Below are 72089 nucleotides of genomic sequence, written 5' to 3' on the forward strand. Positions count from 1 at the left end.
GTGAATTGCATAACTAAATATCTCTTTATATAGCTTGCATACATTTTCTCTTTATCACACACTTTTGAAATAATATTTTATTAATAATAATTTTGAGCTAAGAGAGTTCATGCTGGTATTGGTTTTTAAAATTAATTAATTAATTAATTAATTTAAGGCTGTGTTGGGTCTTCGGTGCGCAAGCTTTCTCTAGTTGCAGTGTGCGGGCTTCTCATTGTTGTGGCTTCTCTTGTTGTGGAGCACGGGCTCTAGGCATGCGGGCTTCAGTAGTTGTGGCACGTGGGCTCAGGAGCTGTGGCTTGCAGACTCTAGAGTGCAGGCTCAGTAGTTGTGGCACACGGGCTTAACTGCTCTGCGGCATGTGGGATCTTCCCAGACCAGGGCTTGAACTCGTGTCCCCTGCATTGGCAGGTGGATTCTTAACCGCTGCACCACCAGGGAAGCCCCTGGTATTGGTTTTGATTCCAAGCAACATGTGTTAAGTGTGTTTGGAGTCTTTGTGTATATTTGTTATGTGTTTTTCTTTCACTGGGAAGGTTTCTTTATTACCAGTTTCATGGTACATCTTTAATGGAATTAAGCATGAGCAGTTCAAACTAATTGAATTAATTACATTACATTTCATTTATAGTTTCTAATTGATTGATGCCTACTCTTAGGACACAGCAGCAACACATGAACAACAACAAGTGGTGGGAAGTTGGGAATATTGGGGTATAGTTCATATTACATCTAATTAGGTAAAATCTTTCCTCCTATAAATCTCGAGGGGGCCATATCTCAAGCCACATTTGAGGTGAGAACCATATGATGAATACTTGTATTCCTTGTACAGATATACATCATTTTACTGTTTCACTTTATTGTGCTTTGCAGATATTGCATCTTTACAAATTGAAAGTTTGTGGCAACTCTGCGTTGAGCAAGTCTATGGGTTCATTTGTTTACTTCCTATCTCTGTGTCACATGTTGGCAATTCTCGTAATATTTCAGACTTTTTCATTATTATTATATTTGTTACGGTGATCTGTTATCAGTGATCTTTGATGTTACTATTACAATAGCCTTGACTGTTTTTTAGCAATAAAGTATTTTTAAATTAAGTTATGTACATTGTTTCTTTTGAAGGTTAATATTTCTTTTATTTGCTTCAAGTATATATATATATATATATATATTTATTGGAGTATAGTTGCTTTACAATGTTGTGCGAGTTTCTGCTGTATAACAAAATGAATCAGCTATATGTATACATATATCCCCATATCCCCTCCCTCTTGCGTCTCCCTCCCACCCTCCCTATCCCACCCCTCTAGGTGGTGACAAAGCACCGAGCTGATCTCCCTGTGCTATGCAGCTGCTTCCCACTAGCTATCTATTTTACATTTGGTAGTGCATAAATGTCAATGCTACTCTCTCACTTTGTCCCAGCTACCCTTCCCCCTACCCATGCCTTCAAGTCCATTCTCTATGTCTGCGTCTTTATTCCTGTCCTGCTCCTAGGTTCATCAGAACCTTTTTTTTTTTTTTTTAGATTCCATAGATATGTGTTAGCATGCGGTATTTGTTTTTCTCTTTCTGACTTACTTCTCACGCTGTATGACAGACTCTAGGTCCATACACCTCACTACAAATAACTCAATTTTGTTTCTTTTTATGGCTGAGTAATATTCCATTGTATATATGTGCCACATCTTTATCCATTCATCTGTCAATGGACACTTAGTTTGCTTCCATGTCCTGGCTATTGTAAATAGAGCTGCAATGAACACTGTGGTACATGCCTCTTTTTGAATTATAGTTTTCTCAGGGTATATACCCAGGAGTGGGATTGCTGGGTCGTATGGTAGTTCTATTTTTAGTTTGTTAAGGAACCTCCATACTGTTCTCTATAGTGGCAGTATCAATTTCCATTCCCACCAACAGTGCAAGAGGGTTCCCTTTTCTCCACACCCTCTCCAGCATTCATTGTTTGTAGACCTTTTGATGATGACCATTCTGACTGGTGTGAGGTGATACCTCATTGTAGTTTTGATTTGCATTTCTCTAATGATTAGTAATGTTGAGCATTCTTTCATGTGTTTGTTGGCAATCTGTATATCTTCTTTGGAGAAATGTCTATTTAAGTCTTCTACCCATTTTTGGATTGGGTTGTTTGTTTTTTTTATATTGAGCTCCATGAGCTGCTTGTATATTTTGGAGGTTAATCCTTTGTCAGTTGCTTCATTTGCAAATAGTTTCTCCCATTCTGAGGGCTGTCTTTTTGTCTTGTTTATGGTTTCCTTTGCTGTGCAAAGGCTTTTAAGTTTCATTAGGTCCCATTTGTTTATTTTTGTTTTTATTTCCATTTCTCTAGGAGGTGGGTCAAAAAGGATCTTGCTGTGATCTATGTCATAGAGTGTTCTGCCTATGTAACAGACCTATATGCAGAAAACTATAAGACACTGATGAAAGAAATTAAAGATGATACAAACAGAAGGAGAGATATGCCATGTTCTTGGATTAGAAGAATCAACATTGTGAAAATGACTGTACTACCCAAAGCAATGTACAGGTTCAATGCAATCCCTATCAAACTACCAATGGCATTTTTCACAGAACTAGAGCAAAAAATTTCACAATTTGTATGGAAACACAAAAGACCCCAAATAGCCAAAGCAATCTTGAGAAAGAAAAATGGAACTGGAGGAATCAGGCTCCCTGACTTCAGACTACACCACAAAGCTACAGTAATCAAGACAGTATGGTACTGGAACAAAAATAGAAAGATAGATCAATGGAACAGGAGAGAAAGCCCAAAGATAAACCCACGCACATATGGTCACCTTATCTTTGATAAAGGAGGCAAAAATATACAGTGGAGGAAAGACAGCCTCCTCAATAAGTGGTGCTGGGAAAACTGGACAGCTCCACATAAAAGAATGAAATTAGAACATTGTTTATTTAGACATAATGCTGTTGTACACTTAATAGACTACAATACACTGTAAATGTAACTTTTATATGCACTGGGAAACCAAAAAGTTCATGTGACTCACTTTGTCCTTTTATTTTAAACCTTTTTTTTAAAAAAATATTTTGGCCACGCCATGCAACATGTGGGGTCTTGGTTCCCAGACCAGGGATTGAACTCACACCCCCTGCATTGGAAGCACATAGCCTTAATCACTGGACTGCCAGGGAAGTCCCGACTCACTTTATTTTGATATTTGACTTATTGTGGTGGTCTGGAACCAAACTGAAATATCTCTGAGGTGTGACTGTAGTTAATGTTTCTTAGCACAGTGCCTCTCCACATAGATTAGATTGAGAAATCTCAGCTTGGTGAGGTATAATTTTGTTTAATACTATCTCAATCTGATCCAATAACTTCCAGTCATTTCTGTTTTAAAAGTTTTATTTCTTGTTGATATTTTTTCAGCCACATTTAGGTAGTATTATTTATGACCCTTGTTTGGTATAGAGTCCATCTTCCCCACCCCAGGGAGCTCCTGTTCTATTTCAGCTTGCCTCAGGCTCCTCTGTCTCACTCCTTCTGCCCTCAATGCCCCAGGGATGCAGATGGGGTGAGGGAAGGCAGTGGCTCAGGCAACAGTTCACACCTCTTGGGCTTCCCTCTTTTGGGCAGTGGTTCCTTGCTATGCTGGCTGTCGTTGGTGACATGGGGCTGTTGACTTCTGTTTGGACTGGATCTAGGCTTCAACTGCCCTAGTGCTTTTGGTGTGGAGGCGAAACTCTTCCCCCAAGTATGATGCCCTGGGCTTTGCCTTCAGGGCTGTTTCACCCTCAGAAGGGCTGGTCCCTCCAGTGTTACTGGTAGCAACTTACCCAATCTTACCCCACACTGGGGACTGTGGGAAACTTCAGGGTCCCCCTCAGTTGTCTTCAGAATTTTGGGACTCTGGGTGAGAGGCTGTCATCACCTCTGAGAGTTCCCAGATGCCTCTGCATCCAGGTGAAAAGTGAATTCCCTCCCCATTGGATAGGTTCAGGTAACAAGGTGAAAACCTGCTTTTCTTCATGGAGGAGTAAATGGAGAAGACATTGTCTCTCCTCAATACATCTCTGAATAAATGAATGAATGTAAAAAAAAAAAGTCACGTTCCCCCAAAATCAAAGTATGAAGTTTTCCTTTTTACCATTTCTTTCTAATTTTTATTGTTAAAGATTTTTATTTATAGGGTTGAAAATATTTCATAGCTGAAAAGGAGGGCATAAGCCATTGGACATTGTGTTGTCCCCCCTTCTCATTGAGAGAGAAGGATAGTACAGGAAAGCAGTATTCTGGCCTTTGTTCCTCATTCACATTCTGGTATAGAGAAAGTCATTTTACTTATTGTGAGCCTCATTTTTTTTTTTTCCTATAAAATGGGAGAAATTATCTCACTGATTTTCCTACCTTAGAGGGTTTTGCAAAGTTTAATGCAATGGTCTATAGGTCAGGGTCTTTATTTTTTTTATCTCTCTCTCTCTTTTTTTTTTGTACGTCTTTATTGGAGGATAATTGCTTTACAATGTTGTGTTAGTTTCTGCTGTATAACAAAGTGAATCAGCTATACGTATACATATATCCCCATATCCCCTCCCTCTTGTGTCTCCCTTCCACCCTCCTTATCCCACTCCTCTAGGTGGTCACACAGCACCAAGCTGATATCCCTGTGCTATGCAGCTGCTTCCCACTAGCTATCTATTTTACATTTGGTAGTGTATATATGTCAGTGCTACTCTCTCTAGGTCAGGATCTTTTACCCCCCTCACCTGGGTTGTGACAACCAAACATGTCTCTGGACATTATCAAATGTCTTTTGGGGAGCACATCTATCCCCAGGTGAGACCTCTGGTATGAATGAATGACTTTAAGCTGATTGGGTGAGAGCTATCCTGGAGCTCAGTGTGGCTTGTGAAGATTAAGGATTTAAACTGTTCTATAGAATTTTATGGGTTAGGACATGCAAGGTTCCATGCAGCAGCTTTCCCTCTGGTTGTGAGTTGAGTTGTATCAATAAAAGTATTGTATCCATCATATTGAAGAAGGAAATGTATTAGACTAAATGATAAGAATAAAATCTATGGAGTTAGAAGATTTGTAAACGCACAATTTTGTTGCAATTCATGAAATGTCATTTGAAACAGAATGTATAAAATTTTGGAGTTAGAGGTACAGGCAGATCTGGGTCCATCAGCTATATGAAGATACAAGCAGGATAACAAGAAGGAACGTGCAGAATGCTTATTTCTCAAGTTCATGAGACTGAGGTGTACTTGGAACAAGGCAATTAATCAAGTGGAGGAGAGGGCTAGGATGAGGCCAGGTCCTTGTTGCCTTGGCAATGACCCTGTCCTGAAGTTATGGCCAGCACAGAGAAAAGACCCATTTAGAAGTGGGGTGAATCATTTTGAGAATTCATCCTTGAGGAGTGATTGTAATGGAGATAGACAAGGAGAAAGAGCACACAATAAAGGACTTGGAAATTTGCAAAGGAGTTTCTCCACCCTGGGTGTTCCTATTCCTGCCAGCACAGTCATGGCTGGTGTAAATAAATTAGGTATTCATCCATCAATTTTGTTGCCTCTGGCCTGCTTTCCCCCACTGCTTTGCTTCTTGGAAGAAAATGTCAGAGTGGACACATTTCTTATAAACTGTTCATTATTCTTTTTTTAGGATCCAAACAGTTTGATAAGAGCAGTTTGAAAGTGGGAATGAGGGAGGGTGGGAGGGAGACGCAAGAGGGAGGAGATATGGGGATATATGTATATGTATAGCTGATTCACTTTGTTATAAAGCAGAAACGAACACGCCATTGTAAAGCAATTATACTCCAATAAAGATGTTTAAAAAAAGAAAGTGGGAATGAGAAAACCAAACTGGAGCTATCTGGAAATAAAAGAAGAAAGGAAAGGGCTTCAAAAAAGAGCACAGAGCTGTGGTGGGAGAGAAGTTTTTATTTATAGACCATATTATGTACATGTTTTCAATTGAGTTTCTATTCTTACCTTTATATGTGAAACTAAAACAAACAGAAGAGCCATGCCATTTTGCCAGCAGGTGGCACCATGAGAATCTCCTATAAGAAAAGGGTGGCAAATGTAAGCAGGATCCTTAATATTTTACCTTTCAGGAAAACTCTAGACATCAATGTAGATTCATAATTTTGATGATATTAGCAACATGTGTACATTGCTTAAAATGGTTTCGGAAGATTCATTTCCCCCTTCATTTTTCATGCTAACATTGCTCTTTCAGTGAAAGATTATATTCGCATAAAAAGACAAAAAACTAGGTTTTAAGAAAAAAGTATATATATATACACATATATATGTATTGCATATATATATTTATATTGCTTACTACAGTTGCTTGAGAAACACTTCTATTTAGTGATTATAGCATATGTTATTGTGAGGATATGTTAGATGGTTAGAGAGGAAGTAACTTAGATGGTCACCCTGTATTCACACCCCTTTTCTGCTCTGGGTTGTGAGGATTCCTTGTGCCCAAAGATCTCCCCAATGCTAAGCAATCTCTCAGACTCAGGGGGGACCCGGTGCCGGAGGTAGTGAGCATTTCTGGCCTTTGCAAACAACTCTAAGTAGGTTGATGTTTTGGGCTCGCCTTTGAGGTTCCCTCCACATTCCATGGGATTCAGGGGAATTTGTTTCCCAGTGGCGTGGTCTGGCCTTATGTTGGCATCATTTGATCTGGTCTCATCGCCGTGTGCCATTCTGCTACCACCAGCTGGGCTGGAACTGGGGCCTTGGTCTATGGTGTGAGTGGAGACGTCTTGATCTTGACATAGAATAGAAATGCCCTTGTTGGAGTCTTTGCCCTTCAGTGGGTTTATAGAATATTTCTCTTGGGCTTGCGGCTTCTCTTCTATAAAGTGGGAAGTTCTGTTATTTTGAGATAGCGACTGCCTTTTGCTTTTCATGGGGTCCTTGGGACCAATGTGATGGAAAGGAGGCATCTGGGACTTGGTTTTGTATATTTCTTGGATCATATTTGTTGTCAGTGCTCTGGGAAAGGAGGTAAAAAGAAGAAAGATCTCTGAAAACCGATGAAGAGACTCATATTTAGCATTTTCAAGTTATTAGACCATGGCCCCTTTCAGTGTGGTATTAGGTGAGGTAATAAAGTGGGTGAGAAGAGGGTGAAGGGCGAGAATGGGTGGTAACAACGTGGAGAAATGGCTCTTTCCTTAAGAAGAAAAAGGCAGCACTTTCTCAGGGAGAGGACGATTTAAAGAGGTCAGTTGGGAAGAAGCCATATCCATGAGTTTAGTAAGTATTTTCTTACCTAAATTTATTAGCCTGTAGAACCCTGTGCTTCTGTCTTCCCTGTGATGAGAACATAAGAACATCTTCTGGTGTCTTCTGACTTCCATTCTCAAAGTAAGAGGAGAACTTTTTCTTGATGATATCTGTTTTGAGTTAATTAATAGGTGTTATGGGTTGAATTGTATCCTCCCCAAATGTCATATGTAGACGTCCTAATCCCCAGTACTTCAGAATGTGACCGTATTTGGAGACAGGGCCTTTATAGAGATAATCAAGTTAAGATGAGGTCATTAGGGTGAGCCCTAGTCCAATATGACTGGTGTCCTTATAATAAAGAGAAATTTGGCCACAGAGACTCAGATAGAGGGAAGGTGATGGGAAGAGACACAGGAAGAAGATGGCCATCTACAAGCCAAAGAGGGTGGCCTGGAACAGATCCTTCTTTCCCAGCCTTCAGAAGGAACTGACTCTTGATTTTGGACTTCAAGCCTCCAGAACTGTGAGAATACACTTCTGTTGCTTAAGCCACCCAGTTTGTGGTGCTTTGTTAGGGTAGCCCTAAAAAACTAATACAGTAAGAGAAGAAGGAAAAGAATGATTGAAACTAGTTCTCTGGGCAGAGAAAGAGTATATGAATACCACTGGATCACATTACACAGTAGACTGAGCTGGCATGATGAATGGAAACAGAAAAACCTAAAACAGTTCCCCAAGGTTTACCTCAAATATGTGAAAGAAGATTTAGAAAGACCAAGGTCAGAGGTTTAAACTGACTTGGCCCATGGAGGTTTTGTCTGAATGTTTTATTTGGCAAGCATGGTGTTTTCAAAACAAAATGACTGAGTATGAGTGATACACAGAGCTGGTGCCCTATTGTTTCATTCACCTCAATTATGTGACCTCCTACCCACCTGAGCCAAGAGCTGCAACTGCTGGCCATGAGTAAGTGGGTTTTTCGCTCTTTGAGTTAATGTTTCAGCATCTTGTAGTCATAGTTGCTGTAGAGGACCCAGTTTGTTTTTAAGACATCTCATGAGTTGGTCACTTAGAATTAAAAGTCTTGCACTAGTTTGCTCTAATGGGAGTGAGTTCCCTAAATCTACACGGGTTAGTAAGCACCAGGCAGAGGACTTATGACCAGATAAAGGGCCTAGAATTTACATTAAACTCCTAATATTCTTTCATCAAATAACTTCTTGGTGAGGTAGTCAAGGCAAGAGATAGTCCTTTTGGGGTCACTCTTCTTCTGTTGTCTTCTTGAGTGTGTGTGTGTGTGTGTGTGTGTGTGTGTGTGTGTGTGTCCATCCAGTTATCCAATTTAACAAGGATGTTTGAGTGCCTACTTTGTGCCTGGCACAAAGTATACTCTTGACTCTGGTTTTCTTTATCTTGGACATATAATTAATCATAAAGCTCTGACAATTCCCCATTTAAATATCTCGAAATGCTGGTCCACTTAAGATGCAATTTCGTGGGAAGCAGCTGCATAGCACAGGGAGATCAGCTCCGTGCTTTGTGTCCACCTAGAGGGGTGGGATAGGGAGGGTGGGAGGGAGATGCAAGAGGGAGGAGATATGGGGATATATGTATATGTACAGCTGATTCACTTTGTTATAAACAGAAACTAACACACCATTGTAAAGCAATTATACTCCAATAAAGATGTTAAAAAAAAAGATGTAATTTCACTTTCTAAATATCTTAAGATACTTATTTTTTTTCACCTGGCCAATGCCCTAGTTTAGGCCTTTAAACCCTGGCCTACTCTCTGGAATTCTCCTATCTGGTCTACCTTAAACATTACAGCTTAGTAACCCTTCTCACACGTGGACATGTAATCTCCCTACTCCCACACCCTGTAGGGTGAGATTTAAACTCTTTTGCAAGACCTATGAAGCTATTCATGATTGGAGACACTGCCTACACTGCTTTGTCAGTAAACATTTCACCTACACCTTCTCGTCACCCCTTACACCCCTGCAGGTTGAGCAACCTGTAGCAAATCATTCTCATGCATGCGTCTTTGTACATACTGTTGCTACTGCCAGGAGTGGCCTTGCCACGTGTCCTCGTGACAAACTGCCCACCCCCCTACCCCACCCATCTTCATTCTCTTCCTCTTCTAAGATTCTGCTCATACACTGGCTCTTTTGGGACATCTCACCTAAGCCCCTTTGATAGACATAGGAAACTTTCCATGCTCTTGTTCTACTTTGTAAACAACTCTAATTTAGCAATTAGTATTTTCTGCCATAATTTCTTACAAGCATGGATACCTTCCAATTTAAATGTGAGCATCTCAAGGGCACAGACCATGTTTTTTCATATTTGCATTCCTGTGTCTATCTGAGATGCTGTAATAGGGTTTTGTAAAGTCTGGCCCACAAAACACCCATCCCAGAATAATCTGCCTTAGTGTCAGCTCAGTTAAAAATGTGGATTTTGAGCCTAATTCCTAACTTACTGATCCAAATCTCTACAGATGAAGACTGGGAATATGCATTTTAAACAATCCACCTGGTGACACAGTGGTTAAGAATCCGCCTGCCAATGCAGGGGACACGGGTTCGAGCCCTGGTCCGGGAAGATCCCACATGCCGCGGAGCAACTAAGCCCGTGCGCCACAACTACCGAGCCTGTGCTCTAGAACCTGCAAGCCACAACTACTGAAGCCTGTGAACCTAGAACCTGTGCTCCACAACGAAGAGTAGCCCCCACTCGCCGCAACTAGAGAAAGCCCACTTGCAGCAACGAAATCCCAACGTAGCCAAAAATAAAATAAATAAATTTATTTTTTTTAAAAATCCACCAACTAGGGCTTCCCTGGTGGCGCAGTGGTTGGGAGTCTGCCTGCCAGTGCAGGGGACACGGGTTCGAGCCCTGGTCTGGGAGGATCCCGCATGCCGCGGAGCGACTGGGCCCGTGAGCCACAGTTGCTGAGCCTGCGCGTCTGGAGTCTGTGCTCCGCAACGGGAGGGGCCGCGACGGTGAGAGGCCCGCGCACTGCGATGAGGAGTGGCCCCCGCTTGCCACAACTGGAGGGGGCCCTCGCACAGAAACGAAGACCCAACACAGCCAAAAATAATAAATAAATAAATTAATTAATTAAAAAAAAATCCACCAACTGGCATGTACCCTGTAGTTGAATCTCATTAACAATTTCATTAAGTGAATCATGGGACTATATTGCCTAGTACAGTGCCTGATAAATACTGACAATTCATATTGTTTCCTTCTTTCTTCCCTAGTTTTACTGTCAAGAAGTCTGAGGCTCAGAGAGGATGTGACTTTCTAAAGGACATAGAGACAGGCCCTTGAATCAAAGTTTGCTGCCTCCTTGTCCAGACTCTTTTTATACCACCTGTCCCTGACGCAAGCTCTCTAGTCATCAAGGACAGCCACCTCCCTTGGACCTGGTCTTTTGAACACCCCATTGAGAGTAGGTATCTGGTCTTCAGCATCCTTTTTGAGAACTGAAGTGGGATTCAACCAAATGGCTTCTAAGATTCTTTTCCATTCTGTGAGCTCTCATTCTAGTTTGGTTTAACCATTTATTACAGACAAGGAAGTTGAAAGCAGAGAAGTTCAATTATTTGCTCAGTTTCTCCTCTTTAAAACCCAAAGCTGGAGGCTAGAAATAATTCTTAGGCCAGACGCTTGGACATTACTTTAGGGTCTTGTGTCCACCTATTAGCTGTGGAGACCTAAATGATTTTACATTCAATTGTGATACTTGGCTTTCCTCTTGAACATGCTACATCATTTTCAGGGCTCTTGCACCTGCCTTAAGTAAGAAGGGACTGTAGTTTTGAAGAGCTGAGATAGACCCATTCTATGCTGAATATTAACATATGGTTATTTTATTATGGGGAAAATAGAACTAGTTTCTATAAACTGTATAACTATGGCAACTTTCAACAAAACAGTAGAAGAGTTTTAATCCTGTAACAACCTTTTACTGATTGATTGATAAGAGCAAACACTTATATAGCACTTATTTTGCGTTTAGGTACTGTTTCAAGTGCTCACTGCATCCTCAAATGACTTTATGAGGTAGGAAACATCATTTACATTCTACTTTGGAGAAAACTGAGGCAGAGACAGGTCCAGTAAGCTGCCCAAGGCCTCACAGCTGGTAAGTGATAGAGCCAGGATTTCAGCCCTGGCAATCTGGGTCCAGAGTCTGTATTCTTAGCCACCGTGGTTTAATGGACGAAGATGGAATCACTGAGCAGGCAGTTTTATTTCCTTCTTTTTTTACTGGATGGTGTAGACAGCTTTGGAAGGTCTGAGATTCTGGACATCATTGTGTAGCCCTTCCTTCTGTGATAATCAGTAGCTACTAACTAGAAACGAGTGTATGAAGTTAGTAGCATTATTCTTGTTATAACTACTTAACTATATAGTCTATGTTCATTAGATAGTCTTCTAAGTGATGTGTACATTTGGAAAGGATTATTCTTTGGCAACAGAAGGTTTTATGGGAGGGAATTATTACAAAGAATATGAGCTCACAGCTTCTGAGTAAAGAGGCCTCTTTGGGTAAATGACAGAAATATTTGCCCTTTGGCTTAAGAAGACAAAGAAATCACAGTACCAATACACAACAATTGCTTGTGCAAAATTTTCTAATCTAAGCAAAATCTGTAAGCTCTCATGTGAATACACTTTGGAGTACAAGGAGGGTAGTTGAGAAATTCATTTTCTGCAGAAGAAAGGAAGGGCCTGACTCTCATATTGGTGAGTGTTGAAAAGAGCCAAATGCTCCTTGCTCAGCCCTATCAGAGATCAGTCATCGTTACACAATTCTCTCTGGTCGCCAATCCCAGGGAAAATTTTTTTTTTTACTTCCTTTTCATAAGATGACTTGCACATTAATAGTTACTCAATGAATGCTTGTTGACCAGGCATAGAAAAGAAGTGAAACCAAATCAACCCAGATATAAGAAAGTAGAACATTAAGGCTTTAAGCCAGAGAGAGCTCATTTGAAAGACTGGGAGCCTGAGAAGTGTTAGCTCAAGAAGGTTTGCACGTGGGCTGCTCCAGGGAGCTGTGTAATTGAGGGAGAGAGGGACATGGATGGGTGGGCAGCCTAAAATCCAAGTTGAGTTCAGAAGTTCTCACTTTCTTGGTGTCCAGACCTCTGAAAGGGCCCTCGTCATGAGGTAGGGGATGTTACTCTTGCCTTAGCCAGCTGATGGCTTGCTGCCCTGCTCTGCCTCTCCCCATCCTGGGAGGCTTACCTTGCTGCAACCTCTGCAGTTCTTTCTGGAGCTCTCTCTGCTCCCTGGTCAGCAGCTTCACATGGTATAGGCAGATATCCTCTAGTCTCTGCAGTCTTTGGCTGAGTCTGGCTTCAGCCTGCTTGGCATTCTTCCTCTCCAAATCAAAGTGCTTCTGTAGTGGTCCCCTGACCAGGTACCTCTCCATCCTCTTCATGGTCTAGAGACAATAGAACAAGATTCTCCCAGGCACCATGACAGACCTGATAAAGCAAAATGGGGAACCTGACCCCTGGCTTTTAACTGGAAGATCAGTGTTTGAATCCTGTGTTTTTCTGAATCCACAGCTGCCTAGTCAGATGAAGTCACACTATTAGAAAACTTTGCCCTACTGACTAAAAAATTATTCACAACCTAAAAGTTGAGAATTATGTTTTATTTGGCAGGAATTTTTAGGACTTCAAACCTGGGAGGCATCATCTCAAATAACCCTGAGAAAACTGCTCTGAGGAGGTGATGGGGGAGCTAGGATATATAGAAGTTTGCAACAAAGGTCAGGTAGTAGGAACAAAAGATTACTGCTAATAAAAGAAACCTAGATATCTCAAGTTAAGGAACTTAACGTTTTTCTATGTATGGGAAGAAGCAAGAGTCTGGGCTCACTGAAATCATTCTTTTGATATACACCCCAGCTTATCTGGGGCCAGTATCCTCAGGGCTCACCAGCTCACCATCGGCTGTGTCTGCAATCTCTGATGACTGTGGCATCTTTTGTTTACTGATATGGCGGGCAATATTCCATTTATCAGCCCTATAGTAACAGGATTTTCCAGAGTGACACAGAAGTATTGAGGACAAAGTCATTCCTCTGAGCCTCAGTCTCCTTGCCAATAAAATAGACGATAGGCTCCCTACAAAATCCTCAATCAGGTTGCTATAAAGATCAAGTGAAAACTACATGAATAACTTTTGGGGCAAAAATTAAAAAAACACTTTACATATATAAGGCATTATTTGCCCTGTGAGATAATCCTCTTCTACTGTTCTTTAAAGTTTCCCCAAAAACCTGCTCAGGGACCTGGAGAGGATTTGGGGGCTTAGGACAGAGCCATTCTGGAGTCCCTTCAGTTCATTAATTCATGAACGTGAGGCTCCATGCAGCCTGCAGTCCTACCACGTGGCAGGTGCTATGCTGAGGGCTGAGGGTAGTGGTGAACGAGACACAGCTCCTGCTCTCAAGGAACTTTCAGATTTACGATGCTGGAGTCTAATGGTGCATGCTAAATCTGAACAATCAATATTTCAAAGAGTGGGAAGAGTGGGATCTGTTGGTCACAAAATAGTACAGAACAAGTAGTCTGGGCAGCTCTGGTGAAACCACTTGGATTGGAACGTGGTTCCTCTTCCCACCCTCGCCCACCTTCCTCCTCTGAATTCTGTTGCACTAACAGGCAGGGACACATCTTTCCTCCTCTTTGTGTCCCTCACGATATGCAGAGCTAAGAGCGCAATATGTGCCCGGGATATAAATGGATTGCTATTCATAAAGCTTTGGTGATAATAACACAGGAAAAAGCTTAGCATTAAAAGGGAGGATAAGGTCAGGACACAGGAAAGAAATTTTAAGATAGCTTGCTTTGAGTCTAAAGCGTAGACTAAACTTTTATTAAAGAACATGGTGAGTAGCACTTACCTACAAATCCTGAGAATGCTGCCTGCTTCTTTTGCTATGCCAGGTTGAGCCTGGATTAATGTGCTTGTTTTTCTTCAGTAAGTTTTAAGAGTTTAGTGTTGGGGAGGTGGGAGATAGAGGGACTTTTGGAGAGGGCTGAGGGGGAGAAGGTTGAATACACTTGAAAGCTCTCTTCCATGCCACCTCCCCCATCAGGAATGCTAACTCCCTGGGTGTGGGCACCAATCCCAGAGCTTTAAATAGCTCTGTGAGTTAAGGGAGGCTGCCAGCCTCCAGCCCTCCCCTCAAGGGGCCCACAGTGCGCCTTCTCAGCTGTGTCCATGGGAGCAAAGAATGAAAGCAAGGAGTGTCTTACTGTGTTCTCAGTCTCTCTCTATCCCTCTCTTTCCCCACCCACTTCTCTCTTTTCCCTCTTTTGCCATACTACTCCCCATTCCCCTCACAACACCCAGTCCTAGTTCTTGAAAACCAGATCAGGTTCCAAAAGAAGGTACTCTTTTTTTTTTTTGTCAGATTTTACACATTTTGTGCAGGAGAGTAATTTGTTTATTTTGTATTATTGCACACTGTACTGACTTTCCCCAGGCTTCTATCCATGTCTTGTGTACTTCAGTGCTTAGTTAAGATTTTCAAAGTTGTCACAACAGAAACAGGCAAAGTGAAATTTAAATCGTCTTTTGTGATCATATATTGGACTCTGCTGTAGAAGGCCAGTTGAACTATTGGTTATGGAACAAGACATTAAGTGAGATTTTTATTGCTGCCTAAGGGCTTCCTCTGAAAACAAGAGACATTAATGTGCCACAGTCTAAAAAGAACTGCCAATACTGGGGCCTATTAATTCCCCCAGAGGTTACTGACAGGCAGCTAAACAGACTCTATTACCCGTAATCATCACCTAGCAAATAAGCTGTTATAAGGAGATTACTGGGGAGAGGGAGAGCAAAATCCATTATTCTCTCAGTGGGAGGTAATATCTTTCCCATCCTTTCTCATGAGGTAATTCTCTCACCTCCAGAATTTAAATGACTGGAATGGGGTTCCAGGAAAATCATCATAGAGAATGGGGTGCCTACACAAGGAAAGACTTACACCTCACTCCCCAGCTGGAGACTTGATGAACTACAGAACCACAGATCAGCCCCCACTCCAACCCTTTGTTGCCACCAGAGCTGATCATAGTGAGGGATTTCTTAGAAAATCTTGATTACTCCATGTTATCTTGAGAGAGAGCTGAGGAGGGCAGGCTTGCAGAAATAATTCAAGGTTGAAGGGCAAGAACGAGCCTTAGTGTGTGAGCCTGGGAAAGGAATGGTGGCCAAACCCATCTTAGTTCCCGTTAGCCCTTCGAGTGTGCCAAAGAGGAACTTAGCAGTTTCCTGGCTCCATGTGAAGGAGCACAGGGGTTATATAAGGGGGCAGAAACCATGGCATTGCCCTTGGAAGACTCTAGGTCAAATAAGGTAATACTTCACTCAGAGCAGGCATAGAACCACAGGCAGGGCCAGAGGGAGTAGTGATAGAAGGGATCTGATTGAAGGTGAACTTTCTCATGAAAACAACACATCTTAAGAGCAGAGCACAACAGGAGCACATGGACAATGACTGATCAGGGAAAGACCAGTAATGCCACAGCACCACGAAAGTATTAGTTATATAAGAACTATATAGTTCCCCTTCTCCAAGTACCTGGGAGTCCACTGAGGAAAGGGTTTAAACTTTATTTAAGATTGGAACGTCAAAGTGGTCTGGACTTTTTTTACAACAAAAGTGGCCAGAAATGTGTAGAATCTGTCCATGAAATCATTAAGGGACAAGAAAAAAAATTAAAAAGATAGTGATTTGATGAAATATAAAGCTCTAATTCCTATATCATGTCCCTGCTATCATCACTAGGGAAAAAGAAGTTTAAACTGCTCATTAAAATGATTATGATTAAAATGAATTTTACAGAATGGATGTAATTTATTCACATTCATATACTTTTCTCTCTGTTTTATATGGAAGTACTGTCCTTTTGTGGTCAAACACATCTGAGATCAAAAATTATTCCATCATTTAGTAGGATGTATGACTTTATTCATTAATTCTGTCATATCCCCTAGTCTCCTCATCTATGAAAAGGCTTAATAGTATCTTCATCAGAGTGATTCTGATAGAATTTAGTGAAAGAATGAATATAAAATGTTTGGTACATAGTAGGTATTCAATAAAGATTAGCCCCAGTTTCTAGCAAAGATGGAGTAACAGGGAGTAGATTTACCCTTCCATATGAAACAATAAAAAAATCAGACAAAATTTATGAAATAATGTGGTTTATTTTTAACATTGGTCATGAGGCAGATAGGATGGTGTTCCCTGCGAGAGTAGAAACAAACCAGGGGAGCTCTATTATTCTCCCAGCTTACTGCCTGGAAAGAGTTTCCAGGCCATATCATAGGGAAGGAACAGCCAAGCAATGATTCCCTGAGAAGACAGAGGCAGAAGTCCAGAAAGGCCAAGGCAGCTAGGAATGACAACAACAGTACAAATTGTACAAAGTCCAGATGGGAAGAAATGGAAGTATACTGTTATAAGGTTCTTATACTATATGTGCAACAGTATATAATCACTTGAAGGTAGACTGTAATAAGTCATAGCTGTATACTCTAAACTCTAAAGCAACCTCTAAAATAATATATCAAAGAATAACTAATTAGTCAACAAATTATGATAAAATGAAATCATAAGAAACACTGAATCTAAAATAAGACAGAAAAAGAGGAAAGAGAAAATATGGAAGAGTTTAGATAAAAATGAAATAGATAACAAAACAATAGAAATAAACTTAACATTATTAAGAATCACAATATATATAAATGGTTTTAACACCTGATTAAAAGGCACAGATTGCCAGATCAAATAAAAGAACAAGACCACAGTATATAATGCTGAAAACAACCCAAACCAAAACAAAACAAATTTTCAGTGTAAAGACACAAATAGGTGAAGAATAGAAGGATAGAAAAAGATATACCATGCTAACACTAATTAAAAGAAATTAGGGATGGCTATACTGATAAATAATAATAAATAAATATTAATCTTCAGAACCAAGAATATTAACATTGATCAAGAGAGTCATTTCTCAGTGATGTAGGGACTAATATTCATCAAGGGAACATAAAAATCCATAATGTTTTTGCTTCTAATGACAGAGCTCCCAAATACATGACACAAAACTGATGGGACTGTGTGGAAAAATCTATATGCCTACAATCATAGTCAGTGATTTCAACACTTATTTCTCAGTAATTTGTAGAATTTATATAAATAAAATTAGTAAGGATAAAGGAAACAAACAACACTATCAACCAACTTGTCCAAATTGACATTTATAGAATATTCCACCTGGCAACCACAGAATACTCATTGTCTTCCAGTGCACAAGGAACATTTATCAAGATAGACCATATTCTGGGCCATAAAACAAGTTTAATAAAAGTATTGAAATAACAAAGTGTATTCTCTGACCACAATGAAATGAAATAGAAAGATATTTGGAAAATACTCCTAATACTTGGAAATCAAATAATGTACTTCTAAATAACCCATAGATCAGCCACAGTGCTGACCTGTGTGTATGGAATCTGGCTGGATCTGCTCCACTGGTGGGGACCTGCCCTGTAGGGCCTCCCAGAGAACTGGGTGGAGAACACTGAGAGCCTTCCTGGCCCCACCTGCCCATACATAAAATAGATAAGCAGTAAGGATTTACTGTATAACACAGGGAACTATATTCAATATCTTGTAATAACCTACAATGGAAAATAATCTGAAAAAATATATTTCACTGAATCACTTTGCTGTACACCTGAAACTAACACAATATTTTAAATCAATTACACTTTAATAAAATAAATCAATAACCCATAGATTAAAAAATTAAATCAAACAGAAAATTAGAATATTTTGAAATGAATGAATTATGACACAACAGATGAAAAATTGTGAGATGAACTAAAGCAGTACTTAGAAGGAAATTTACAGCACAAAAATGCCTATATTCTAAAGAAGAAAGATCTCAGATCAATTAGCTAAGTTTATGCTTTATAAGATTAGAAAAAGAAAAGAAAATTAAACCCAAAGTAGCAGAAGCAATGAAATAATAAAGAAAAGAACATAAAACAATGAAATTAAAAACAGAAAAACAATAGAGAAAATCAATGAAATCAAAAGCTGACTCTTTGAGAAGATCAATAAACCTTTAAATTTCTGTTCTAGTTCTGTGAAAAATGCCATTGGTAATTTGATAGGGATTGCACTGAATCTGTAGATTGCCTTGGGTAGTGTAGTTGTTTTGACAATATTGATTCTTCCAATCCAAGAACATGGAGCATATATCAATGTGGGTCATCATATTAACAGACTGAAAAAGAAAAGTACATGATTAGCTTAATAGGTTTAAGAAAAGGATATAATAAAATCCAAAATCCATTCTTGATAAAATCTCTCAGCAACTCAGGACTAGAAGGGAACTTCCTCAATCTCATAAAGTATATCTATGAAAAGCTGAAAGGTAACATCATGCTTAATGGTGAAAGACTGAATTCTTTCCCATAAGATGAGGGACAAGGCAAGGATGTCTGCTTTCATCATTCCTGTTCAACATTGCACCAGAGGTCTAGCAAGGGCAATAATACAAAATAAAAAAAGAAAAATGTATCCAGATTGAAAATGGAATCAGTAATGAGTGAAACTGTTTTTAAAAAGTTAAATTTTTAATTTTGTTATGGTAAGAACATTTAACATGAGACCTACCCTCTGCGAATACTGCTGCAGTGAACATGGGAGTGCTGATATCATTTTGGGATCCTGATTTCAATTCTTTTGAATAAATACCCAGATTTGGGATTCCAAGCAAAAGTCTGTGAGAATATATTGACAACACATATAACTGACAAAGAACCTGTATCCATACTATCTAAATGACATTTAGAACTTAGTAAGGGCACAAACAACCCTGTTCAAAAAAAGGGCAGAAAACTAGAATACACAATCCAAAAGAATATACAAATGGCCCATTAGCAAATGAATATATGCTTAATGTAGTCATCAGGAATCCCAAATGAAAACCACAACAAGATATCCCTTTCTACTCACTGGCATAAATTAAATTAAAAGGAGTGGCAAAACCACTCCTGGTGTTGGTGATAATGTGGAGCAATTGGAACTTTCACCATTACTGTTAGAAATGTAAAGTGGTGCAATCACTTTGGAAAAGGGTTTGGAAATTTTTTATAAAATTCAACATATACTTACATATGACTAATTCCATTTCTAGATAGAAGAGAAGAGAAAACATGAAACCCATAAAAAGGCTTGTATAGGAATGTTCATAGCAGCTTTATTCATAATAGTCCCAAACTGAATACTCTCCAAATGACCATCAACAAATGAATTGATAAGCAAACTATAGTTCATCCATACAATTGAATACTACTCAGCAATAAAAAGAACAAAACACTGACACATGCAATGGCATGAATGAATCTTATAGACATTATTCTGGTGAAAGAAGCCAGACACAAAACAAAAAGTGATTCCATATAATTGAAATATTAGAACAGATGCAATTAATCTATATTGACAGTAATCGGATAAGTAGGTGCCCAGACTGAGAGATGTGAATGAAGCCTGATTGCAAAAAGGATTGAGGAAACTTCCGGCGGGAGATAGAGGTGGTGATTACATGTTGCATACAGTTGTCAAAACGAACAAACTATAGACTTAAACTGTGAATTTTAAAGTATATAAATTATACTTCAGAAGGTTGATTGGGGAAAAAACCCTCTAATTTTGTCTTGTCAAAAAGATGCAGGAGACTTCTGCTTCCACCATGAAGGATTGACTTCTATGGGAGTTGCCCTCCTGCCTCAAAAAACTAGAACACTAAACAAAATATATTTTAAAAACATTTCTTTTCAGACATTGAAAAACAGGCAATGCAGGTTTGCGATCCCTTTGAGATAAGAAACATAAAAGGTGAGCTCTATGATTGCCCCTAATTAGTACCTGGAAGCAGTTTTCAGGCTGTGGTGCAGGAAGGCAGAATCAAAACAGAGCCCATCTGTCTCTTTGGGTTGACCATATGGAGAATGGAGTTCTAGAAGGTGGAGGTGGCTGGAATTTGCAGAACAGAGTACCAGATAAGAGGTAAATACACACATAGAAAGAGACAGGGAGGGGGGAATGGGCTCCAAAGATCTGCAGAGGGGTTCCTTTGGCTAAGTACTGATCTACATTTCAGGGATGAAATGTCCAATAAAACTGTGGATCAATGAATAAAATGTGGTACAATTCATATGATCGAAAACTACTCCACCCTATAAAGAACTGCTGATACGTGAAACAACATGGATTAATCTCAAAAGCATTATGCTAAGAGGAAGATACCCATACAAAAGACTAAATCTGTATGATTTCATTTATAGGAAATTCTAAAAAAGATAAATTTAAAGTGATAGAAAGCAGATCAGCGCTTGATTGGGACTGGGGTGAGGAACATGAACTGACTTTAAAGGAGAGGAGAAAAGTTTTTTGGGGTCCTGGAGATGTCCTATATCTTGATCATGGTTATGTTTACATGAATGGTTTCATTTGTTCAAACTCTTCTAACTGTATAGTCAATATGGGTGAATTTTATTGGATGTAAATTGTATCTCAGTAATGCTGAATTTTTAAAAAAGGCACAAGAATTATTATGAAAAGTCTTCATGGGCCAACTGTTTTTGGAGGTGGCTTAAGCAACAACTCATTATGCTAAAAATTAACCAAGGGAAAGAATCAAGCATCTATCCTGTCTTTCCTGTATAAACAATATTTTCAGGGTGATTAAAGAGTAGATGAGGGAAAGACTTTTATAAGACTTGCAGCTAATAGAGGCAGAAGGAAGTATAGAAGTAGGGAAATCATCATTTTTCAACCTCTAATGCAATTGTGGATCTAGGCAACAGTCCTCAGTGCTATTAAAACCTTAGGTGGAAGGTTGAGGGAAATTTCACAATGGAGGCTGCAGCTGTCACCACCTGAACCTATCGATCAATCTTACAGTCACTGAAGGGAGGAAAACCAAACATTTTATTCATCATTAATACACTGAAGAAGTATACTTGCCCAAAATATTTTTAACCTGAATCTAATCAAACCTCTAGGTCTGACTGTCAATTCTTGAGAAAGTGGATCTTTCTAGAGAATTATCTGGTTTCTTTGATAAATCAATAGCAAGGGAAAAAGAAAATCAAGGCAGGGCCTCTTGTAATAAAATAGTCTTAACAGAAGTAACAACCAAAGCAATGTGTGGGCTTGTCTAGATCCTGATTCCCACAAACCAGCTACGAAAAGCACCTTTGGGACAAGTGGAAATTTGCACAGAGGATAGATATTAGAAGATATCAAGTTGTTAAATTCACTGGTTGTGGGACTTCCCTGGCGGTCCAGTGGTTAAGACTTCACCTTCCAATGTAGGGGGTGTGGGTTTGATTCCTGGTCAGGGAGCTAAGATCCCACGTGCCTTGTGGTCAAAAAACCAAAAAACATAAGAAAACAGAAGCAATATTGTAACAAATTCAATAAAGACTTTAAAAATGGTCCACATCAAAAAAAAAAAAAAAATCTTTCCAAAAAAAAATTCACTGGTTGGGTTGGTGCCTTAGTGCTTATGTTAATAAAGTTCTTATCAGTTAGAGAGAGAGATACATAGTGAGGTGTTTACAGATGAAAAGACATAATATAGTATTTTTGTATCAGCTCTAAAATACTCCTGCGAAAAATAAAATAAAATACTAAAACAGGTGTATAAGAGTCCACGTATGTGGGAATGGATGACACAAAAGTGGCAAAATGTTGATAATTGTTGAAGCTGGGATATGAACACAAGAGGGTTTATTAGATGATTCTTTCTAACTTTGAACATGCTTTAAATTCTCCATAATAAGAAGTTAAAAAAATTTTTGGAGGCAGTCAGATTGAAGGGAAAACTTATATTCAAAAGTGTGACAATTACACTTTTAGCTGACTTTTAAGCAGAAATAATAAAAAACAGAAAACAGTGGAATATCTTCAATACCCTGAAAGAAAATGTGTCAACCTCAAATTCTACACACAGGTAAATAAAGACATTTTCAGACAAATAAGCAAAAAGTAGAGTTTGTTCTCCACTAAATAAAATTCGAAAGAGTGTACTTAAGGCAGAAAGAAAGGTTCTTAGATGTAGGACTGAGGTGCAAGAAGGAACGAAGAGCAAAGAAAGTAGTAAATAAGTGGGTACATCTAAATGAATGCTGGCTGTATAAAACTGGGATCTGGAAAATAAAATGTTTCATGCACAGTAATAAAGCACAGTGTCTTCAAAGGAATAGAACACGTAAGTGTTCTAAGTTTCTTTTATTGCCCAAGAGAAGGGTAAAGACATTAATTAACATTATACTTCCATAAATTAAGATTCATGTTATCATTTCTGGGGTAACTACTAAAAGGATTAAATAAGAGGGTAGGATTTACTAACTAGCAGAGGATAAGAATTGAAATGGCAAAAAAATAATGAATCTGAAAAGGGAGTGAGAAAGATGGAGAAATCATAAAGTACAAAATAAGATGGAAGTCCAAATACATCAGTAATTATGTATACAAATGACTAAATTCTCTAGTTAAAAGTTTAGAATTGTCAGATTGAATTTTTTAAAAAAGGTGTGTTGGGCTTGCCTGGTGGCGCAGTGGTTGAGAATCTGCCTGCCAATGCAGGGAACACGGGTTCGAGCCCTGGTCTGGGAAGATCCCACATGCCGCGGAGCAACTAGGCCCGTGAGCCACAACTACTGAGCCTGTGCTCCGCAACAAGAGAGGCCGCGACAGTGAGAGGCCCGCGCACCGCGATGAAGAGTGGCCCCCGCTCGCCGAAACCAGAGAAAGCCCTTGCACAGAAACGAAGACCCAACACAGCCAAAAATAAATAAATAAATAAATAAATTTTAAAAAGGAGTGCTACTTGACACCAAAATGGTTATAAATATAAATGCAAATGGAAACAGTGAAATCATGTGAAATTTCTCAATTAAATGTTACTGAGATGATCCAAATATTTTAAATTTCTCCCCGAACCATGCACTTGAAATATAAAAGGTGAAAATTGAAATAACTATAAAAAAATACATCCAAAATCACAGTGGAAAATGTTAATTTGCCTATATCAGTAATTAAGAAAATCAGTTAAGAATCAGTAAGGACATGGGATATTTGAAAAACACAACGGCAAATTCAGCTTCATGGACATATATAGGAAATCACCTTGCTCTTAAGGAAGGTTTCTAGAAGCTGCCACAAGACACTTCTGCTTATAATTCATTGACTTGAACTTATTCACAAGGCCACAGCTAGCTTCAAGGGAAACTGGGCAATGTAGTGGTTTTTTGTTTTTCCTGGACATCTATGCGCTCATTTAACTCTTCGGGGTTTCGTTACTTTGAAAGAAGGAGAAACGTATATTAGGAGACAGCCAGTAATCTCTGCCACAGATACTCCTACACAGGGACAGGCAGCTCTGAGTTATTGAATGCCCTTTAATACGTGACAGGCTACCATCAAATAAGCACTAATCAGTACAAACGTTATAAATGCAAAAGCAACCTCTAAAGTCACGTGGCAGTACTTACAAGGTGGTCATCCAGATATTGGAATATGTTAACATGAAATTTTTTAGGTTGTATTTGAAACCAAACACATGCACATGCATGCATACATTCTTACAGAGAAATTAAAAATCCCTCCCCTTCTATGGACACTGTTAGAAAAGAGGCGGCACAGAGAATGATAATCACACAAAGGTTTTCAAGATATGGCCCCCACCTCATCTCCCACACTCTCCCACATCTACCTTGCACTCTTTGCATTTCTCCAAAGACAACATGAACTCTCAAGGCTCGAGGTCTTGGCACAGACTTTTCTTTCTCTCCCTGGCCCATTCAGCCCACCTTGGCCTTTTATCCCACTTGGAGGAATAGAGGGCAGGCAAGCAGGCAGGCAGGCATCCTTATCTCTCCAGAGGGAATTAGGCACTCTTTTCTCGCTGCTCCCTTAATACATGTAAAACATATAGTACACTCGAAATTATTATTACTAATATCATTATTATTATGTCCTCCAACAATAACCATTCTTACACTGTACTTTTTAAAAACCGAAGTACTCTTTATTTATTTTTCTATTTCTTCCACTGGTGTGCAAACTCGTTGAAAGAAAGGATCAAAAATAAAAATCCTTCTCGGTATCTTCAGCTTGTAGCACAGTGCATGGCTCATGATAAAGTTTCAATAGATGTTTGCTGAGAATGATAAATCAGAAAAAAAAAAGTCAGCAAGTTAATCTCCCCTGAAAGCTTACACAACTCAAACTTTTAATTTTCCTATTAAGTTAATAACCGAGAGCACTTTGGTTCTTCCCTTATCAAACTGAAAAGACGAATAATAAAATAAAATAATTCCAAATGTCTTATTAATATTTTGAGCTGGGCAATTCATAGCCTACAGGGTATACCCATGCTTGTAAATGTTATCCCATATTAGTTGTAAGTTGACTCATTTCCTCCTTACATGCTCCCTCAGCTGGCTCCTTCTAGATTTATAGCTGAGCTTCTTGTCCTTTGTCTTTCCGTTTTATATTGAAATAAACATTTTGTGAGCTTGTCAGTTTCCTGAAAACCAGCAGCCTTTGCCTGAGAGGAAGGGGTGCAGTGAGGTGCCCAGAGGACGTGTTTCTCTAGTGGGGGTGGGATATTCCAGGAAAGCAGGCTGGACAACCTCTTTATTTCTGGTAATGAGGTTCAGTTTTCATCATACAGTGATCAGATAACAGCAGTAGCCACCTTTGTCAAGGAAAAAGTACACAGAGTTATTGAACCAACACACTCCTAATCTCCCCATCTGTTTAATGGGTAACTTTACACAGTAAGTGGATTTCCATAGTGACATAGTCATGTAATATCTACCCCACCTACAAAACTAAACATCTACCTGTCCTCTCCTGCTCTGAGTGCTGAAGACGGCTACCATATTTGTGTTCTATGGCTACCATAACAAAGTACCACAAATTGTGTGGTTTAAAACAACAGAAATTTATCCTCTCGCCGTTCTGGAGGATAGGAGTTTAAATTCAAGGTGTTGACAGAGCCAGCTGTCTCCTAAGCCTCTAGAGGAGGAATCTTCCTTGCCTCTGGTAGCTCCAAACATTCCTTGGCTTGTGGTAGCGTAATTCTAATCCCTGCCTCCATCTTCTCAGGGCCATCTTCCCTCAGCGTCTGTTTTTGTGTCTCTTCTTGTCTTATAAGGACACCGTCATATTGAATTAGGACCTCCTAATTCAGTATGAGCTGATCTTAAATTGATTACATCACTAAAGACTCTTTTTCTAAATACGGTCACATTCATAAGTACCAGGGGTTGTTAGGACTTAACACATTGTTTCAAGGACCATGATTCAACCCATGAGAGGAACTTTTTAAAAAGCCCTAGGGAGCCCTTTCTTTTGGGCCAGTGTTACCCAATTTTCACTTCCAGTTTTTACAAATACATAATTTGTATATTTTTTACATAACACATTGCTCTTATCTTAATGTTGATTATATTCTGTATTGGGAGTTATACTATTTTAATGGCCAAACATGTCCTATTAGTCTACTGGAAAATTTCCAGTAACATATGTGTCTTACTGTACCATTGCCACCATTTGATTTACTTATTTCTGAGGCCAATATTCTAATTTTTCCATGTCCTTGGACTTGTCACATCACTGATTCCTCTTTTCCTGTAAACTGAATATCCATTACTAAATCCTCCTAACTCCTCCATGAGAGTATCTCTTGCTTCTATTTCGCCCTTACCATTCACTGTCATCTTCCTTTTGACTCCTTATGCCCAAACCATGATAATTGACTCCTAACTAGTTCCTCTACTTTGGTCTCTCCTCACACTACCAGGCTGATATTCATGCCACCTCATTGTTTAAAACCTTTCTATAATATGCCTTTGTTTGAGAAATAAGAGACAAATGCTTTAACCTGAAAGAATTTAGAAGTTTGATAGGGAAACATAACTCTATGGTGTGGGTGATACAAGGGTTCACGTTCCATATCTCTTACAATTATATTTGCAGCATGAAGAATTCCAGTTACAGCAATGTACGTAATAATCTCCAACATATCCAATCATCAAAGAAAAGTTAAATTTTGTCACCAGCTGCGTACAAAGGTAGAAAGTAGGGATACCGAGCAGGGCCCTGTGGGGCTCCTGGGCACAAAAGCCTTTCTGTGTCCCCCATTTCTTAGATTACAGGAAATAGGCTTCATTCAGCCTCCATGACCTTCCCTGAGTTCCAACAGGCAGATTCAAGCTGTTGCTAATTAGGGAAGGGAGGGGATGCCAGACCAGGGAGAAACAAACAGTCAAGAGAAACAATAGTGCAGCCTTGTGGCAAGGTCCTGGTTCCCCATGAGGGGATACACACAGCAATATCTTTGAGCTGTTTTGCAAATACTGAAACCCCCTCCAGGTGGGAGAAATTAACAGTTAAAGATAGTATGCTGCCCACAAGCACATGACCCTGGACCAGTTGGAACCAGAAGGTTGATGATGCTGATTCCCACTTACCTCACCACCAACCAAGCAGAAGAATGTCCACGAGCTGAACACCATTTTTGGTGATCAACTTTGAACCATTACTATAAAACTTCTCACTCCCCCCTCCAGGTTGGGACACACAGTTTTGAGGACATTAGCTCACTGTGGTCCCCTTTGCCTGGCAAAGAAATAAAGCTATTCTTTTCTACTTAACCCAGAACTTTGTCTCCGAGATTTAATTCGGTGTCAGGGTATAGAGGCCCCATTCGGCTTCAGTAGGAATCAGTAAAACTTAGAAAGGTATTGAATAATTATTGATATAAAAGATTTTTATAACAATGTTTAATATTTGGCAAGTATGAAGAGATCTGCTTAGTGCAGAAAATTTGAAAAATACAGAAAAATATAGGGAAAATAGTGGAAAAAAATCTGTGACTTCATCAACCTATTAACATTTTGAAAGGCTTCTGTCTTGTCTTTAAGGAGAAAATGTTTCCAATGAAAGACATCTCTATCCAGGCCACCAGAAACATCCCCACCCCTTCTGTCTCAGCCTGTATTTTATTTAACCAATACATGCCCATTCCATGTCCTATATTTTTTCACAAATTCTCTTCTTATATTTGGGAGCTGGGTTTCAGAGGCTTCCTATTCCAAAACAAATCTTTAGAGGAATTGTGGTCTTGAAGATTTCCCAAACCATCTAGAATCTTATCGCACCACCTGCTGGACAAAAAGGAAGTAGACAGGTTACCAATTAGCAGCACCTGTGAACCTTCTAGAAGAGGTCTCCCAAGAGTGGGATGTAATAACATCAGAGAGGAGGGTCATGCCCACTTTCCATCAAGAACCACAGGCCTCCACAAACATCTTGCTTCAAGGGAGGCAAGTTCAACTTTCAACTCAACTACTCTGTGCAGAAAAGCTGATGTCAGCCTCTTCTTTTAATGACACTATCTAATCCAGTTCCTGAAACTGACAAACCAAAGATTTCCCTGTCTTCAAAGCTCCATTCAGCATTCCCTCCATTAAAGAAAAGAAGCCTGGGGGGGCTTCCCTCGTGGCGCGGTGGTTGAGAGTCTGCCTGCCAATGCAGGGAACACGGGTTCGAGCCCTGGTCTGGGAAGATCCCACATGCCGCGAGCGACTGGGCCCGTGAGCCACAACTACTGAGCCTGCGCGTCTGGAGCCTGTGCTCCGCAACAAGAGAGGTCGCGACAGTGAGAGGCCCGTGCACCGCGATGAAGAGTGGCCCCAGCTCACCGCAACTAGAGAAAGCCCTCGCACAGAAACGAAGACCCAACACAGCCATACATAAATTAATTAATTAAAAAAAAAAAAGAAGAAAAGAAGCCTGGGAATAGCTTTGGACATGCAAACAGCCGATTTTGGAAGCTCCCAAAGGGAAATGGAAGCAGAGTGCCTATCAGTGTCCCCCAACTTGTAGAAAATGGACATTTCTGTTTCAGGCTCTTCCCGGCCATGTCTCTCCTTTAAGCCCATCCCATCTTCATTTCCTGCATCTTTGCACATAAGCAGCAGTTCAAAGGCTGCAAACACCTGGATTGTTTATCAAAAGGTTATCTTTTGAGAAGCTAGAGTCCTTTCTTAAGATTTTTCACTTATTGCCTTCATGTCTGCTTACTTCTTAAGGAGTCTCATAACCAGGGGTTCTGCTCCTGCCTTTGGTCATTTATTTTGGAATTCTGTCACCACCATGGTCAAGAATTGTCCTCCACATCAACTGTTATTCTTTCTAGGTTAATTTGACATACACACATTGAGTGTTACACTGTGCCATCAGGAGAGACATTGAGAAAGAGAAAAATAAGTCTTTCCTTAAGGAAGTGAAAATCAAGAAGGGAGAAGTAGCAAGATGAAGTAGAAAGATGAAGAGACTCCAAAATTAAGTTTGCTTACCACTTTAAAATATTCTATAAACAAGGAACATGAAATAAAAGAAGTCACATGTTTAAGAAAATTTTGATCAGAAAGAAATAACTTGAACCTAAGTACCATATGTTTGGAATCAGCAGGAGCATCTCAGTTAATGTGGGGACCATTTGTAATTAAAACCCAGGAAAGAAGAAATCAAATTTACTTTTAACACAATAAGGTCAGGGTTACTATTTTGCAAGTAAAGTTAAAGACTTTTTTTTGTTTTTACAAGGAACATACAGGTTAGTCTATATGGTCATTGGAAGAAAATGACTTTATGAGGCAGAAAATAATGTTAACATTTTAGGTGAATTAGGAGGGAAATATGGTGGACAGGTGCCTTGAAGTTGAAGCATCTGCATCTCTCTCTGTTCTCCACCCCATTTCACCACTCTCCCCATTTCAACAACAGCACTCCCTAAGCCATCTTCTACTTCCTTTCTCCAACCTTAGGACTAAAGCTCATCCCTTCATGATTCTAAATTCATCAAAATTTGGACCAAAAAGAATGTCTTGGAGATTCAATTGATGCCTGAGGGGGCAGAGCTTTCAAGACACAAAAAGTGTTTGCAGGTGAGGCTTTCTTATTCTTTGAGGTGTAGGGCATAAAGATGGGGATAGGGAGGGTTCAAAGACAAAGATTAAGGACATTGAATTGTCAGTGAATGAAAGGGCTTCCACTTTGAAACACCTGAATCTTTAGGCCACTTGTGGGATCAAGGATGTACTTACTATCACTTGATGATGGTGGTGTCCAGTTCCATGAATTTATTTTGCTTTCAGACAGTTTTAAAAATAATACAATACAGAACTATTAAATCTGTGTTGACATTAAGTTGCATGGGCTACAGAAATAACCATAGGCCTGAAATTAGGTTATGGTTGGAATTTCGGTTGGATGCATCTAGTTAAAGCTATTCTAGTGAAAACTTGTAGTTTCTGAATCTGACACAGGGTGGCGCTCCTAAACCACTCACTCTGCACTAAGGCCCACTGAACTGGGACTGGGTGGAACGGGAATGCCTGGCCCCTGAGCAAGAGCTCCAGGGAGTGAGTGAGAACTCAGAACGAGCCCGTTTGGCCCAACAAGTGGACCCTCTCTTTTTCCCTTCACCTTTGTTTTACATTTAACATTTGCTTGTCCTAGAGTCCCCCAAATCCTGTTTAGTTTTCATTTTTTAATGTGACTTATGGTGAAACCAATTTTTCATGATAGAAGTTAGAACACATTTAAAAATATTTTTTAAAGGATAACACTAAGCCTCATGATTTAATTCTCTCTTCTTTGATGTTAAAGTGAAATAAAGACGAATTTTCTGTAGCAACTTAAAAAATGATTTCTTCAGGGTCCTGCCCAAAGGCTCATTCTGAACTAGCGAAGCCATTTTGAAGTTAAATTCGTAAAATGATAGAGTGAAAGGACTTTTTAAAAACCAGAAAATGCCAAACAAATGTGACTTGTGATGATTGCCATTATAAAATTTGCCTGGGCAAGTGTTTTAAATTGTTCTTTTAACGTGTTAAGGAATGTCTTACTATCATTTCACTTATTGTGGTCACCAGTTCCCTCTTGATAATGTTTGTTTCCCACTTCCTAATTCACCGATGCTCATTATCCTCAAAGGAGAGGAAGAAAGCAGACAAGAGCCTCACTTCTGTCATCTGTCGAGATGACACCCCATCTTAAGCTGTGGTAATCTCTCTTCTGTTTAGCCAAACACTAGACAATCACCTCTTCCCCCCCAAAGAAAAAGAGCATCCTTTGTTCTCTTTAGTGTTTTCCCTCTGCCTTGGCTTGCTCCAGGATTTTGCCTTTTTGATATCTGTCCTCACAGTCCCAGGCCATATTGGATTCAGACTAAGCTTCTTTCATTTTTTTGCTACATATATATATATATATATATATATATATATATACATATACATGCATATACACACACACCTATATACATGCATATACACACACACCTATATACATGCATATACACATATACATATATGTGTACATTTATATGTACATATATACACACAGAGAGAAATATATGTACATATATGTATATATGCACACATATGTATATATACACACACACAGATAAATATATGTATATATATCTATATCTCTCTATATCTTTATCTATTTATCTATCTATCCATATCTATATAATATAGAGAGCAGCCCATGCGCCCACTTTGGTTTGTTTTGTGCTGATCCCCTTATTACTTATTTTTCCATTATTTTGAAGAAATTCCCACTCTTTTTAGATGCACCTCTGAGTTGTTTACTTCTCTTTTCTGGACTTAAGTTTGCCTTCCTAAAGGCTCAGCTGGCCACACAGGATCACCTTCCTTTGTTCTAATAGACTCAAAGATGATAATTCTTCTTGTACATCTCTCTCTCTATAGAGGACCAATATTTGTCTTTATTTCCACTTCTCCAGTTGGTTCTTTTTCTTTGTTTTATGTCCTTGAATTTTAGTTTATAATAGCAATTTTCCTTTATGCTTCTGAAAGCCAAACTTGTGAGCTATGAAGAGAACATAGATGAAATTTAAAGAAACTGCTTATGAATATGAATAAATTTCTTAGAAACATGCCCATAGTTACCACCCATTAGATGAAAGGTATTATTATTAGCCCTCTCATCCAACTTATTCAATACACATTTTTTTCAAATACCTTTTTATGACAAACATTTTGTACTGGAGATGTGAAAATGAATAAGTCACGATCTCTTTCCATGAGAAACTCAAAGACCAGGGCAGGAGACAGGCATCTAAACTAATAATTGAAAACAACATGATCACTTTAATCAGGAATTGTTGGGAAGAATGGTGAGAGAAGACGAGAGAAGAATCAGGGAGGTCTTCTGCGTTTAATATCAACTAGGCACTGTTTTAAATCCTTTACAGATATTAACTTATTTAATTCTTGTAACAACTGTGTGAAATAACCACTATATCATCATCATCCTTACATTACGGGAAAAGAAGTTGAAGGAAGAGAAGTTACGAAGCATCTGGCTAAGGGTGGCAGAGCTGGGATTTGGACCCAGGAGTTCTGGCACTCAGAGGTTGTGTTCTGGACCACTCTCCTGTTTCAGGCAGGGCTTAAGAGGTAGGGTAGAGCAGGAGGGCATTCCAGGAAGGAGGGGACAGGCTGTGCTCACCAAGGAAGCGAGAAAACATGTGGGGTCTTCACAAAAGCCCAGGTAGGTGTGGTGGGGCATAACCAGTCATGCGAGGAATGGGGTGACATTCAGGACTTCTCAGGACATTTGTTGTCCTAATCTTCAATTTTGGATGCAAGGCTGCCTTGAGTTGCGGGTGGAACCCTGACCCATCCAGGGGAAGGGATGTGCATTTGGGCATTGTACCCCCCGGAGCACAGGAGGATGGAATTTGCTCCTGTGCATTCCATCCTGAGTGGCCATCAGCCCTTTTGCTGCCATGTACGGCCTTCTACAGGGTCACAGAAAAAGGGCTGTGAGGGTATGAACAGTGTTTTCTCCATGACCCCAGCCTGAGAACTTCAGACCAGCCTCCTCTCATCTAAGGCTTGGGCAATCTGGAGCTGTGATTATTACTAGTGCAGACAGCTTTTTGCTCCTGGATGTTCTGGTATCTCTCATCTGTTCCTGCTTTAAACCAAACCACATTTCTAACAATACCCCTGAAAGAACGATTCCAGGGATGTGTGTGTGTGTGTGTGTGTGTACGTGCTCCTTACAGCAAGGCAGGGAAGATAACAGAGCAGAGGCAGGATGAAAGGAAGGAGCCTCTGCACCTTGCCCAGAACCTGCGTCTGCCAGCAGCCTGTGTGCCTGTGTTCCCGCATTCTTCTCCTCCTTTTGTCCCCATGGGAGGGGCGCCTCACGTCCCAAGCGGATGTTTCCTAAGTGTGTGATTTCAAGCCTGAGACAGCCAGGCTGGGAAAGGCTGTCTTCTGTAACTAGATTCAGCTGCCTGGTATGGCTATAATGGGCTTTCAGAGTCCAGATGGCTGCCCCTTGGGGCAACTTGCATCTGGCTGAGGATGCAGTGAAGCACGTAGCTGTCTGGGGTGCAGGCTTGGTCCTCTGGGGAATTTGAAAAAGGGCAGGATTTAAGGGAGTGTTTATGCCACACTGTCCATGTGTCTGGGATACTTTTCTCCACAACCCTACTGCCCCGACGCCCACCTCTGGCTCCACTGCGCAAAGACCAAAGCTAAAATGAAACCTCTGACTTCACAGCCTCTGATTTCTGCTTCCCTCTCTGTGATGGTAGAATACAGGGGCTTTCCTTAGGGAAAACTTGCAAAACTTACAGTTAAACTTAGCCAACAAATGCGCCCTAAGTCTGACCTCAGTGTACCCATAGGGTTGTGCTTTGGTCCTACTGACAACCTAAAAGATCAGATTTACTTCCCGTTGACTGCAGAGGTCTTGAAAATGTCTGGGAAATCACCAACCACAGGAAGTTAGTGATAGGCAGGTGCCCATATAATGACATGACAAATCAATTTTTGATACAGATTTTTAGGAACATACCTGTTGTGGGGAGCCAACGATTTTTAAAGTTGAACATACTTTAGAGATCATCTAGTATTTCTGTCCTGCTTACCTCATTTTCAAGGTGAGGACCTAAGAGGCAGAGGTAATAATAGAACTTACCCAAAGTTACAAAGGTAGTTAGAAGCAGAGCTAGGAACCAAATCCAGATTTTCCAGCTCACAGTGTTGTGTTTTTTACCCAAAGCACACCTAAACTTACATTCTACCCTCCAGCTGCTATGATAGATTCATTTCTAACAGGGCGTGAGGGCCTGCTGTAGAAGACACACAGTGGTCACTGGTAGAGAAAAATGCACAATGAAAACCAGAAATAATTTTGAATGTCTGTTTATTCAACAAACCAGTATTGAATATCTGTTATGTGCAGTACCCCCTACACTGGTCAGCCTGGGCTCTGTAACTTGGTTCTCCATGGTCTCCTTGTCCTGGTGTGAGCCAAGTCTGGTTTCAAACAGAATCTGAATCGTGGACCTTTTTTTACTGAAAACACCTATGTCTTATTATCATACAGTATTGGATTTGGCCCATTTCTAAGTTCTTGACTCCTGTTATTGGGTCTGCCAATGCCTATGATCTCATCATTGTTGGATTTTCTATAATGTTGCATATAGCCTAGACTCCTGGTCTGTATCCCTGATTAGTACTGCTGTTTTACTTTCTCTGGTGTTTCCTTTCTGCCTTTCATTTCCAGACCAGGCATTTGGCCTCCACACTCATCCCATGACCCTTTGTTGCACAGATACTTACACCTGCGATACTCCTCTGGGATCTCCTCACTCCCAGGCCCAGCATCTCCTAGAATTTTCCATCTTGCTGCTACCCAAGGCAAAGTAGTATATCCCTTTCTTTTTTTAAATTGAAGTATAATTAATTTACAATGTTGTGTCATTTTCAAGTGTACAGCAAAGTGATTCAGTTATATATATTCTTTTCCAGATTCTTTTCCATTATAGTATATCCCTTTCTTGAGGAATATAAACCATGGACTGGATTGCCTCTGACAGGCAGAGTTTTGAGGTATGCTTAGAAATACGCAACCAAGAGTCATTTTCAGTCTGAGCTACCTGCAAGTTGAAGTTAAATGAGAAAGGTTTTGATTCTAAAACAATGAAATAGGATAAGTCGATGGAAGAAGAGTTAAATATGAGAAAGTCACTGAATCATACCAAAGACTTTTAAACTTTGCTCCAAAATATCACTTTAAAAATGTTAAAATGTCGCTTTAATAATATCATGTTTAAAATATTTGTTGGTATTTACATTGTTCGTTAAATATATTTTTATTTTTTAAAAAGGAGTAGCAAATTTGTGGTAAAATATCTTTTGTGTTTGAGCACAGGGTTCCCCATGGACTCAGTTAATGAGAATATATCATTTAACACCTGGTCGCAGCACAGTGCCTTCACCTGGTGGCAGCCCTTCCACCTACATGTTTGTATGAACTTTTTGAAAGACGAGTGACTCCTTGAAAGTTTACTCTTCAAAACTGAAGTGGCTGCAAATGGCAGGTACAAGAAATGATGAGAGACCTACGTGGGGATCAATCCTTTAGTCTTAGCCCAGTGATTCCCAAACTTCGTTGCACATTAGAGTCACCTGGAGAGCTTATAGAAATCCCAGTCACACCCCATACCAATTAAATCAGAATATCCCTGGGGGTGGGAGGCGGACATCCATATTATTATTATTATTAATACTTTAGCATGCATCATAATCACCTAGAGGGCTTGTGAAAACACAGATTGCTGGGTCTTACCGCAGAATTTTTAATTCAGTAGGCTTGGGGTGAGGCCCAGAAATGTGCATTTCTGACAAGTTTCCAGCAGATATTGATGCTGATCTGGGGACCACACTTTGAGGACCATTGGGCCACTCTACATCAAAAGCAATGGCCTTTATTATTTATAACCTTGTTGTTATCAGAAGTTGATGAATGAGCCCTGCCTTGAATTGATATCATCCTTACACCCTTTCCATGCTGAATCTTTCTGCAAAAAAAATGATTAGTCATACCTCTTACCTATTTTTCTCTCTGTAAGGCAGTAACAAATATACATGACCCTTAAAGGAAAAAAAAAAAAAAAAAAACCTTCCAAAACTCAGAATTGAGCTTTCCGATCTCGTGTGTATTTTCCCCCAGATGCAAAAGATCTGTCAAGCAATGGTATCACAGAGTGGTGTTTCTAACATCCAGTTTATTGCACCGTAGATAACAATGATGCATTTGTGCTGAGGAAAATGCTCCTATTTTCTAAATCTAAATGTCTTGCTGTGTTTTCAGGAATCTTGACAGAGCTCTTTCTTCAGAGGGTTTACGGCTGGGTTGTCCCTTGGTGGGAGCTGTTTTCCTCTCTCAGTGTTTGTGGTTGGAGGGGGACATCCATCAGGGTCTGATGGAAGTCTATCGACAACAATTACATTCTGGTGCCTGAGCAGGTGGGGGAAGGATTCCAGTTCAACTGGCCCTGCTCCTTCTTGTTTCTATTTTGATATTTCTTGTAAATAGACTAGATGGAATTGATGGTATCCACCTTCTAATCACGGCCTGTTGGAGAAAGAAATAATCCAAAACTTTGTGTCCTTTCTCCAACAGGCCAGAGCTAAATCTACAGGGCATTTGCCCTCCACGTATCCAAACCAGGAGAGTTTCTGAAACCGATCAGCAGCTTGGGCAAGTTAACCATTTTGATGAATTTAGTCTCTACTGATTAGGGATTTGCAGAGTTGAAGGGTTGCCGGGCTTCCTTCATGCTTTATGGAGCACATCATTATGGTGTTTAACCTTCTCAGATCTTATCTTTCAGACCCCAAAGGAAACAGTGAGTGGGAAAGTAAGTGGTTGAGGGAGATGGTTGAGCTCTCTGGCCACTGCTCCAGGCAGGTTAATCCTGTCTGGTTTGTCAGCACCTCTTGCTCTCATCCAGCTAGGAAGAAGGTAGGCGTCTACAAGGCTCACCAATATGCAGAGCCTTATGGAGTTCTTGACAAAGTAGGCAAAGGGGGCTCACTAGTACAGATTTTACTCTGAGGTTAATGAAGGCTCTGGGATTTGGTCCTCATCCTGCTTCCAAAATCAAAATCATGGACAAACAAGGAGGTCCAGTTATGCTAAAGAGAGGCTGGTGACCTGACCTGACTCAGTGCAGTCAGAGGAAGTGACACATTTTCATTTCACAAATAATCGTTGACCGCTGACTTCTACGCATCTGCGTTACACTCAGCAGTGAAATTACAAATGTTTGGTGCTTGACCTCAAGAGGCTCACAGCCTCCAATTAGTACCATGTTTATCTCTGTGATAAAAACAAATTTCAGAAACATTCTTTAAAACTAACGGAGGAGACCTCTATTTGGAGACAAAACCCCATCATGTTATTTACTTTGTTGTAATGGCTGGTGTATTTGTCCTTTCCTTCCACAAGCATTTATTCTGCACCTAATATATTTCAGCACTGTGCTAAGTGCTGGAGACTGAGATGAACAAGATGCATTTTCTACTATTGTGCGGGTACACAGTCTGACCCACAGGTAAAATGTATATCCACAACCGCTTTTGGGCTACTAGGATGTTAACTTCTTTATAGGTGGAATTTGGGAACTTTCTTTTTGCAGTGGGGACCACTGTCTAAAGGGAAGAGAAATTATTTAGTTCTATTTTAACCAATGTCCCTTCTGTTCCTCCCAGCAACTAGCAGTGTTTCCACTCCTTCAACCAATACTTTCTGCCTGAGTCACACGGCTGGTCTGTGGGAAATAGAAGTGGCCAAAAGCTACAGAAAAAGTAGACAGTGCACATTTCCTCTTTACCTCATCAAAAACCTTCAGTACAATTATGTAAAAGGAATAACATGTAAACATTGAAATAGTGACGTTAAAGACCATTCAAAGCATGATGAGGAATTGTTTGCCTCTGGATAATCAATAATAATATTTACTACTTGGCATGAACGGGAACAAGAGAAATGAGATGGTTTGGTGTGAGTTACAATTCTTTTAGGAAAGCACAAGATTCCTCTCTATCGGTCCCATCCTACAGGGATAGCTGCCTTTATTCACAAACATTTTTAAGTGGAGATGTCCTGTGTAAGTAAACATGATAAGAGCCTAAACACATACGAGAGAACCCCGGGGAATCAAACGAGATGAGATGTTGTCTTAAGTTTATTTTTTAGAATAAGAGGTGACGCTTCCGTGGCTTTACAGGCTGCCTCCTAGATAGTATGGCCAAGGAAATTACCTCCCAAAGCTCACTTTGATTAAATTCTTTTTTATTTATTTATTTATTTATTTATTTATTTATTTATTTATTTTTGGCTGTGCTGGGTCTTCGGTTCGTGCGAGGGCTTTCTCTAGTTGCGGCAAGTGGGGGCCACTCTTCATCGCGGTGCGGGGACCGCTCTTCATCGCGGTGCGCGGGCCTTTCACCATCGCGGCCCCTCCCGCTGCGGGGCACAGGCTCCAGACGCGCAGGCTCAGCAGCTGTGGCTCACGGGCCCAGCCGCTCCGTGGCATGTGGGATCTTCCCAGACCAGGGCTCGAACTCGTGTCCCCTGCATTAGCAGGCAGATTCTCAACCACTGCGCCACCAGGGAAGCCCTGATTAAATTCTTTTATTAAATTCTTTTTCTGTTTAGAAAACTATTCCCCTGCTCAAAATGTTTCTAAGGCTTTATGTGGCTTATTGACTTAATATGTCTTACTCTAGTATTCTTAGCCTTCTCTTTCATCAAAACCTTCCTGAATGGGCTTGCCTGGTGGTGCAGTGGTTAAGAATCCGCCTGCTAATGCAGGGGACATGGGTTCAAGCCCTGGTCCGGGAAGATCCCACATGCCGCGGAGCAACTAAGCCCGTGCGCCACAACTACCGAGCCTGTGCTCTAGAGCCCGCATGCCACAACTACTGAAGCCTGTGCACCTAGAGCCTGTGCTCCACAATGAAGAGTAACCCCTGCTCGCCGCAACTAGAGAAAGCCCACTCACAGCAATGAAGACCCAACGCAGCCAAAAATAAATAAATAAATTAATTAATTAAAAGAAAAAAACCTTCCTGAACAATGTTTTCTCTCATGGTTTCCAACTGTACAACAAAACTAGACCATCTGTGTTTCTCTGGTCTACTTACCATTATTATTGTCATAATGGAGCCTTGAAGCAATGGGATCCTGAAGCGCCACTTTTTGGAATTCGGTAATATATAAAACCCTGTGTTGTAATCATGATTTCATATGTGCACAGTATCTGTTATACAGTAATCACAGATAAAATTTAAGGACCTTGACAGAGCTGCATGAGAGCAGAGCTCAAGACTGTGGTTTGTTTAAACTATGACTCCTTGGAAAGTTAAGAAATGGAATTCATTGCAGTAGCAGGGAGAACATCACCAAGAAATTCACCATTAAATGTTTTGCTGTTGTTGCTAAAAAAAAAAAAAAAATTGAAGGACCTTGACATGTTGGGGTCATGGAATCTGAACATACTCCTGTGATGGAAATGGGGTTTTCCCTATAGGTAATTGGTATTACCATGGCCGGTCATCCTGAGAAAGGTTTGGGGCCTGCTATGTAATCTGCAGACCCAGTGCAAAATGGAAATGTGGACCATAGCCAGGGCTGGGGAAATCATCATCCCTTTTCCATGGCCCATTGCCCCAGACACTTGTGGACGGGCAGATGGCAAGGGATTGCAAACTCTGTGCAGAGACATGGCAAGAGCTCCACCCCCAGCCCCCTGCCAGTCACCCCCAGTCATTCCCCAAAGGCTGTTTGATGCTGTCAGTCCAGGTGTGGATGTATGGCGGCTGCCTTGCCCCAGCTCAGACAACCATCCCTACTATCCTTTAATCCATGCCTAGGACCTCCTGGGGGCAAAACTCAACTGCAGAATGAGGGCCTCCCTTTGCCTATACGACCTGATCGCCCAGGGCACAGGATGGTGGCAGTACGGGGCTAGGGTGAGAAGAGGGTGGCCGAAAATCTGTTCCAGGGAGATGGGGAAGTGAGAGGATAATCCGGTGACCCAAAGTCCCAAACCCAGCTCATGCTCCACTGTCCTGTCACAATTCACTTACAAAACATAAATTCAAAGATAATATTCTTAGGAATTTCAAGATGGTCAACACAGACCATTAAGACACAAATGCGGGGCCCTTATGAGCCTAGGGTCCTGTGTGACTGCACCAATCACATTCCCATGGAGACAGCCCTGGCAGGGGTTGATCCTGGGACAGAAATAGCCAGGCTGGGCATCCTCCTAGCTGTGAGCCGGAACCATGTAAGATTTGGACCCTAAGATACTGGGAAGCTTATGATGGCTCTCATTGTGTGATAGGCTGACAAGGAGAGAGACAGGCTGATGTCTGTTGAGACCCTCAAGCAGGTCTAAGCATATGCTATAGTATTATAGTTAGGTGAGGCCAGGCTATGCTTGGGATGGTGTGGTACCCATCCCACTTGTGGAGTTGAGTGGGTGAGGGTGGGCAGTGCTGATACAAAGAGGCTACCAGCAAGGGGTAGCATAGTGTCTCCACATTTTGGCAGTTGCACTTGCAACAATGACAGTGCAGAGATGGCCTGTTTTGGCATCTGGGACAGCTATTGTAGCCTCTTACAGTCTCCAAGCGTGAGTATGTTGGTTCTATTCTTGAGCTGCGAGAGGAGCTAGGAATGATCTTGTTATATATGCCACGAAGCACACAGGGAGATTTGGGAACATATCAAGGAAGGGAGCTCTGGGGGAAAGACCGGGCTTCTTGTGAATCTTGGCATAACTCTTAGGAGTGCTCATTATGTGCCAGAGCCTGTTCGAAGAACATTTTATGCATTCATTCAATCCTATGGACTATTGTTCTCCACATTTTACAGATGGGCCAGCTGAGCTATAGAGAGGTAACTTTCCCAAAGGCACAAAGCTGGTAAGTGGTGGAGTCAGGAACTGGTTCCAGCATTCTGGCTCCAAAGCCTGCACTCTTAACTGCTCTCCTGTACTGCCCTGTAACTGCCAAGCACTGGGCTAGGTGCTTTACGTACGCATTAGGAATTGTACTGTGATGTATGTATTTGGGATGCCATTGTTTCATCCCAAGAAGGTAAAATCGGATCTATTGATTATACACTTTATAGTTTACAAGGATTTTCACATACCTGATCTCACTTCATCCTTCCAATTATCTATGAGAAAGGTAAGGCAGGATTACAATAAAATCTTGGCTCTGCCACGTACTGCTCTGTGACACTAGGCAAGTTACTTGACCTCTCTGAGAATCTATTTCCTTAATTTTGCCTACTTTTTGCAGGGCAACATGCTATTTCTATTTGCATTTCTGAAATGCAGAAAAAAACAAGTTTAGGAAGCTTCATTCTTATCTTATAGGGCCCCTTAAGCCTTGGCAATCCAGAGTGGGGATAATTGCTCTGTTCCAAACTATTGTAGCAATTCCATAATATTTCCAAAGGTGTTCCTTATTGTTCTTGTCTTACCTCTTGGGGGACACCGTAGAGCTACTACTGCTCCCATTGTCAATTAATTGTCTTGAAGTTTCTGGATTGTAATGGTAAAACCAGGGAGCGGAGGGCACAATAGTAAGCTTTTTTATGTGGTTTATGTGTTGCATGATAGAAGACAGGAAATCATTGAATATACCCTTAAGAATGGATTTACTGACCATATCAAATGTATTTCTGCTTTCTCCAAGTCCAAAATTCAGGCTGTTTTTCTTCTTCATGCTTAATTACAAGTGTTTTTAATTAGATGAATTCCATTAATGGCCAATTAAGTTTCAATTTAGAGGTCACATACAAACATTGGCAGCCCCAGCACAGCTTGGACTCTCTGCAAAGTGACCCGGGTCTGGGCTTCCATGTGCTTAATGTTGCTTTGCCCATTAAGGGAAGTTAATGCTTTCCTAATTGTTTGCTTTGGGAGAGGAGCCAAGTTCTACCCTTCCCTCAGCAGCCTGTACTTTCACAGCTGTGACTGGAGTTGCTGGGCAGGGGAAGAAAGAGAATGAGGTGTAAGGAGAGGGACGTCTGGGGTGCTACCAAGAGAAGAAGGAGCCCAGAGAAATGAGTGCTCAGAAAGATTTAGGGTGGCTATGGTTGAGAGCTGTCAGGGACTCAGGTTATGACGATGTGTCATGAAGAGGGTGAAGATTTGGGTTTCTTAGGTCAGTACCTGGTGGATGCTTATTTCTTCCTAAGTGGTTTTAACATATGCTGTGGGTCAGCCAAGAGGCCTGGGCACTGTTGGTGCCATTCTGCTGCCTTATTATTCTCGAATTGCTGCAATAGGAGGCAGAAAATTTGGGATTGATTCTCCACAGTTAGCATGTACTTACTATGTGATAGACACTCATAAGCACTTTACTTGAGTTATCTCATTTAATTGTCACAATGTTATATGGTAGGTAATATTATTATTATCTCTAGTTTATAGAAGAAGAGAAACTAAGGCATAGAGAGGTTAAGTACTTATCAGAAGAGAAGAAATGGGATATAACACTGCACTGCCATCTCCTACCACCTCTGCTGGTTTATTTGTTTTTCGTCTCCCATCAGACTACAACTCCATGAGACTTGGGACCATGATAAGGGCATCCTAATACACTGCCTGAGTGATTGAGAGAATAACTGAGTATCTTTGTCTACAGGGGTGAGATGTCTATATTTGCCTGGTAGAATCAAAAAAGCAAATGTGGCTTTTATTTCAAGCAGTAAATTCACACGGCTACCACCCAATTTCTATACAAAGGTAATGCTCTCATCTTAGATAATGGGGAAAAAAGGGATAAAAGGACACAAAGGATCAGGAACATTGTATAAAATCCTCTGTGATGTGTAAAACATTAATAAGGTGTATATCAACATTAAATAACAGTGGGGTATTTATTGAAAAAAAGAGTAAAAAGTCTCATGGAATATCTTCTCCCTTGTGTCACCATCATTACTTCTTAACTCCCCTTGTGTAGGTTTTGCAATCTGCACATAATTTTGCATACAAGATCTCATTTAGTCCCCCAGTAATCCTGTGAGATGTGAGGCCCTATCATATTCAGTGTCCCAATGCTTTGTTTCATGTCAAGCAACTGGCAAGAGGAAGAATTCATCTCATTTTACTGCCCAGTGAAAAGAGGAGGACACTTGTGAGAGGAAGGTGAAGGGGAATCTATGGGCAAAAGGAGGTGTCCCAGGTTGTGGTGGAAATGACATGTACTGATAGGTCAGAGTTTGGGTGAAAAATCAATGATAATTTAATTTCAGCATAAAAGGACTTATTCTATGTACCAAAAAAAGGAAAATATGTTTTTGGAGCTTGGGGATGAAAATATTCTTCTTGTTGTATAAACCTACTTACTTATAAATTATAAACATAATAGTCATTAATCCACATGCTGTGATATCAAGGATGCTCAAATATTAGAATCATAGAAAATCAAAGTCTGAATGTCCTTAGAAATTGTTACTTCAGCCTTCTAGATCTTCAGTTGAAGACATGGAGTTCTGAAAAGGAAGAGTGATTTGCCTGAAGTGTGAAACTAGAGAGTGACAGAGTGAGAACTAAATCCTAGGTCTTAGGACTCGAAGGCTAGTGGTTCTTCCATTTCATCACGTTGTCTTTAGCCCACATTCTTGAATAATGCCTGTCATCTTTCTATAGACAGAAAAGAGAAGCTTATGCCTCTCTCTCTTGCTCTTTATCTTTCTCAGCTATTGGTGGTTGATTTAACAATAATAGCACGATCAGCATAAAGGACAAAGCCCAGTTTCCTCTCCTTCTTCCATCGTTTCCTCTCCTCTGCTCCTGTACCTCCTGCAGCAAAGAGATCAATAATTTAAATATCCAGTAGCACACTGTTTAAAATATATCCTAAATTGTAGATACCTGATGCTAGGCCTCTTGAGAACAGGTTTTGGTGGGCAAAAGAAAAGAGATAGAGAGGTGCAGTGAGCAGTTAGAAGGATAAAAGGGCACAGAGAGCAAAGACTGGGACACCACCAGCTTCCTTCTCCTATGTGAGAGTTTTGCTGTAGGTCTGACTCTGGTTATTGGATCAGACTTGCATTGTTTTTAACTGAATAGTTGAATAGTTGATCATTGATGGAAACACAAACATATTTAGTAGTTAATTAAATTTAAATTTATGAACTTTAAAAATAAGATTTTATTATCCTCTATTTATAGAGCATGTTGGTTTCCTGTGCTATGAATAAGTTATCATAGGAAAAACATCAAATGTTGAGTCTCATGTTATGACTCTGCAAACACATAAGCATCACAGTGATCAAATTTATAAATTACTTTATATATTTTGGTCACGAAAGCATGTCTCTGCCTCTGATAATTCTGTATGATTACTTTTGCTTTTTCTGCATTAAAAAATGGGATAGTCAAGTCTTCAGAAGTTCAATGCTTTGCTCATGATAGAATCAGAATTTTGTGGACTGAGCATGAACTTTGTAATCAGACATCTGCATTTAAATTGTGGCTCTGCTATTTACTTCCTAGATGTGTGACCATGTTGTTTCTTAATTTCTCTGAGCCTCAGTTTTTCATCTGTAAAATGGGAATAATGGGTTCTTGTGAAGATCAAATAAGATAATATCTGATATATACAGTGGCTGACATAGAACACCTTTAATAAATGCTGTTTATATTACCTTCACCTTTCTCTCTTCTTCCCTTTGGTTTATAAGTGAAAAATATGAGAGTAGGTGATGCTGCATGACTTTTTTAGTAGTTTGGAGCAAGAATCCACTCACTAGAAAGACCTTGAGACAGTTTTTGCTTAATGACTCTTAACCATCCCACCTGGCTTAGTTTCACGGCTGTTCCATTGCTATTTTTAAATGTGAAGAAAACATGCCGTCCTGGTAAACAACTACTCCTTTCATGAGACTCAGATCTTAAGATTTCAACTGGAGCTTGACCATCAGCCATTGGGTTTCTTCAAATACATTGGGACAAATGAGAGTTAGAGGTGAGACCCAACATCTTCTTATTTTTCTTCCTCTCTTCTAGCCTTTTCTCTCCTCTGCTCTTTACCTCCTGATTAACTCTGCAGTTCTCATATTTTAGGATCAGGGAATATATGACTTCTCTAAGTCACAATAACTTGTTCCTCTATATCTTACAAACTTTTCCTGATTTTGATGTTTACCATCTGTTCTTAGGGAGATGGTGAGGTGTAGCAGAATACATGTGAAGCTTGTTCAAGTCCTGGCTCTGCCAATAATTGGTGTGATTGTGGACAATTACTTAATAACAGTGAAAACAATTTATCTAAGGCCAAGTATAAACAAGACACTGGCCATACATATCTCTTTCTCAAAATTCTTCATTTGAAATCTGGAAAAACAGGGATTTGGAAGGGGTTTAAAAAATATGCCCAAAGTTACATAGCTAGAAGGTGGTAGAGTAGGGATTCCAACCCAGATCCACCTAAATCCCAAACCTACCCCATACTATCTAATTAAAACATCTGGGTTTCAGACTCTCCAATTGTAAAATGTAAATAAAAACATTACCCTCATAGAATGGAGGGAAGATGGAATGAAATATGTGAAAGTGCTTTGTAATTTACAGTGCACTATGGCAATCACAGTAGCTAATATTTATAGAGTACATATTATACACAAAACAGTATTAGCTCACTTCATCCTATGAAGTAGGACTATTATTATATCTGTTTCACAGTTGAGGGAATTGAGGTGCTGAAGTTGAGCAATGTTCTGTGGCTTCTTAGCTTCTCGGTGATGGATCCAGGTTCTATCCTTAGGCAATGTGGTTCTTAGGCAGAGAGCCTGAGGTCCCGGCCGTGATACCTTACAGCCAATGTAAGGTATTATTCCTTATTCATTAAGCTGTGGACTCGTATTAGTTTGCTAGGGCTGCAGTAACAAAGGATGTAAGTAGCTTAAACAACAGAAATGTATTGTCTCACAGTGCTGGAGTTTGGAAGTCCAAGATCAAGGTGTTATCAGCATTGGTTCCTTCTGAGAGCTGTGAAGAAGAATCTGTCCCATGCTTCTTCTCTAGCTTTTAGTGGTCTGCTGACAATTTTTGGTGTTCCTTGGTTTGTAGCAGCATTTCCCCAATCTCTGCCTTTATCTTCATATGGCATCATGTGTAAGAGTGTGTGTGTGTGCTCATGTGCAAATTCCCCCTTTTTTGTAAGTACAGAAGGTCCCCGATTTATGATGGTTCCACTTACCATTTTTCTACTTTACAAGGGTGTGAAAGTGATATGCATTCAGTAGAGACCGTAATTCAAATTTCGAATCTTGATCTTTTCCCAGGCTAGTGATATGTGGTACGATTCTTTCTCAAGATGCAGGGCAGCAGCAGTGAGACGCAGCTCCCAGTCAGCCAGTGATCACAAGGGTAAACAACAGATACACTTACAACCATCCTGCACCCATTCTGTTTTTCACTTTTAGTGTGGTATTCAATAAATTACATGAGATAGTCCATACTTTATTATAAAATAGGCTTTGTGTTGGATGATTTTGCCCAACAGTAAGCTAATGTTAAGTGTTCTGAGCACGTTTAAGATAGGCTAGGCTGAGCACTGGTATTTGGTAGGTTAGGTGTATTAAATAAATTTTCAACTTATGATAGTCTCAATTTACCATGGGTTTATTGGAACATAACTCCGTTGTAAGTAGAGGAAGATCTCTATACTATTAATATTGGCTTAGGGACCTTCCGCGCAACTCCAGTGCAGCCCCATCTTAACTAATTACATCTACAAAAACTGTATTTCCAGAGAAGGTCATATTATGATGTATTGGGCGCTAGAACTTCAGTATATGAGTTTGTGGGGCATGGAGGAGGGACATACCATTCAATCCATAGCAGGTCTCCTCAGAAAAAATTTCAGGATAACCTTTTGCTGTCATGATTGTTCTTCCGTTACCTGCAAAATGAGCAGATTTTTTGCAGGTAGTGGTGACAGAAGTGCCTCTCTTATTGTACTTTCAGAAATGCAAGGGTTGCTTAGGCCTTTACTGTTGGATTTTTTTCAACACCAGGAGGCCAGTCTAGCAGATCTGGTGACTGGAGTAACACAGCTGATTGGGAGACTGTGTAAACATCGTACGCTCTGAGGGATAAATGTGATTGACGTGTTTTTAATCATTTCTGCTTTATTGCTGTTTGTTCTGGTCAACTCCATTGCCTAAATTAAGTTCACTCTTTACCTAGCGTCTCATTATGTTAAGTCAGAGAAAGCTCTTTAGATGGGTCTTTCTGCCTTTTAGCCCGGCTCAGGGAAAAGGAACTGGACTGAATGTCTGGAGATAGTGGATTTGGGCAGCACTTGCTTTTCTTTGAGCTTCATATTCCTGATCCTGTCACTTTCCTGGGGTACATATATGCTGCTTTCATCTTTCTAATCCATCCTGCTCCCTGCTGTTGCCCGCATGTCACAATTCATTACCTGCTTCCAGTTTTCTCCCCCTCTTCAGTCAATCTGGCCAATTTTCATAAATAATAACTGCTACCTTTCTTTGGACCTCACATGCAGAGGGCTGAATACACCTTAATTTATGGCAAACTGTCATTACTGGTCTGTGCAAGGGCTTCCACGTGCTTTGTTTCTTTACTTCCTTTTAGATTAATCTCCCTTTCCCTCCACTTTCCCTTGAAACAATCCCTCTGATGTGTTTGTTACTGCACTGAATTTTTGTGTGTTTCTATGTATTTGATTTACGAAGAGTATTTTGCTTGAGACTCTCTTGGAACACTTTGTAGTGGTTATTTTTTGGCTCATTAATCTAAAATGAATTTTTATTCTCTACTAAATTCAGAAATTCTAGATTTTAGTGACCTCACTTCAGGTTTCAGAGGAGAATGAAGTGACTTGTTCAGTGCAGCCCATGAGGGCAGAGGAGGAACTGGAGCCCAGTTTTTCTGTCATCTTTCATCAGAGCTCTCTCCATTGACTCTTGATAACCTTACATCTTTGAACTTTTCATTTCAAAGAATTTGTACTTCGGAGCTTCCTCAAAGTACAAGATATCTGTGTAAGGGAAGGTACTGGAACTGAATTGTGGGGAAGGAGAAGGAGAAGGAATAGAATCACAGAATATTCCCAGAAAGACTGCACCAACTCCCAATTCAGTTTCATTGTTTAACAAATATAAGTCAGGCCAGGAGCTAGTAATACAGTAAGACACATTCCTATCTTCAACCAGCTCACTGTTTTGTCAGAGGCCAACTTGAAACGAAGAGCCAAATATTGTATTAGAGGCTATAATGAAGGGAGAGCCAAAGAGACCATGGAGACCAAAAGGACAGAGGAATTAGAGCTCCCTGCAGGTCAGGGTAGGTGGTCAAGCCCAAGAAGGGCATTTTAGGCATGTGCAAAGCCATGGAGGAAAGAAGTGGCCACAGCCTGCTGTGTTTGGGAAACACCAAGTGTTGCTTTGTGGCCATTAGTAACAAGATGATAATCATCCTTTTTTCTCCAGCTTGAGCTCATCCTAGTGCAAGCCACACATCTAAAGTTTCTAAATTTTCTAGTAGCTACATTCTAAGAAGTGAGATAAAACAATAAAAATTAATTTTAATAACATTGTCATTTTAACATGTAATCAATATAAAAATTATTGAAATTTTACATTCCTCTTTTCACACAAGGTCTTTGAAATCTGGTGTGTGTTTACATTTATAGCACATCTCAGTTGGGATTAGCCACATTTTAGGTGCTCCTTAGTCAGACATGTGGTTAGTGGCTACTATACAGGACAGTACAGAGCAATATATATATATATATATATTTTTTTTTTTTTAATTTTTATTTTATATTGGAGTATAGTTGATTTACAATGTAGTGTTAGTTTCAGGTGTACAGCAGAGTGATGCAGTTATACATATACATGTATCTATTCTTTTTCAAATTCTTTCTCCATTTAGGTTTTCACAGAGTATTGAGCAGAGTTCCCTCAGCACAGAGCAATATTAATGAAACTAATGAATGAGCCCCAGGTAGACTAGACTAAGTATTAGGTATTCAAATTCCAAAACCGCTTTGGATCAAGCCATGCAATAACACTTGACATATCTCATGTAGGCAAAGGGTGCCTTTGTGTAACTAGCCTTTAATGTGTGCACCTTCTGAAAGTGGAAGTAAGTGAGACCTAGTGGAAAAAATTCAATTTGGACAAAACTTACATTAATTATGTGACCTGGATCAAGTTACTTAATCTCCTGAACCGGTTTTCTTCATCCATGAAGGATGGAATGAAAAAAATTCTCTTGCAGAGTTGAAATATATGTACATGCCCAGTACAGAATAGGCACTCAATAAGTAATAGCACCCATTAAATATTTTATTTTGTGATATCAGACACATTATTCATTTTCTGGAATTAAAGATCTGACAAATGAGATCCTTAGAAGATACTAGTCATCCAACAAATATTAATACGGCACCTGTCATGTACTCAATCCTGTTCCAGGCACTTAGGACACATTAGTGAACAAAACAGGTGAATAAGATATGCTGTCTCCCAAATAATCAGCACAAGGCCCTGTGGGAGTGCCCCATAACACTATCACTAGCCCTGGCATTGCCCTATCCCCAGACTTCTAAAAAGGGGTGCAATGCTCTGCATGTGTGGGGCAGGGGCTGCAGCTATATGTTATATATGGTGATTCTCCTTGAAATATTATTTTTTGAAGATATACAATTTTAAATACTTTAACATGAAAACCATGAGGCAAAATGCAAAATTCACGTAAAGTTTTACAATAAAATATAAGATTCCAAAGAAATTGCTAGTTTATGGTGAGCATTTTGGGTTACATGCCAGAGATAGTATATATTATGATTTACTTTAATAGGGACACCTTAATGGGAAATTCTGGGAAGGGCACGTAAGAGTATTTATTTATTTTTAATTCTTTCTCCAATATACAGAAACTATTTTGGACTCTGATATTGCCATGAGGTTGTTTTTTAACTCCTCTGTGAATAGAGCTATGTGGATGCCAGATTTGGGAAAAAAGAGTGTTTTGTGGCTGGTTTACTTAAATCAGATGGCATGGGTTCAAGATAAGAGTGTGCAGGGGCTCTAATCTCTGCTTGTACTTATAAATCAATAGGCTCAGGACTTATATTAATTCAATTCCATGTCAGCTGAATTCCCTGCCTCTCTTTCATGCAAAGTCAAATTACCTAAAAGCTTTTAGAAGAATCAGAAATCATGACAATGTTCAATAAAAACAAGGTCATCAGAGAGAAAGAACATCTAAGGACAATTAAAATTGCCCAGTGCTTGACAATACCCACAACCTTAACTGCTATAAACTGACTCCCTACTCCCAGGAAACCAGTGACCAGAGGACCTGGGTTTCAGGGAAACTTTTTGGCAGCAAAGGCTATTCTCTAATCTACTTTGTGGAGAAATACTCTTCTGTGCTTGTGCTGAGTTTGAAATCTTGGAGAGTAAATGTTGAATTCAAGAAAACATCTCTTTCAGCCTTGGAGATGGCTGGTATCCCTGCCAACCTGACCAGATGAGCAATAACAATGAGTCACCTTGTATAATGGTTTATGAATGACCAAAGTCTTGCTCACATATTATTGTATCTGGTCCCAACAACAACCTTATATGGCAGAAATTAATACATGTCCCCCAATATCTATCCTCCTTCCCTCCCCCCCATAATATAATCTGCAATTTTTAGATGACCTTTCAGAATAAATACACCTCCAAGCCTCACATGATTTATAATTTCATTCTATTGTGGTCAGAGAATATACTTTGCATAGTTTCAATACTTTTAAATTTATTGAGACTTGTTTTATGGCCTAAAGATGGTCTATCCTGTATAATGTTCCATGTACCCTTGAGAAGAATGTGTATTCTGCTGTCGTTGGGTGGAGTGCTCTATAAATATCTATTAGGTTTGGCTTATATTGTTATTGAGTCTTTTATTTGCTTGTTGGTCTTATATCTACTTGTTCTATCCCTTATTGATGGTAGGGTATTCAAATCTCCAACTATTATTGTTAAATTGTCTATTTCTCTCTTTAATTCTGTCAGTTTTTGCTTCATGTATTTTGGGTTCTGTTGTCAGGTGCATGTATATTTACAATTGTTATATCTTGATAAATTGACTTTTTTAAAAAAATCAATGTAAAGGGTCTTTTGTCTGTAGTAACAATTTTTGTCTTAAAGCCTATTTTGTCTGATATTAGTTTAGCCATTCCAGCTCTCTTTTGATTATTGTTAGCCATGAATATCTCATGTAATTTATTAAATAATTTTTGCAGAAAGTGTAAAACAGAATGGTTGTATGGGTACAGAATGGTTGTAAGTGTACTGGTTGTTTACCCTCATGATCACAAGGTTGACTGGGAGCTGTGATTCTTTGCCCTGCCCGGCCTCATGGGAGAGTATTGTACTGCACATTGTGAGCTGAGGTAAAGATCAGAATTCAAAATTCAAAGTATGGTTTCTACTGAATGCACATCATTTTCACACCATCGTAAAATTGAGAGATCTTAAGTCAAACCATCGTAAGTCTGAATACAGTTCTGTCCTCACCAATAAAGAGCTAATTTTGAAAATGTCACATTGTCTCCATTATAGTCAGCAGGCACCAGAGAGGCCAGAGCAGGTGTAGTTTTAAAATTCTCCTCACAACTTTGTGAACTAGGTATTATTATCAGTCTTTGCAGATAAAGAAATGTAAGTTCAGAGAAGTTAAGTAGCTTGCTAGTGATCCCAGAACTAGGACATGGTGCCTTTAAGATGTGAATCTAGATTCATCTGGCTCTAAAGTCCATGCCCCTTTTACAATGTCACAAGTTCTCCCAATGGAGTTAAGGACAGATGCCAGCTGAGTGGTACATGTGGTGTAACAATTCACTGAAAGACAAAATCTCTTCTAAGTACAAGAGACAGAAATGATTTCAGGAAGATTTTGACAGGCAGGGAGCAAAGGTAAGAGAATTCTGGGAAAATGGAACAAAATAAGCAAGGCTGTGGTATTAGGAATCTGTACAGCATTATTGGAGAGATATCAAGTAAACCAATTATTCTGAGGCCGAGGATCCCCTACCACATTCTATCAAAGTATCAACTCTGTCAACTGGACATAGCTGGGCTTTGGACCTCAGGGGCCCAAGCCAGAGAGAAGTGTAGATCAGAACTTGAAGTCTTGCTCGTAAGAACAACCCCAAAGAGCAAATCAGGGAAGCAGGGCATAGGGTCCCTGCAGAGAGGATGGCTACAGGAAGACCTGCAACATATGCCAGAGGAAGCTATACACCAAGGAGCAGAAAAATTTAATGCTAATTTTAGAGGGTATGGGCAGGTAGCCATCTGCAAATATGCACAGAGTGGTCAGTATGGAAATGGGGGCCATGTAAGGTGTGAAGGGGGAAGAGAGCAGCTTCTTCATGTCTCTCCTAGACTCCTGGCTCTGACCAGTATTCCTTTTTATATATGGTCCAGGTCTCACCCTAAAAGGCTAGTTCATGCTGAATTAAAAGACCAGTAGGCAGTGTAGACTTTTGGATCAAACAGTAATGAGGAAATCAAGCAATTGATAACACATATTGGCAGACAGATAAGATTTTTCAGAGCAAAGTGTCTACTTCATAGAGAGAGGAGATTTCCAAGGAATTCCTGGTGATAAGATTTGGAACCAAATTATGGACTAATGATCTCTAAGATCTTTCCCATTTTAACATTCTATACATTTTTTTCTCATCCATACCTTGTTCCTTATTAGAAATTCTGGTAAGCATTAAATAATATTTATCCATTAAAATGAATATGATTATTGTATTGTTGTAGTAATAAATAATATAATGGAATAATATTCTGAAATGTGTTTTTTCTCCTAGTATTTCCAGTTATCTTGTAATTCTTTTTTTAATTGAATTATAATTGACTTACAATATTATATTTGTTTTAAGTGTACCACATAGTGATTTGATATTTTTATACATTATGAAGTGATCACCATAATAAGTCTAATTACTATCGATCACCATACAAAATTATTAAAATATTATTGACTATATTCCCTGTGTTGTACATTACATCCTCGTGACTTATTTTATGATAGAAGTTTGTAACTTTTAATCCTATTTCACCCATTCCCCTACCTCCTTGCCTCTGACAACCACCAGATTATCCTCTGTACCTATGAGTCTATTTCTGTTTTCTTATGTTTGTTCATTTGTTTTGTTTTTCAGATCCTGCATGTAAGTGAAATCATACGATATTTGTTTTTCTCTGACTTATTTCACTTATAATACCCTCTAGGTTCATTCATGTTGTTGAAAATGGAAAGATTTCATTCTTTTTTTTAATGGCTGAATGATATTCCATTGTATATATATTCCACATCTTCTTTATTCATCTATTGATGGACACTTAGGTTGCTTCCATATCTTAGCTATTGTAAATAATGCTGCCATAAACGTTGGGGTGCCTATATCTTTTCCAATTAGTGTTTTTGTTTTCTTTGGATAAATACACATAAGTAGAATTGCTGGGGCATATGGTAGTCCTGTTTTTAAGTTTTTGGGGAAAATCCATACCCACAGTAGTTGTACCAATTTACATTCCCACCAACGGTTCATGAAGGTTCCCTTTTCTCCACATCCTCATCAACACATCAGCCCAGGAGGACCAGGCACAAGGGCCCCAGTTCCAGGTACAGCAAAAGGCAGTGACAAAATGACTGCCGAAGCAGATAGAATTATTTTCGGTTTGTTTACCTTCAGTGGTTGTTGAAGGCCTAATGGAAGGTGAGGAGGTGCTCTTAGTTCATTTCACAGACCCTAGGGCAGTGGATGGAAATAGCCTCCTTTACTTCAAAAAGCATCCTTAATGGGTATTTATGTTGTAATGGGTAAGCCAGACTATCTCAACAAGTGAATGGGAGGAGTGAAGAGAAGACACTCATAACTTAGTAGCACCTGCTTTAAGTACTGTTTTACTAGCTTGATATTGTTGTGTATGTGCATATACAAAACAATTAAAAAGTAAAACTACACAAAAACTTTGCCTTGGTTCATGGTTCAGAAAGATACTAATATTTTTACTTAGGCCCTCTCAAAATAGTAAGACTTACTTTAGGGTTTACTGTGTGGTTCTTTTTGGTTCAAATTATTGCCTTTCATAACCTTTACCCCTATTTAATGTTCTTGCCTTCTCTACAAGTCTAGGACATACAGGACATCCCTCATGTTTGCAAGCAACACCTTCCATGGTGCTGCATTTTCTGGTTGCCAGATGGAGCTTTTCTTTCACACTAAATCAATTTCTGTGAAAAGTCTTTGTCACTTACAGTGTGATATTGCTTCTGAATCTATGCACCATCCTAACAGAAGCTTCCCCAGGTGGACCAAGTGCCATCTTCCTGTGACCCCCACTGTGACCACCCTCACAGTGTTGCCCTTTTATTTTGACATTTCTGATCATTACCTCTGATACTCCAGTTGTAACAGCTCCATCTTACATAAACTTCACCCTCTGGAAGTAAGTCTTGGGTTTTCTTCTTGTTCTTTTTGAGAACTGCTTCTTTCTGGTATGTGTATGTATGTGTGTAGTTCTCATCTACTAATGTGCTCTCAAAATGTTCTAAACTATTTTTGATTAGATTCTGGTTAATGGTAATAATAGTAATAGTAATAAACTCTTTACAGTTTACAAAGCATTTTAATACACAAATGAGTTGGCTTAAAGGGGGTAGCAAAAGTTCTGGGCTACTATATACAAAGGGGTTGTTAGACTTAAAATTCCTGTTCAGGGGAAATTTACTCAGGTAGCTCTCAGTTCAATATTGTTTTTATAATCATTCCCAAGTAATCAAAAACAGAAACCAACCAGCCAACCAACCAACACATAGACAGACTAAAAAATGGTAGCAGACAGTTTTTGAGATTGTCCTTTGTGGAAAGGTCATCCTACCAGATTTCCAGATTTGCACAATACTGTTGCTCAGAATTAATTAAGCATAGCAGTCTCAGATTTCTTCACTTATGGTCACTAGTGCTGTGTTGCACTTGTCCAGGTATATTGTTTACATTGTTTCTGCCATTTACATAGATATTCATATGAATGATGTTCTCTGAATTTGTACAACCCACCAGTTCTGCATCTGATTTACCTTACTGCGATACTGGGCCCTATAAAGAATATATTTGGTCTTTGACCTCATTCTAGGCACAGAGCTCCTGAAACCCTTGGATTTTCCTTTGATAAAAGCAACAAAGGTGACTTTGGTTGTGTTAATGGGGTGACTTGGGAAACCCTTGGGTGGCCCAAGGATGGGGGCTGGTTGCCAGGGGAACAAACCAGTGATTAGATGTTTGGAAATTTCAGTACTCACCCCCTCTTCAACCTCCAGCCCCAAACCTCTTTGGAGAGGGGAGGGTCTGGAGGTTGAATCCATCACCAATGGCCAATGATTTTATCAGTCATGACTATGTAATGAAGTCTCCATAAAAGGACTGGTTCTGAGAGCTTCTGGGTTGGTGAACACATGGAAGTTTACCAAGAGTGGTACTTAGAGAGGTCATAGAGCTTTCCCCATACCTTGCCCTGTAAATCTCTTATATTTGGCTATTCGTGAGTTATATCCTGTTATAATAAATCAGTAATCTAGTAAGCAAAATGTTTCTCTGAGTTCTATGAATTGCTCTAGCAAATTAGTTGAACTAATCGAACCTAGACAGTTAGTCAGAAGTGCAGGTAAAAGTCTGGGCTTGTGACTGGTGTAGGGGAGGAACATTTTTCCCTTCCCTTCTAGGTTCTTTGGCTGGCCTAATAATTAAATTGACATAAGACAGAGTAACAGGAGAAAAAAAATTTAATTTCATACATACGGGAATCCTGAAGATATGAGGTTCCCAGACAGTCAGGCAATTGAGACCCATATGCCATCGTGAGCTAAAGAGAAGGAAGTAAGAGTCTGGGGCTTCAAACGGGAGGAAGACAATTCACAGGAAGATGATAAGAGCAAATGTTTGGTAATCAAATGTTTGCCGTGCCTTGCAGGTAAGTCTTTCTGATGTAGAAAGTTAACTCTGATAAGCTCTCTTCCTGGTACAAGTCCCCTGTCTAAAGTCTTTTAGGCAGTTAAGGGAGAGGTAAAAAGCTTTTTAGTCTGTTGGGCCTTGATTGTCTTCAGCTTGCAATAATCCACATGACAAAGTAGCACATTCTGGGGCAGCCTGCCCTGAACCCCATCACTAGTGTCTGAAGTGGGAGGAACAGCCTAGTAGGACTGAACCCTTAACCTGTAGAATCTGATGGTATCTCTGGGTAGATGGTGTTAGAACTGAGTTGAATTGAGTTGAACTGTAAGACACCCTGCTGGTGTCCAGAGAATTATTTGTTGATTGTGTGGGAAATCTTCCCCTGCACAAACACACATTCGAAATGGGGTCTCAGAACACAAAAGGCTTATGATCTAATCTAACCTTGTGCAGTCTCATAACAAATGTAGTTTCACAATTAAATCTTAGCTCCATGAAGTTTCTGGTGTCGAATCTCCAACCTCTTGCTTTTTCTTATGTGGGTGAATCAATTGTTTTCTCAAAATAAGGTTAGTAATTTATGTATAATCCTAAATTTTCTGCTTGCCTGTTCCTAGGATTGCCATTTCCTGAATTATCCAGCAGCATTTCCAGCTTAAATTTCTATAAAGGTGTGTTTTCATGATTTAATTACATAATTCAAATTCAATATTGGAAGATTTGATCAGTCTCCCATTTCAATTAGCATCTTGCTGCATAAGCTGGGTAGATTTTCAGTATCAGACCTGTACACAGGGATTGATAATTTTTCTATCCATTAAAAACAGGTTAGTGGGACTTCCCTGACAGTCCAGTGTTTAAGACTTTGCCTTCCAATGCAGGGGGTGCAGGTTCAATCCCTTTTCGGGGAGCTAAGATCCCACCTCCCTCGTGGCTAAAGAAGCAAAACATAAAACAGAAGCAATATTGTAACAACTTCAATAAAGACTTAAAAAATGGCCCACATCAAAAACAAACAAACAAAACCTTAAAACAAAGCAAAGAAAACAGGTTAGTCATTTTCTGTCTCTCTCCTCTCAAGCCCCTCCATATCATCACTAATTTGCCCCTCTCTTCTGGTACATATGGATGTATATATCTTGTTTTATTTTCATCTGTTTCTCCCTAGAGTCTGTGTCCCCTTGAGGATAGAAGCTGTGTCTTTTTCATTTTGTATTCTTGTATGGTTAGCAAAGGCCCTTGAACAATATTTGTTAATAATTTTTGCCTCTTTTGTTCATTGATGTATCTCCAGCAACTTGGAAAAATGTCTGGCACAAATATTTGTTGAATGAATAGATTGATGGTGTTTGTAACTGGAACTTCAGTGAGAAATTCTGATGAATAAAAAATGTATGTAATAGAGTCAGAAAGTACACTTTCTGGGGTGGGGTAGGGTGGGGAGGGGGAATGGGGAGTTAGTATTTAAAGGGGACAGAGTTTCAGTTTAGGAAGGTGAAAAATTTGGGAGATGGATGATGGTGAGAGTTGCACAACAATGTGAACGTACTTAGTGCCACTGGACTGTACAGGTAAATATGGTTAAAATAGTATGTTTTATATTATGTGACTTTTACCACAATTAAAAAAAACATTAAAAAAATGACTAGACAGGTAGAAAACACTCATGCACTCTGTTTGAATTAGAATCCATGAGTTACACTGAATGTGATGAATTATGCAGAAAATGCAACATTAATAATTCATATTTAATCCAGGATGAATACTTGGTGTCCTCCTGCATATTTTCCGTTACGGAAGCCCATTTGCCTGAATGTGCTTAAGTCATGGAAGAAAGGGAGTGTGAGAACTTTGTGTAATTACCCCCACCTCAACCCACACACATCAAATCGTTTTCAGGAGGGCATGGGGAAAGCCAGAGGTTATGTGTGGCATTTTCAGAAGACGTGAAAGTTTCAGCTCCGTGAGGACCACCTACATCATTGGCTGAGTCTAGTGCAAAATAAAAATGCAGAGTCCCTTGTTTAAAAACAATCAAGCATTTTAGGATGGCAACAGCAGAGCATTAAACCAAGCACAGGGCCCTTCTGAGCATGGGCACAAGCTGCAGGCCCGTGAAGCTAGCCTTCACTCCATGTGGGGTTTGCTGCTATAGATCCTGTGGGATTCATTTGAATTAGTCTGTGTAGGAAGCAACAACTTTGGAAGAAAGAAACTGCTTTTGGTCTTCCTGTAGGTTCTAACATTGGGAGTAATCATGGGGTTCTTCACATTGGAGCTGGTATCTGCTGAGGCAGGGCACTAGCTGCTGAGAAGAGATATGGAATTATTGGCATTATTAGAGTGATGGACGGAGGCCCTTAAGGCCCTTTAGGATTACATAATACCTAGAAAAGACATGGGTCCATATGAGCCTTCCTCTCAGAGGAGGTAGACATGGACTCTCATCTGAAAGCTCGGAAGTGACCTTGCTGACATCAGGTTCTCTCAGAATTGGATTCCCAAATATCTGTATAGGGGCCTGAATGCACTGTAATTTTTATTTTAACATGGGTCCTTAGTTTAATAGAAAAAGGTGTCACCTGGAAACTATGAGCTACACATAAGCAATACCTAGAGGTGATGTGCATCTTGGGAAGCCTGACCAGATGGTCTAGGCTGCAGCCCTGGCTTGGTCATAGACAACTGTGACCCTTTGGGTAACTCTCCTCTTGGAGTCTCAGCTTCCTAAAATGAGATTGCTGACCAGATGATTCCCCAAGTTACTTTTCAGTATCAAGAGTCAAAAATAACTCATGGTTCTTCCTGGTGGTGGTACTTTTACAGTGCAGAAAACACTTTCATCCATCAGACTGCATTCTTTTTTTTTTTTTTTTTAATTAGGGTATAGTTGTTTTACAATGTTGTGTTAGTTTCTATTGTACAGCGAAGTAGAGTTCCCTGTGCTATATAGCAGTTTCTCATTAGTTACCTATTTTATACGTATTAGTGTATATATGTCAGTCCCAGTCTCCCAATTCATCCCACCCACCCCTCTGTCCTTGGTGTCCATACGTTTGTTCTCTACATCTCTGTCTCTATTTCTGCCTTACAGACTGGTTCATCTGTAACATTTTTCTAGATTCCACATATATGCATTAATATATGATATTTGTTTTTCTCTTTCTGACTTACTTCACTCTGTATGACAGTCTCTAGGTCCATCCACATCTCTAAAAATGACCCCATTTTGTTCCTTTTTATGGCTGAGTAATATTCCACTGTGTATATGTACCACATCTTCTTTATCCATTTGTCTGCTGATGGACATTTAGGTTGCTTCCATGACCTGGCTATTGTAAATAGTGCAGCAATGAACATTGGGGTGCATGTGTCTTTTTGAATTATGGTTTTCTCTGGGTATATGCCCAGTAGTGGGATTGCTGGGTCATATGGTAGTTGTATTTTTAGTTTCTTAAGGAACCTCCATACTGTTCTCCATAGTGGCTGTATCAATTTTCATTCCCACCAACAGTGCAAGAGGGTTCCCTTTTCTCCACATCCCCTCTAGCATTTATTGTTTGTAGATTTTCTGATGATGCCCATTCTAACTGGTGTGAGGTCATACCACATTGTAGTTTTGATTTGCATTTCTCTAATGACTAGTGATGTTGAGCATCTTTTCATGTGCCTCTTGGTCATCTGTATGAATTAGACCTCATTCTGCAATTGTTGAAACCAGGCCTTCTGCTTCTCATCAGTCTCCTTCCATTTTTCCTCACTGCCTCCTGGCACACATTTTCTCATTATAGTTTGGAAATGAGCTTCACATTATCTCTAGCCCATAATTTTTTCTTATTGGGGGTTTATACTATAGGATACTTTTGTCTCAAGTATCTTGATGGGGCAGAGACATTGAAGAGGTGTCTCTGCATCTGCAGACACAAGCAGTGTGCAGACTTGATCTCTGTAATGGAAAGTGATCCTTCTTCCTCCAGAAGTGGGTGTAAATCAATGTGCCAAGGGAAAATTTCTGAAAACATTTAGACTTAATTCTAACTTACATTAAATCCTATACATACCTCCCAGGAAAGCAGGGAAATTCTTTCTTGCCCCTGTCACCAAAGGGGTCACCAAAGGGGAAAGAAAACAAACCAAGTCCACAAAGCAACAAAGTGGTGTGACAGAAATAGGATGGCTAAACTTTAGTTCTGACATGACCCATCAAGTGTAAGTGTGGAAATAGCCAGTGTCCATGACAAAACAGTAGAGCCAGGCCATCAGTACTAAGATAGGGATGGAGGCAGGAGGGCTGGACCTCACACAAAACTCAGACAGTAGGAGCTGGGGTTTGCTGCAAGTCTTCTTCTGACGAATTTACGCTCATGCCCAGAGTCATATTGCTGGCTGCTATGTTCAGCTGTTTTGTTGGCCAAGTGTGAATCGATCAAAAAAATTTGTCACTACTTTAATTTGATTAGCATCATGGAAAGAGCATGGTCTTTGGATCAGACATTTTAAACCTGTGTGAATTTATACAATAAAAACTAAAAATAATAATGATACTTGATTCACAGATTGATTTAAGGATTTTATGATAAAATGTATATCAAAGTTCCTGGAACTTGGTTACAAAAAGATAGGGTTAAATTCCATGAAATATCTAAACACCTGCAAAAAGTCAAGAGACATTACGCTTTAAGAGAATGTATTATATAGAGAGACTGCTCTGGCACAATGAAGTCTTAGGACTCTGTAACCAGAATTTGGTATTAGATTAATAGAAAAGCAGTCAGAGGAGGATGCAGAATCAGAGTGATTTGATGTCAGTCACCAAGCCGACCAAAGATGAGGGGCAATGAACTTGAGCCCAAGGACTCATCTTTAATTCTTGAGCAAGAAAAAGTTAGTTAACTGGTAGGAAATGAGGGTAAGACAAAGCACTGGTGGTCCTGAGAAAGACGTCTGATGTCAGGATTGAAGGAGAATGGATTGCTTGCACAGTCACTTGATAAACATTTATTGGACCCGACTATGAACAAGTCATTTGAAGTTGCCTTCAAGTTATAGTTGAATAGGAGATGCATGGCACGTCGTAGGCACTAGAAAGCAAAGCACCCAAAGAAAAGCACTACAGTAGTTCAGATGGCCTAGGGTTGAATGGATTAAGGAGGTTTGCCGAGAAGGTGACATTTGAGATAGTCCTTAAAGCAGGTCCTTCAGACTATAGCTTGTAAATTTATTAAAAATATGAAAGAGAAGAGAAACTACACATGGTAAGAATAAGCATTGTGTTCTGAAATTTTCATTTCAATGTGTATACTAGGTCACAGTTTCCATTTCTCATTGTAATTCATGGTCAAAAAGAAGTTTGAAAGCCATTGCCTTAAAAGATGAGTAGGATTTGGACATGCTTCTTTGAGCTCCTGTTCTTTGTGACTCAGCTATGTCATTTCTTGAGCTACCCTTGTGTTACTAGTCTCTCTTTCTTGCCCTCCCAACTCTGATTTGAGCTTCAAAACTCAGTTTAGGCACTGGCCTCTTTCCATACGATTTTCTCGATTCCCTCACACTCTCCATCTCTACTCCAGTGGGGGTTGAATGCTTCATCGCCAGGTTCCCACTGAACCCCGTACTTACACATTTCACAGCACTTATCATATTATATAACGATTGCTTTTACTTTCTTGACTACCTCCACCCTCATAATGAGCTTCCTGGGGTCAGAGCCTGAGTCTTATTCAGGGGTAACCTTGTGGACATAGAGCCTGTGCAGTCACATAGGGCTCCGTAATTAGAAGACCCCTGTGCTTGTAATGCTCCACTGCCACTGTCTTAAAATTTTTAATAATTTTAAAATTAAGAGCCTGTATTTTCTTTTTATACTGAGCCTACAGATTATGTAGCCCACTCTGTTCTTATTTACCCTAGTGTACCAGGGCCTAGGTTGGTCAACAGTGTAAGACAACCACAAATGAATGAATGAGTGAATTAAGGTGCATCATTTATAGAGGGCCTATTACATTAGTCCAGGCACAGATCTAAGAGTGGTCATATACATTATGCCATTTAAATGTCTGCAGAATGAGACAACATTCTGTAACACCGGTAGAGGGAGTTGTATTTAAGCAAAGATGGGTGTGCAAGGAAAGCAGGGAACATAGGTTAATTCAATTTGGTGGAAAGAGAAGGCATTAGTAGAAGATCTATCTGGAAAGTAGATTAAGACCAGATTGTGAAGCGAGAGCTGAGAGGTCAAGGAACATTTTTGAGTCATAAGATGTGGGCATGAAGGAGAGTATTTGAGCTGCTTAATAGATATTCAGCTCTGGATGAGTAAGTGGCAGACCTGTTTATCATTTGGGAATGGAAATTTTGGAGGACTCCATGAAGTCAGTGCTTGGCTGCATTTCATGTATCTCTCCATAACTGTGTGAACATCAAATGTCACAAATCAAACTCATTTACAAAATCAAATATTTTAAATGCACTAAGAGAAGCTGTTATTTCAAGGAATCTTTTTTTTTTTTTTAAAAAGTCAATAATTTGATTTACAGCTTTGGAAATGTGTTTCTTAAACTGTGCTCACCTGTGATTAGGAAGTGGCTGATGCAGAATAAATTGGGTTATTTGTGAAATATTAATGTTCCGCTTCATACAGAAAAAAGGAAAGGTTGCCGGAAGCACATTTGTATTGTAAACAGTGTCAGAGCATTTCCAGGTAAGGAGTAGGTGTCTCTGGTAGAGACAGATGGGACTGGAGACTGGTCACTCAACATGTGATTTCACCAAATAGCTCAGTGGAATATCAAACTGTATAGACGTGTTGGGATGACTCCTGGGAGAAATAAGTGGAACTGGATCTTTCAAGGTCTCATCTAACCCCAATTCTTCCTTTTTACAAGTGACAAAACTGAGGCATAGAGAGACATATACTTGGCCTAGGCCCACACACCCAGTTAGTGGTCAACTCAACCAAGGCTGATTGCAATGAATTCTGAAGATTGCTGCTAATTTCCAGTTTTCTTGGTGTACAATGCATTTCTTTCAGCGATTGATGTTGATCATGATCTCCAACATTGCCTTGGAAATAATAAAAATTTGAACCTTTAAGTTTACCCATTTGTGGTGTGTGTGTCTTTTTCCTTCTTCTTTGCTCTGCCATAATGGAATCCAAAATAGAACGAACAGGTCTTAGATAGTCAAATTGTGCCTAACTAACAATTTATAGTTATCCCTATCTAAACATGTTGTATATCAAATATCTAAACAGAGATCAGAGTCATTTTTCTTTTCTTGTTGCCAGTAGATAAGTAATTAGAAGGAAAAAAATAGCAAGAGAAAAAAATAGAAGGAGAAAATAAATGCCATTTGCTTAAAGTAAACCAGCTTTTATGATGGCCCTGTGAGATAAGGAAAGAGCATTTTCAGAAGGCTGCTCTGGTGATAAATCATGCATAGGAGGTTAGAGCTTACAAGAGATACGATTGGTGCAAGGTGCAGGGATTTTTCTCAGGGAGGAACAGATTCATTTCTAACCTTGGTAGGTTGCATGCAGCTTCTTCAGCAAATGTTATTCAACAAATTCCAACCAACACTTTTTGAGTACTTATAAATGTTCTGAGCCTTGTGCCAGGAATTGGGGTTATAGGAGTAAAAGAGGTACATTTCCTATCTTTAGGAGCTCACAGTCTAGTGGGAAAGACAGCAGTAAATAAGCATTACAGTATGGTGTGAATGCTATGATAAATGTGACCCTTGAATATTATTAGATGCAGAGGAAGAGCATGTTCCCAGCATTGGAGATCTGGGAAGGCTTCCTGGAGGAAGGGATAACTGTGAGATATAGGGCCACAGGGAGGACAGGAAAATATTTGAGGAAGGAAAGTGTTCCAGACAGAAGAACAACATGTGCAAAGTCATGGAGGCATAGAGGCCTCTGCTCATTCTGCCTCTGTAGCCGGAAAAACTCAACGTGTTTCCCATCCACTTCTTTCCTGTGATAAAACAAAGTGATTCCCCACTCCCTCCTGATTCTGTAAATTTTAAAGGATTCAGTAGAGTATATTAGAAGACTGCACTATTGAAAATATAGAGTCACAGAGAAATGCAAGACCAGGAGTGAAGAGATCTGGTTTGTAGACCTGACTTCATCCCTCATCATTTATGCGATCTTGGACAAGTCACTAATCTCTCAAGTCTTAGTTTTCTTATCTGTTAAATGGAGATAATAATGCCTGCCTACATCACAGACTCCTGGTGCTAGTCAGTGCTAACAAACTACAAAGTACTATATAACATAACAAATTTTACATACACGCGTACATGTGCATGTGTGTGCACACACACATAATTATATAGTCCATTAAACAGTAAAAAGACTATAATAATTCTTATGACCCAAATGTTTTTCTCATGAATTGAGAGGAGATGTCCTCCACTTTGCAACCTATACAATCAACCAAAAACATAAATCCGATCTATTTGCCTACTTAAAACCCTTTCCATGACTCCCCTTTGCCTATCAATGTCCAAACCTCTGAACATGCTATGTTGGTTTCCTTGTTCCTTTTAAATCTTCTACAATTTACTTAGTACTGTAGGAACACCAAGAGACCAGGTACCTCTTTCTCCTCCCTCCTTTCCTCCTCGTTCTTCCCTTTATGGCTCCAGTTAAACGTCTGCTTAGGATATATTTCATCTTTCACCTGCACTAGGGACCATTTTGAAGTACACATACTATCTACAACCACATCTGAAGTTCCTATTGATTATCAAGGAGTCTTTATCTCATGAATTCCTCCATATCTGTAAAAGCCTGGATAATGCTCTGTGACTAGCTAGTAAAAATGGGTCCAAACGCAAAATCTCTCTGTTCCTTCTTTTTCCCCCTGCATAAAAATATCTTTCTGCATTTCACTGGTGGTGAAAGTTTTAGATCTGTTTCTGAGGCTGATCTTATCATTATAAAATATGAATTTAATTTTACATTTTTAAAACTTCATTTGTCCAAATAGTTGATGCTAAATATTTATGTCTGAACATAGTGCTCAAAAAGTTCAATAAAAAACCAAGTCATTTATAATAAACAGTACTTTCCAGACTTCATCCGTACTGTGAAGTTACATTTCTAGTAAAACTCATGTGTCTAAAGGGCCTCTTTGGGTTATTCTCTCAGGCAAAGTAACAGAGTGCTGATAAGAGGTGAATTCAACTCCCAGCTTTATGGAGACAGAAATGTTTACAACTTTTCTGCAGATTCTGTTTTCTCTCCGCTGCCAAACTTTGCTCACCTACTTCCTCCTACCTCTCTCCCAACCCTCATTTTTTCATCTTTCTGGTCATAGGAGCTCAGTGGTGACTTCTGTGGTTCTACTGGAGCAAGTGAAGGGGTTTGCAAAGGCCCTTATTTGCTCCCATGAACTTGGCAAGCCATGCCTGTCTTCCTTTTTACTCTGTGGGGAGAAGGACCTAAGAGAGAGAAGGTTGATTGACTCTGCCCCAAGACCTTCAGAAGAGGATCGAAGGCAAGTCCTCAGGCATACACAGAAGCCTCTGGTTCTTAAACTTTATCGAATTGAGTCATTTGGGGGACTTTTTACTAGTACACGTTCTCTACCTTTTCCCCAGGAATTCTGATTGTAGGCTACCAGGGAGAGCGTTTGTGCCATGGAGGGTAAAACACAGAAATAATTGCACAAGCTAAGAAAAGACCTGCTCTATTTTCCTGAATGTCTCAGGATTTGAAAATCTTTCCATAATGGGGGTGGAAGGCAGGGGATGGAGAAGGAATAAATACATTAGCTTAAAGCTTTGCTGAACTCTTTGGGTTTGTTTTAAATCTTCAGTAGCAAGGGGTCTCTAAGCTTCCACATAAACTTGGCTCAAACCCATGCACTTGCTCTGCCAGAGTCAGCATGAATACTGTGTGTGTGTGTGTGTGTGTGTGCGCGCGCGTACGTGAGCTCGGGCCCACGTGAGCACGTGCACCTACCCTTTGTTGTTTGGAAAGCACAACATGTCAATACAGCACTTCTGCATTACTGTTCTTTGAATGGAGCAACCAGCACATGCATGTGTGTCACTAAGACCTCTGTCACAGGGATGGCTGATTCAACAAAGTGCTGTGTCCACGACTGGAATGTAATATTTAATAGGCGCTCTTCTTTTTTTTTTTTAGAAATTCACCTTCTTTTATTTATGTATTTATTTATGACTGTGTTGAGTCTTCGTTTCTGTGCGAGGGCTTTCTCTAGTTGCAGCAAGCGGGGGGCCACTCTTCATCGTGGTGCGCGGGCCTCTCACTATCGTGGCCTCTCTTGTTGCGGAGCACAGGCTCCAGACGCACAGGCTCAGTAATTGTGGCTCACGGGCCCAGTTGCTCCGTGGCATGTGGGATCTTCCCAGACCAGGGCTCGAACCCGTGTCCCCTGCATTAGCAGGCAGACTCTCAACCACTGCGCCACCAGGGAAGCCCTAGGCACTCTTCTTTTTATCCTTAACCCCCAGTTTAGCATCATCCTCTACCGCCACCTCATACAGAAAGAATCTTTCATCAAGCTTTATTCAACGTTTGTCTCCTTTCTGCCTCTACCACCAGCTTTAGCCAGCCCTCCCTACCCCCTGCCTTTCACTAGCTTCTCAGTGACCCGTCTCTCTACAGACAGTCCTTGACTTACAAATTATCATATGACCCTCCAGCCTACTAGAGTGAACCTAATACATTTCCTGAACCTTTGCTGCCGCCCTCATGTGCTACTTGTGTTACGAAGTCGGGGCATGGGGACTAACATGAAATATTTATAAACTCTCTATATTGCTATGTATCTAAGCCAATTTGGCTATGAATAGCAGGCATTAATGGTGAGAAGGGGTTGAGATGAACTATATCTTGATAATCATGCTACCATATGATAAGGAAAGCAAAAAAGTAGACCAAATTCTGTTTGAATTGTCCACATTTACAGTATTAAATAAACATCTATTAGCAAGAAGGCACAACGGTTCATAAAACCTGTTCTGTAAGCTCATTCAGGATCCAGCCTCTGTTCTTTTAGATGATGTGTCTGCACCAGCAATATTAGAAGCAGGATTATAGTCAGCATTAGGTAACCAGAATTTTTCAGACAAATGGCTCAACATAGGATTGTTTAGGGAGCAAGCCTCATTATCCCTAAGGTCTCATTTGATTCTTATATCTCATTTCATACAAGTGAAGGGAGTATTTCTAGAATATTATAGACAATCCAGAGGCTTTGAGCACAAATTTTCATCAATAGCAACTCATTTCTAATATCTGTTAAGCAAACTAAAATGCCAGTATTTTCACCAATTAAAACTTATTTTTATCATTCATTATGCTGATTAGCAAAGCCTCTTGTGTTAATAAGAAATAATGAGCTGAACTATTGGTAGTAGTTTCCTATGAAGGTTGGCCTTTTAAATTAAATATTAGGTGATTGCTGTCAGGTAAATAGATAACTACTGCAACTGATAGCTCCTAAGGCATAACTTAAACTAACCAACACCTAAACCTTATGATAAAGTAAATTACAAACATCATAGTAGTCTGGGTTCAGAAGATAAAGCAAAAAAATGACTTAGCAGAACTAACTCCGGGGTTAGAATTCTAAATAGAGCTAAACTGCTTAGATGATGGTTTCCTTCCACAAAAAACTTTCTACGCATTATCAGAGAAGTTGTTATATTTTCTAAGATCTCACTAATTGTAAAGATTGTCTCTTTAGAAGTATCAGTATATCCGGAAGAGTTAAAGGGCCATCAATGCTTATTAATTCAATCAAATTTAGATAAATTAGCTTAGTGAAAATTAATTGGTGAAAATCAAATGGTTTTCCTCTTACTGCTCAAGCTGGGCTGAGTAAGTGGGGCAAGGAGTAAGCCAGAAATAGAGGTTGGGTCCCTGGGGCCATGTAGAGCCCTGTCTGAGTAACCTATCTGAAGTTATCAGGGTGAAAAAAGCAGAATTGTCAATGTGAGCCAAGTTCTTAAAGATCTGTAGCAAGATCCTAGAAGGCTGCTTTGATAAGGAATGGCTAAAACAGTTTGCTCTGTGGAGACTGGGACCTTCCAATCAAATGTTACTTCATAATATTTTTACTCATCAGGTTATCCTCAAAATATACTTATAAAACTTGATTATAATAGGAGCGTTTGAATTTAGAAGATAATTCTGTGTTTGAAAAGTAATGGCACCCTTGACTTTAAGTCATATATTTTATAAATTTATTTTATTATTTATTTTTGGCTTCATTGGGTCTTCATTGCTGTGCGTGGCTTTCTCTAGTTGTGGCGAGCGGGGGCCACTCTTCGTTATGGTGAGCGGACTTCTCTTGTTGCAGTGGCTTCTCTTGTTGCGGAGCACGGGCTCTAGGCATGCGGGCTCAGTAGTTGTGGCTCACGGGCTCTAGAGTGCAGTCTCAGTAGTTGTGGCACACGGGCTTAGTTACTCTGTGGCATGTGGGATCTTCCCAGACCAGGGCTCGAACCCGTGTCCCCTGCCTTGGCAGGTGGACTCTTAACCACTGCACCACCAGGGAAGTCCCTAAGTCATATATTTTAAAAGGATTGATAGATTGCTTACACTTGAGTAGCCTAAAACCTGAAGGATGATAGCTCTCAATGAGAGTCAGGACTGTATCCATTTGACCTTATGAAGTGAAGGGTCCAATGATCATCTCCCTGGGCCAGATTGAAGCAACAGAAAATGCCAAGAGGACTTGTTAAGGCTATATAATTAGTAAAGGGAAGCTGTGTCCTAGGCTGATTATCTCTACCTCAAAGCCTGTGTTCTTCCATACTGGCTGATGTATGGAGAATAGACAACAGAGGAAAAATTGGTCATGAAAAGTAGTTAAGAGGCTTTCCCAATGGTCTATATGAGAGACGATGGTATTTGTGTTGGTAACAGTGACTTTGAAGAAAGGTAGCCATATTAAGAACAGATTTTTAAAGGTAGAATGGACAAAACTTTATCATGCTTTGATTGTGAAGAGTGGATGATGAAGGAAAAGAGCAATTAATTCTGAACTCTAGATTTCTGGCTTGAGCAACCCAAGTAGACAATGTATCATTTTGTGAAAACGGGGAAGATTTTGGAAAGAAAGATTTTTGGCCAGGGTTGGGAGGGGACTAAGGAGAAAAATGTATTTTGGCCTTGATACATTTTTAGATGCCTATCAGATATACCTGCGAAATGGCAAGTTGGCAGAAAGATAATCATCAATCAATGTAACATTCTTACCAAACTTCCAAGCCAAATTTTCTGCAAAATGCAATCCTAAATAATGAAACATTTATATGTAGTATTGAACTTTGGGATACGGCAAGCACATTTTAGAGAATGTCTATTAAAAATTATGATTTGAGTCTTAGAGAAGTCAGTGGTAAGTCCTTCCTTCTAACAGTAGTTTTGTCACAGGATGTTGAGTCTTTATTCTAGTTCTCTGGACAGGACAAGGTAAGAGAATTTCAAATATCTTCTTTAAGGCTTTTTCCAGGTCTATTCCCTCACTTAGGAAACTTTATTCCAACTTCCAGGAGCCTGAATAAAGGCTTGTATTGAAATTTATTTTTCCTATTGCATGAGATTATCTCCAGTGGTCTAACCTGGAAACCTGTCTGCTCCTTATAATAGTGTTTTTAAATAAAAAAGTATATTCTAAATTCCAAACAACCCATTTAAATAACCTTTGGGAATATAGCTAGTTAATCAGACTGCTTGTACTTTTTGTTTGTTACTTCTCAACCCAATTTTCAGTTAGGAGGAAGTTTCAGGGAAGAGAATACCCTGAAAGGACTCAGCTATATGTCTAGACAGAATTTTAATTGGAATGTGAGTCATATTTGGATAGCAGAGCAGAACTTGATATGACCCAGATTCTCAGGAACAGAGATAACACCTGTGTTGGAGGTTTTAAAAGCGAGAGGCCTAGGGTTCCAGCACTGCACATCTGCAGGGACACTATTCACAATGTATTCAATGAGAATTGTATCTCCTGGAGTTTTGCAGTAGAGAGGCCATGGAGATGCTCAAAATGCCATTATACAAATGGGACATATGTGAAGTGCTATGGAAAGGTTATGGAATTTAGAATTAGACAAGCTTGGGTTTCAGTCATGTTTTGCTATTGACTAGTAATTTGCCTTACCCTATATAAGAAAGTCACTTAACCTTTATGAGTTTCAGTTTCCTTAACTATAAGGTGAAGGTGGTAAAATGTATCTCATTAGATTAGTTTATTTTGTTGTTGATTTGTGCACTTATTCATTTGAAAGTGTTTTTTGAGCATCTGTGATGTCCCAGGCACGTGCTATCTTTAGACATACAATGGTAAGTAAAGCAGGTATGCTTTCTCCTCTCATAGATCTAGATGAGAGATAATTACATAAGCGGTTGCCATAAAGTAAAATAATTTCTCCATTGAAGGGAAAAGGTATATAAGTACATGGCAGGAAGACCTTACATAGGCTTGGGGGATGGGGTTCTGGAAAGGCCACCTAGAGATGTGAAAGCGTTGGCCAGATAAGAAGTAGATACAGGTAGAATATAACCCTGTTCTCTGTCCTTTCTATTTAATCACTGATGCCCTGTTGCTTCTCTCTTTCTAACATTTCTTCCTTCTGCAGATAGAATAATCTTAAGCTATCAGGCAATAAATCTCATGGCATGGTCTTTGAGTAATATAGAGTGCATCTTTTTGAGCTGGTTCTTCTTGAGAATTCTCCAAGGTTAAGTTTGCTGCCCTTTCCTCTTCTGCCCGCCAATGAACAAAACTGACTCCCACTTTTAACAATGACCTCCATATTGGTGACCCATAAATCTATATAGCAGTGGTTCTCAGCTGGGGGTGATTTTGCCTCCTGGGGGACAGTTTGCAACACTTGGAGACATTTTTGATTGTTACACTGGGGGCAATGGCTACTGTAGCTAGCGGGTAGAGGCCAGAGATGCTGCTAAACGTCATACAATGCACAGAACAGCTCCCAACAACAGAGTTATCCAGCCCAAAATGTCAATAGCGCCTAGGTTGAAAAACCTGCTCTATGGGCCTCCTCACTTAAGCGCCAGTTCTTTAGTTTTACCTGTGCCTAAGATGTTTCTATTTGGATCTTACATCATGTTACTTCAGAACAAAACCCAACCTACTTTTCTTGTTTTGATCAATGATAATAACAGGAACTTACACTTATAGAGTGACCCAGAGGTCTGCTGGGAAGACCAGTTCTGAAAGGTCCAGAAGGTGTTGTTGCTTTTATCCATACACTGTGGAATACGTAGCCCTATCCCCCAGATTTCTGTTAACACCTAGGGGTTTATACTCTCATATTTCTCTCTGCTTCCTGCCTTTCCCCCCACCAAAGTTTCTGTCTGCTTCACTTTCCATCAGTCTAGACTTGACACTCAGTCTCTGAATAGGTCTGTCCCCCAAAAGGCACTCATATCAGACATTCTCAGATTTATCACCCTTTCTGAGAAATCGTAGAGAGGGCATCACATTGCACAGTGCTGACTTTCTTATTCTTTTATCTCTCTTATCTTTGTTCCCATCCTATCCCTCTTGAATTAGCCTCCAAGAACTCCAGATTCTTTTCTCTCCATTAAAAAAGCTACTTCCTCCTTATCTGAAGCTTTGGCATCCACTGATCCCTGAAAAGCTGGTGTGTGTGTGGGGTGGTGGTGAGGATTTTGAGGCTTACCAACAAATACTAACATTTTTCAAGACTCTTTTCAAAATAAGATAGTGGTATCTCTGGGATAATTCCTGGTGTATAAAATCTCCTTGTTTTTACAATATCTGTTATTTTTACATTAATTTAAAAGCTTTTGAAATGTTTCATGCCTGTGAGATAGAAAAGTGTGTTAGTTAGGATATAGATTCAGTAACAAAAAACAGAGATGTAAAATTACAGTGACTGAAACAAAATTAGATTTCTCACTCTTAGAGCTAGTATGGCGGCTCCATTCTGGGAAAAACAGGGGCCAGGGTTCCTCTTTTGTTAATCTTCATTCCTGGGGTGTAGCTCTTGTCTCCACAGTCCACGGCGGCCTTCTGTCACATCCCATTGCACAGGAGGAAGGGGAGAAGAAACAGAGGGCACTATCCTTCTCTTAGAGGCAGGACCTAGAAGTTGTTCCCTCACTTACACTTCCATTCCATGGGCCAAAACTTCATCATATGGCCACTCCTAGGGCCTATGAGGGCTGGAGAATGTAATCTATATTCTAACACGTCATGTGTGTAGCTAAAAATCAAGAGCCCTCTTCATTGGAAGAAGACAAGAATGGCTATAATGTGACAATTGGCAGCAGCTGCCTCAGAGGGGACTTAAAGTACCAGGCTGAAAACAGTGGAGATATCTGTGTTTTACTCCTTTTTCTGTTCCTTCTGTTTTCTTGATTACTTATATCTCCCCTGTGCTCCTGCTACAATCCTAATTCAGGCCTTCCGTATGACAGGACTGTATTAATGCAGTTAGTTTCTGTCAGTCTCCTAAATATAATTGAACTATATTGCTCCTTGGGTCAAGCCCTAATCCTGAGTCAAACATTTATCCTAGCAATAAAGGCCTTTCCACTTCTCACCTCTACTCTCCAGACTTAACTCTCTTTGCTAACACGTTTCTTTTTTTTTTTTTTAACATCTTTATTGGAGTATAATTGCCTTACAGTGATGTGTTAGTCTCTGCTGCATAAAAAAGTGAATCAGCTATATGTATACATATATCCCCATATCCCCTCCCTCTTGCATATCCCTACC

General features: G+C 39.8%; 1 protein-coding gene across 1 annotated transcript; it reads right to left on the reverse strand.

Annotated features, from left to right (window-relative positions):
* Positions 1-5965: 5965 nt before the first annotated feature.
* Positions 5966-14363, reverse strand: CCDC190 (coiled-coil domain containing 190). Its single transcript, XM_007191065.3, has 4 exons — positions 14192-14363; positions 12520-12718; positions 7295-7418; positions 5966-7014 (listed from the first exon to the last, which is right to left on the reverse strand). The coding sequence occupies exons 2-4, from the start codon at positions 12713-12715 to the stop codon at positions 6435-6437; spliced, it is 900 nt and encodes a 299-aa protein (XP_007191127.3). The 5' UTR covers positions 12716-12718; positions 14192-14363; the 3' UTR covers positions 5966-6434.
* Between the last annotated feature and the right edge of the window lie 57726 nt (positions 14364-72089).

The sequence above is a fragment of the Balaenoptera acutorostrata genome, chromosome 1 (assembly GCF_949987535.1).
Source record: "Balaenoptera acutorostrata chromosome 1, mBalAcu1.1, whole genome shotgun sequence".
Classification (NCBI taxonomy): Eukaryota; Metazoa; Chordata; class Mammalia; order Artiodactyla; family Balaenopteridae; genus Balaenoptera; species Balaenoptera acutorostrata.

What these genes read in the sequence shown, in the direction of transcription:
- CCDC190 (XM_007191065.3), bottom strand. Translation starts at nt 12,715, where the DNA reads ATGAAGAGGATGGAGAGGTACCTGGTCAGGGGACCACTACAGAAGCAC. An exon ending in ACTGCAGAGGTTGCAGCAAG is followed by an intron (nt 7,419 to 12,519) that starts GTAAGCCTCCCA and finishes AACTCAAAACAG; the next exon opens with ATATCATCAAGAAAAAGTTC. An exon ending in CTACAGGCTAATAAATTTAG is followed by an intron (nt 7,015 to 7,294) that starts GTAAGAAAATAC and finishes CTCCTTTCCCAG; the next exon opens with AGCACTGACAACAAATATGA.